The sequence below is a fragment of the Zonotrichia leucophrys genome, chromosome 5 (genome assembly GCF_028769735.1).
Source record: "Zonotrichia leucophrys gambelii isolate GWCS_2022_RI chromosome 5, RI_Zleu_2.0, whole genome shotgun sequence".
Lineage (NCBI taxonomy): Eukaryota > Metazoa > Chordata > Aves > Passeriformes > Passerellidae > Zonotrichia > Zonotrichia leucophrys.
The window spans coordinates 18378880-18448121 of NC_088175.1; the positions used below are offsets into that span (position 1 = coordinate 18378880).

Consider the following 69242-nt stretch of genomic DNA (forward strand, 5'->3'; position numbering starts at 1 on the left):
GGTAACCACTGACAAGGTGACCCACACAATTGCCACAGCTGCAGTACTGCTCCATGAGAGGATGTGACTGCCTAGGAGCAAACGTCACCCAGGTCTGATGCAACAGCTGAGAAAAAACCCCATGATTCTTTTAACATAAAAGTTAGTCATCACTGAGGTCAGGTTTTCACAGGGCTGATCTCTGCCCTCTGGAGCTTAACCTTTAGCATGATAAAAAACTGATAGCATTGTGAATTCCAAAAGAGATGAGAGAAGGGAGATGAGGGCAAGGAGAAAGGGACACTGCTTAGAGACAAGGCCATTTGCTAAGGAAACACACTGATGTGTCTTCTTTCATCCCAGAGAACATATACACTGATTTTGTGAAGGGTGAAGTATGAATTATCTGGACCACTGAGCAGGTAGCAGCAGAGCAAAGATGAAGGAGATGAGGGTGAAGGAAGAGAAGGAGTGCTGGGAGGCAGGGAAATGGCAGAAGAACAAAGCTACTAGGCATATGGGAAGAGGGATCCACAGGGTACACGCAAAAGCCCAAGGGCTCTGCAGAAGAAATGGCATCAACTGGATGGTCGGGGAGAGACACATGAGTAAGGAAGGCATGGCACCTCACAGGATCTCCCATCTCTAATCTCCAGATTTGTCCAGAAATTTACTTGTTCTGAACTATTTCATGACTTTTTGGGTTATGAAACCAGATTCCAACCCAAACTAGATTCCAACCTGACAAAAAAAATAAGTTGGTTTCTGTATTAAAACTGGGGGCACTGAGAAGCCAGAGAGGGACCATTCACTGACACTCATTGCCGCTTTCTTGAAGTCCCTCCCTCTGCCGGGGGTTCCGCACTGCTTCGTTCGTTCCTGCAGCAGGGTGGGGAGCAGGCCCTGCCATCACCATCGCGCTGGGGATCGCCGCCCAATCCCAATGTCCTGGCCTGAGAAATCCCCTGCAGTGGTCACTGCCAGTTGTGAGTCCTTTGGAAGCAAACGGAAACTTCACTGCCCACCCCCAAATAAGACGAATGTGCAGAATCAGTACTGGAACTTCTTTCTTGTCTCCCCTGTAACAGGCGGGCAATACCTGCTGCCCAGGGCGACTCTCCCTTATCCCCTGGGATCCGCAGAGGGATCAGTTCGTGCCTGTCCAGCTCCTTCCTCAAGAGAGGCGTTAGTGCACGGTTCTGCGGCGCTACGGCTGCGGCTCGGCCCTGAACCCTGCCCGGCACCACGGTCCGGCTCTGTGAGCAGGCGGGGGGGCAGAGGTGAGGAACGCGAGCGCACCCACCGCGCCGGGATAGCCCGCCGGGATGGGATGGCCCGCCGGGATGGCCCGCCCGGCTCCGCTGTGCGCTGAGCAGCACACCCGCCCGGCGCCGCCAGGGGGCGCTGTGCCGCTGGGCCGCGGGGGAGAGGCGGCGCTGGGCGGGAGCTCTGTGGTGACGCCGCACGCGGAAGCGGCGGCAGCGGCGGTGGCCCCGGGCGGGGCGGATGCAGGGCGAGGAGAGGTGATGAATATTCATGAAAAACGCCCGCGGGGGCGGGTCTGGCCGGCCGGGCCGGGCCGGTGAGGTCCGGAGGGCGCCGATGGCGGGGGGCAGCAGCAGCGCGGGGGGCGCCGGGGCCCGCGGGCGGTGAGGACGGAGCGGGCCGGGCCGGGGCGTGGCGGAGGGGAGCTGGGGTGGGACCCCCGAGCTCACTGCCACCCCCCGCTTCTCCCGCCGTTGCAGGGCTGGCTCCCGGCTGGACGGGCTGTTCCTGCGGCGGTTCCTGCGGCTCCTGGCCGTGCTCTTTCCCGGGTGGCCCTCCCCGAGCGTCCTCATGTTCCTGACGCTGCTCGGTGTCGCCTTGCTGGGTGAGCCCGGGTGGCGGGGATGGGGGGCTGCACCCCACGTCTGCTCCCTGTGGTCCCCCACTTTGCCTTGTCACCGCCGTCCATCAATTCCTTCCCTTGCTTGCCTTTCTCCTCCAGAGCAGCTGGTTATTTACCAGGTCGGCGTCATCCCCAGCCAGTACTATGAGGTCCTAGGGAACAAGGACTTCTCCGGATTCAAAACACTGACTGCTGTTGCTGTGACTCTGATCATTGTGAACTCCACGGTAAGACCAGAGGCTCACATGTCTTGGGAGAGGAAGAGAAAGCTGCCCATGGCGCCTGGCATGATCTTGGTCAGAAAGGATTCAAGTCTGCCTCTGCCCATACGCTGGGTCACTAGTACAAACTGCTGGTTTTTATTTCATTTTGGAAAAATGTTTGTTCTCACTTATCTCTTCCCATCCATCTCTTTGCCCTTGTTCCAGCTAAAAAGTTTCGACCAGTTTATCTGCAACATGATGTATGTGAACTGGAGGAAGTCCCTCACTGAGTACCTCCACAGCTGCTACTTCCAAGGCCAGGTCTACTACAACCTGCTCGTGCTGCGTGAGGACATCGATAACCCGTAGGCTGCTGACAGCTTCTTTCAGTATCTTGCTTGGCTTCTCCTGGGCTGCTGTGCACCTTTTCCCGACTTCTCTTTGTCTCTGGGTAGGGGCTTGAGCCCTAGAAGCTTTTACCATCCAGGCACAAATCTAGGCACCCTCTTCTACCCTGGTGGGAGGTGATACCTATTGCTGGGAGTTCCTGTGACTGCCGGTTTTAGGGGCAGGATGTCTCAGCTGCAAGGAAAGTGGATGCCCATTGGAACAGGGCTCTACTAGATAGAGCTGCTATATATGCTATATGCTATACTAGATAGTGCTGCTATAAAACATGCTGTCTGCAAACTCAACCCTTGACACTGTGTGATGTTGCAAAGGTTGGAGTGAGCAGTGTCTCTCCTTTCTTTCACACCACTGGTGCATTAGGACAGTCCCTGTTCTGTTTGAACTTCAAACACCAGGATCTGCAGCTGAGCACAGTTCAGTTGTATTTTTGTGGTTTGATAACCCATGGGAGCCAAATCCAGGAAGGGCTTTGTTTTGCACTGTATGAGGGTTGCGTTTCCCCTTCCTGTTCCTAGGAAGGAAGTGTCAGTGGTGATTTGAAATATAAGAGGAGGAGCATTCAGTCTCCTTGTGGATCCCAGACCCACCCCCAAGAGGTCTCTCCAGCTTGCTTTGTGCACTGCTTACTGCAGGGCTGCTGATCTGCCTGGGCTGCGCTGCAAAGGTCGAATGCCCTTCCTCCCAGCTGTGTGTGGACTTTGGCCTTCCAGCTTGTCCTCGCACACAGGGCCTTGCTGTCATCGTTGCACACTGTGAGAAGCCAAAAATCCTATGTTAGACACCATGTGAGAGGTGACAGAATCACAAAATACTCTTAGTTGGAGTGGACCCACATGGATCATTGAGTCCAACTCTTTAACTGCGTAGTCCGCACAGGATTGAACCTGTGGCATTATTAGCACCATGCTTTAACCAGCTGAGCCAATCTCAGTGTAGAATTTCCCTGTTTCTTCCCCCTCCAGAATTTAAATTTGTTATTATTAAATACTAGCTGAAAAACAAGAAATCAAAGGGGAATATTTTCCAGATAATGTGTTGTTATACCATTGTTTTGAGACTCCAAGCTCTCCTCTGCTGGAGTGGGCGCCTCTGATCTAGTGACTGCATTGGTGACATACCTCATGTTGATGGCAAGACGAGACCATGTCCAGGGAAAAAATTGCTGTGTTGCAGGGACTCCTAACTCTTGCTAATAGCGGAAACTTCAAGAAACTGAAGAAGCTTCTGCACTTCTGCTGCCTGGTGCTACTGGCTGCCTGTCCTTGCTCCTTCATTGCAGAGCAGGGTAGTTTGTGTGGCTGCTGCAAGAAAACATGCTGGGTATCTAAGGGGGAGCAGCAGTCAAGGAGAGAGGTTCAGCTTGGGTCAAACAGCTCCACATGTTGGGCAGTAGGTCATCATTATCAAGCTGATGCACTTCCAGGTTGCTGTTGTGTTTACTTCCAGTATCATTAAATGTTCATTTCTGATAGTGTTTTCAGTGGCATGGAGTTACAAGGAGAGGTTAAAAAAATGTGTTTGTCACCAGGGCATGCAACTCTTCCCAGGCAGTGCAGCACAGTGAAGCCAGAAGCTCCTGCATGGCTGTCTTTTTCTTTGGGGACACAAGTGGAAGCAAAGGACAGAGGCCCCTAACCACATGATTATTCTGCTCAGGTTTATTTTTAACTAGGGAACATGTCCACATTGTGCAGTGAAATGTAGGAGACAACTGGGTCAGTCTGCCCTGCAGCAAGAGACAGCTCTCATGGCCTTTGCAAACCAAATGTGTGGGATTACTGTGGAGTATGTCTTATTACACCTTGCTTTTGCTCCAACTTTCAGTCTTACTGTTTAGTGTGGTTTTGGTGCCACTGCCAAAATTCTCTTCATCTTGCAATTCCTTGATGAGAGCTTTTTCCCTGTAACAGGTACTTAGAGAACAAACCAGAGCAAGAGAGACCTCCCATTATGCAGTGCAAACCAAACTGAGTGGTAAATGCATGAAGTCACCCTCTTTGAAGGAATGAAGAGTGGGTTCCTAGTGGCATACAAGCACTTACAGCACCTGCTAGGGCATTTGAGTTGATGCTTTTATGTATTTTCATTACATGTTACTTAATAGCTTGTAAAAAGCAATATCATTGGATGAGACTCTATCACAATTTAAGTTACAGTTTTGTGGGAATATTACAGTCTGAAGAGAAGGAAAAATGATGACTGAGAGGTCAGTCAGGGTGAGAGCTGCCCCAGAATTAAATCCATTGCTGTTCCAGAACTGCAAAAGTGTTTAAAGATGAGTGCCTTTGTGGCAGTATCTGCACTGAGACTATCCAAGAGTCCATCTTTGCTCTTCATTCTGAACTCCAGCATTACATTATGGCCTTTCCACTGGAGCTTAGCACAGCAGACTGAAGCCTTCATCTATGTGCTCTGGACAGATGAGGTGCTGAGGAGTAAATACACTGAAATTATTCCTAGTTGTCCCAAGTGCAGCTCCTGCTCAGCAGTGGGATAGATAGGACTTGAGGGTTTGTCACCCATGTGCTGCTGCTAGTGAGGTGAGAAGGCTTGGTGTGCTGCTTCCTGCTCTTGTGGGCTGGGGTGGGTGGGAGCACTTCCTTCTTTGCAACAAAGGAACCAGAGGCACTCCACGTAGAGCCAAGGGATTTGCTCTTGTGAAAGGGTAGTTTTGATGGAGGTGTTTGCAAATATCCAATAGCTGGTGAAGGCCTGGCCTGTGCTCTAGCCTGTCCTGGTGGGTCTGATGGCATCTCAGTCCAGTACTGAAGGTTAGGGGGACACTCAGTAGTTTTTCATAGTATGGGGGTTGTTATAGAAGAGGAGTAAAGGACAATGATGCAGAGACCTTCAGCACAAGTGTTGAACAATGTTGTTGAAAGTGGAACAGAGGATAAATACAAGGAACAGGTTGAAAGCAATGGCAAGAGTTATTCTTCCTGGGTGCCATGAAGGCCCTTGGGTGGGTCCTGCTGGGCCATGAAAATGGTGTCCTGTGGGGAATCTGCAGATCCTTCCCAGGTAAGGTTGTGTGGGGAATCAGCAGATCCTTCCCAGGTAAGGTTGTTCACCTGCTGCCTGTCCCATGTTCATGCACTGAAACAGCCTGCTTTGTGCCCTGTTAGGGGTTTAGTACTGGCTCTTGCTTCTGGGCTGTAATGGTGCCAATGGCTCTTTGTGTTGAGCAGGGACCAGCGCATCAGCCAGGATGTGGAGAGGTTCTGCAGGCAGCTCAGCTCCATGGCCAGCAAGCTTGTCATCTCACCCTTCACACTGGCCTACTACACATACCAGTGCTTTCACAGGTAAGGATGGATCCTGGCCCTGCTTGCACACCTCTTTTCTGTGTTCTGTTTTTGGAGCCTGCCACCCACATTATAACTCCCCAAATGGATATTTGTACACATGGGTGAGTGGTCTCTGTACTCCAAAGAGAACTCTGCCTTGGGGATGCTGGGATGTGCAATGTTGGCCCCAAACTTCTGCTGTGAAAGCCAAGAGAGGTGCCAGCTGAGGGCTCTGATTGCTTGAGCCTAATGGTGCAGGAGTGTCCTTTTGCTTGGATTATTGGCTGACTTCTGTTTCTCCTCTGTAGCACAGGCTGGCTAGGCCCAGTGAGCATCTTTGGGTATTTCATCATTGGGACGATGATTAACAAAGTGTTGATGAGCCCAATTGTGTCTAAACTTGTGCAGCAGGAAAAACTGGAGGGAGATTTCAGGTGAGTTCCAGCAGAGCTGTGTTTTCACTGCTCCTTGGCAGTTCCTGTGAAAGCTGGTTTTTTGTCCCCGTTCAGGGCTGTGTATGTAGCTAATTCTCTTGTCTGTGACTTTCCCCACTCTCAGAGAAGGCTGCCTGTGCAATGGTGCCTCAGAGTCAGTGTACTGAGCCCCTGCCAACCATTCACAGCCTTGTGTCACGGCAGGCAATGTCCTTGGTTCAGTCTCAACCAGTCTTTCCATATGCTCTGCAACTCCCCTCCTCCCCCTTGCTTGCAGGGTTGGCTGTGTGTGCAGCAGGGACTTTGTACCTTTCCCTGGGGTTCAAGGCATCCAGGGACAACAGCAGAAGCTGTTGTGGCACAGGGAACCCAGCCCAGGGAAGTTGTCTGTGGTGATTTTGTATGGAGATGCTGGACTAGCAGCAAAGAGCCAAGTCCAAGGGCTAAGAAGATGTGCACAGAGAGCAGGATATCAAACAAATGTATCACTGAGCTGGCCCTGAATGATGGCACCTCATCTTAAGCCTTGGTCTCTGGTGCCTTTCTGAGCCTGTTGAATATTTCTGTCAAGAGATGCTTCAGATGACTGCTCTAACATGCAAGATAAGTTTCCTCTAGGAATGGTTTTGGCTACATAATTCACTGAGCATTTGTGCACAGTTATGTTTTTTTGGTTGTACAGGTTCAAGCACATGCAGATTCGTGTCAACGCAGAACCAGCTGCTTTCTACAGGTTAGTAGTGTTAATTTATTTGTATCCTCAAGAGGATTGTCCCAGTTCAGAGCGTCCTTGTTGTGTTCACATGTCCCAAAGGAGCCCAAGTTCTGTTAATGCAGCTTTCTATCCCTTCCACAGCAGCATCATACAGCCCTGACACTCGGTTCTTTGCATTCTGTGCATCATCTGCAGAAATAATCCACAGCAACTGGAGACAGCTATCTTTCCTTTGCTCCCTTCTAACATCCTCAGAGGCAGATACAGATTTGGTGCTGGCTTAGAGATCATTACTGATGTTTTGTTTGGTCCTTACCTGGAAGACTGCGCAAAGTCTGATTGCATCTGGTTCTGCTGAGGACTTGTTGCATGTTGCTTCTGGCCCCATCCTGCTGCTGCTTGCCTGCATGTCTTCTGTGGGTGTGCTAGCTGCTCCTTGGCCACCTTAGCTCTGCTTTGCTTCTCTTGCTCAGTCTGTGTCCTCAGCCTCCATATGCTGTACTGGCACTCTGAATTTGCTCAATGCCATTCACCCCAGAGCTGAGCACATAATCAGGAGCCCGGCAGCACCTCCCCCATTTAGTGATGCCCTGAAGCCTGTTGAGCTGCTGCTTGGTTTACCAGGAAAAGAGGCATGAATTTGGTGTAGCTTGTGTTGGGGTGGCAGGAGGTTGTTGCTGCTCTCTTGTCATGAGCCTGCCTTGGCCCTATACATTGTGAAATTGCACTTCTTCCAGGAATAGTAGCACATGTCCTCACTCTGGTCTTCCCTGCCCATGATCTGTATTTGGCTCCTTCATGCTATATTGAGTGAGCATTTAAAGTGTTGTGGTGCTGTCCTCACTGTGGTTTCATAACAACTTACATTGACAGGCATGAAACTCATTTAAATAACCAAAATCAGTCTTGGTTTGTACTGGCAAGTCTGAGTTATTTCTTTGCACTCTGATTCTTACTGGTTAATGATAATTTTTTGTAATGGAAAAGATACTGTAATTACATGCCCTTATTTAAGATGCAGTACTTTCCCTCACAATTCTGAATTTTTTTAAAGAATTCTATTACTAAGTAGAAAATGGAAAGTGGATTATTCTACCAGAAAACAGAATGTTTAGGTTCAGTACAATGTTTTAGTAGAAAAGTGTCATTTTGTGTGAAACTAGAACTTAGCTGTGTTGCACAGAACCAGGCATTTTCATGGTATGCATCATAATTAAAAATAAAGGAATTTTTTAAAAGGTTGCATCCCTAGAATCCTGCAAGAGGAGGAGCACATGGTGAGTGGCTGGTTTTGATTGCTCAACTTCTCTAGCTTGTGATCTTGTCCTCTTAAGACTGCCTAAACATTGCTTTGGTAAAGGAAGAAACAGAAGCAGAGCACTGCCACCTTTTTACTTCTTTTGTTACTAAGTCCTTGGCAAACTTGCTTTAAAAGTGAAGTGAATGGGAGGAAAAGAGGAAACCAATACAGCAATCTCTCCTCATCTGCAACAGAATAATAGCTCTAAAACAAAGGTCTCTGTTTCCTTTCTCACCTTTAATTCCTTGTATCCAAGCCTTTCTCCTTTCCTAATACATGGAGAGTAAAGACCACAGCTCAGTAGTTACCTGAGATGTTTTGTAAGGCAGTGAAGCCAAACTGAATTCTAACCAGGTGCATTTTTGAGAAAGAAAATGTATTTTTCCATGAACTGAGAATCTTTAGAAATGAGACCTCAAAAATCTTATTTTGGATATTTTTGTGCTGCTTCTGGCCTTATCTTCTTGGGCCCTTGTTGCATAGATTGTGATGGGAGCATGGTTTGTGTAGTGGGCACAAGCCTGTGTTGGATGTCAGGGGCAATAGGTGCTATGGCAGCTGGGAGACTGGAATGAGACGTGGAGCGCTCTCTGCATTTTGCCACCTGAGGGCAGCCCAGGCCTTGCAGAGCAGTAGCAGGAGCTGTCACACTTGCTTGAAGGTGGTGGTTTAGGAGATGCCTCCTTGCTCCTGGCTCAGCCTGGCCACTGGAGTATCACCTCCAACTTGTGAGGTGGGAGACCTGATGGAGATAGCCCTGGGAAGGGGGAAGTTGTGGAGCTGGGGTACCCATACTGGGGGTAGCACTGCTCAGGACTTGCCTTTGTCCCATTCCTGTGGAGTGGGAAATGGGAAGAGGTGGGCTAAGGCTGCTGGCCATGCAGGCCATGTGAGCTGGTTATCACCCCCTGGACTCTCCTCTGCCCTCTCCTGTCTGGATTCAGCTGTGTAGCAGTGCCATGCCTCTTTTCCAGCCAGGCTGTATTTGGGAACTGTGTTTGACTTTGGGTGTACAGTGCTTTAGGCTGGAGCCTTCTGACAGTGTCTGGCCTGGCTTTACCTGCTCCTGCTGCAACAGCAGCCGCCATGGGCTCTGGGAGAGATTTGTAGGACTGCTTGCTTCAGCCAGAGTTCCTTGATGATACCCTTCAGGAACACAGTCCTGGCTGTTCAGTTCCTGGTCAATAAAGAGCTTGTTAGTCAGAGGCAAAGGTGCCAGGCCCGTTCAAAGCTTCAGTTTTAAAGCCCAATGTCCTAGGATGTCTGGCATGTTGCAATGTTGCTTTTACAGGGCTGGGCGAGTGGAGCACATGCGCACAAACCGGCGGCTGCAGAGCCTGCTGAAGACCCAGAGAGAGCTGATAGGGAAGGAGCTGTGGCTATACAGTGAGTGGGCACACTGTGGGGGGGGAAGTGGGATGTGTGGTAACTCCATTCTGGTGGCCCACTCACTGTGAAACTCTATTGGTTGAGCAGTTGGGTGGGTGCTGTGTTTTCTTCTTCTGCCTTTTGCTGCTCTGTGAAAGCCCTGAGGGTGAACAGAGGGTGCCTCCTGCAGTGCTAAAGAGGAATCCTGTTGTGTAAAAACTCATAAAGAGGCAAAGTTGTGGAGGACCCAGAATCTGGCTTTTTTGTGGTGCAGGTGTTCACACGCCAAGAAAAGAGGGAAGGGCTTGAGCTTTGGGCACTCTATATGTTGTTGGGAGCTTGGAAACTTCTTTCCTATAGAACCTGTCCCTTAAGCATAGCTGTTCCCTGAAAATATTCCTTCTCCCTTTTTTACTGAGTTTTTTTCTTTAAATTACTCCTATAAAGACAACTCTTCCTGGTCTCAGCAGCACAGCAAGCTTCTGGGCAGTGTAATGAAGGGAGAACCCTGAACAGAAGTGTCTGTGGGAATTTGGAATCTTAAGTCTTTCTGCCTGTGTGCTCCCAAGACACACTTCATGGCAAACTGCCTCACCCCAGAGCTTCCTTTTTGCCCTTCCCTCCTGTTCACTGTGAATCAGTCAGGCCCCTGAAGCATAGCAACAAGCAGGCAAAGTGCCTTTTGCCCCACAGTAGTCCCTGAGCTGTGTGTCTGGATGATGATTCTCTGCTCAGGGGCCTGCCTCAAAGTGCTCTTTCCTTGACAAATGCATTTTCACCCTGGTGCTTGTGCTATCCTGCAAAATAGGTTTTTCTACTCTGGTTCATCATAAAGAGCCAAGGCAAGAACACGGTTCTTTCTCTGATGGGGCTCAGGGTCAGCACTTGGGCCTGGCTGGGACAGAGGTTTCTACTGTAACTCACTGTCTTCTTTCAATGTGCTTGTGCCCAGTTGGGATCAACACCTTTGATTACCTGGGCAGCATCCTGAGCTACGTGGTCATTGCCATTCCCATCTTTTCTGGTGTCTACGGCGACCTGAGTCCAACAGAGCTCAGTGCCCTTGTCAGCAAGGTGAGCTAAGGGTAATCTCTGTGACCCCGTTGTGGAGGGAGAACAGGCACTGAGGATGGAGGTTTCATGTGGTGCTGGTGGCCCTGGGACTAGATAACCTGCAGCACTTGATCTTCAGATTAGACTGTCCCAGCTCACAGTGTTATGGAAACAGGAGCTTGTAGGCAGCTGGTAGGTGATTAACTTGGGTGTGAGAACTGTCAAGGACACATTTACGTGTTTCCTGGCTCTGACCTCTGTGTCTAAAAAACCCAGGAGGTCAGAAAGCCTCTGGTTTCCAGCAGTGCGGTGGAGATGGGGCTGTGGATCTGGGTTATGCCCTGGGCTACTGTCTGTGGTGAGCCTTGCCCCCAGAGAGGCTGAGCTGGCTTGCATTCACCTTCCTGACCTGACTCTTTACGGATACTCAAAGCTGGCTTGTGATAGAGAATGCAAAGCTAAAAATAGCTAAGTGGGCACTGCAGGCTGAGACACCCTGCTCTGAGCCATATACGGTGCTGAGGCAGGGCTGGTGGTGTGAATCTGTGTGACTTGGGCAAGAATGCTGGGCCCTAGGCAGGCCATCGGGCACTCTGCAAACACCATCCCTGGGTGACAGACATGTGTCTACCTGGCAGAAACTGCTGCACTGAGCAGGGAAGCCCTGCTTCTTTCAAAGTGTGGTCATCTTCACTCCCACCATCCTGTGTGACTTCACCACTCCTCATTCATCCTCCTGAGACAGCTGATGTGGCCAAATGTGTGGACTCCTTGGCTGCCTCCTTGCAGTCATGGAATAAGGGTCAGGGCCCCAGCTCAGCACTGACCCTTACTCTGCCATGTGATTTCTCCCCAGAATGCCTTTGTTTCCATCTACCTCATTGGCTGCTTCAGCCAGCTCATAGATCTCTCCAGCACTGTTACTGATGTAGCTGGCTACACACACAGGTGAGCTTATCTGTGGGCACATCTCTGGAGGAAAGGGCAGTGCAGAACAAGACTCTGCCCAGATCTGTGATTAAAAAAAACCCAAAAAACCTGTTGTTTGTGTGCAAGCATGGGCAAGTTTGGATATTGTGAGGAGGCTGCTGGAATTGTCCCTGGCTTTCATGCAACCTCTTGTGTGTCTAGGATTGGTGAACTGCAGGAGACCTTGCTGAGCCTTGGCAGAAAAGAAAATGGTAACTACTCAGAAGCCAAAACCAGCTGGGATTTGGACAGGTGAGTCACCTCTCAGCAACTGGCTGGCTTGCAGCTGCCAGAGTGGGGGGTTGCCATGGGAGGGAGGTGGCCCTTGGTGTCACAGTCTGTTGTATGCTTTTGGTTGGAGCAGGCAGTGCTCACTGTCAGTTGTCATTCCTAGGGTGTGTGGGGCAGGGCTACTGTCACAGAGGCACAGGAGATCTAAGGTCCCTGATTTTTGCCAATCTCAGCATGCTCACTTACCCCCAGATCTCTCGTTCTTTGTCTTGGTGGTGGCCCAGCAGCCATTCTGGGGAGGACCCAGTGCCAAGGGACACAGCTTTCCTTCTGGAGCGAGTGACACTCTCAGTACCATCCTCTGGCAAGCTGCTCATCAAGGACTTGAGCCTCAGGATCTCACAAGGACAAAGTGTGATGATTGTGGGAAACACTGGCACAGGGAAGACCTCTCTCCTGAGAGTTCTCGGAGGGCTCTGGGAGAGCACACGGGGTGAGGACTGCTACTTGCCTCAGCCGCCTTCTTCTCAACCAAGGCTACCCTGAGTTTGCAAGGTGGCAGTGTGGGAGTTTGTGAGGCCAGTGCCACCATGTGATGGTGAATGTGTCACTGATACACTGATTTGAGCCACCCATCTCTTGTCACAGTCTCTGGCTCTCATTGCTTTGCTCTGTGTTGCAAACACACACTTTTGTGGGGTCTAGTTGGCTACTTCATGGGACAGGACTACAGGGGGCAGTGGGAAGTTCGTGCCTGATACTGCAGATATGATGAGTGTCTCTGTGCAGGGAGCATCAGGATGCTGACCTGCTTTGGCCCCCGAGGAGTGGTGTTCCTACCACAGAGGCCCTTCTTCACTGATGGAAGCCTGCGTGAGCAGGTGAGCCCAGGGTCTGTCTTTGCTCTGGCCTCCCAGCTGTGGTCATGCCCTGCAAACCCTGCAAGAGGGAGGATACCTGTGGGTGCTCCTTCCCTGGTGCCTCAGTTCATGTTACTGCATCTCTGATGCAGTGTCCAGCTCTCTCTGACATGGTTTCTTTTGCTCTGTTAAACAGGTGATCTATCCCCTGAAGGAGATCTATCCACTTTCAGGTTTGTGAAAATCCATTACAGCAATTAACCAACACTGTGGTAGTGCCTCACTGTCCTGTACCCAGTGCAGCTTCTTCCCTGCTGTAACCCATCAGGAACATTCATCCATTTTGCTTGTGATGCTCTGGTGTTCCCTAGAAGATTAGTGTGTGTTAAGGTCAATTCTGTTTCCTCCTCCTTTTGTGAGAGAGCATACTCACTTGATAAGAACTTGCTCTCTTAGTATAATGAGGACAACCTGGCCATGTTCTTCCTGCTGTGCTAGACATGATATATGTTGCTGTTGGGATACATTTGATTTGTTTGGTACAGTCTGACTTTCAGCAAGCCATATTTGCCTTAATCTTATTTTCCATCCACCTCCATCTTTTACTTTTCCACTTTTTCAAAATGATGTCCCAGGGCTTTGCACATTGTTGTGGTCAGAATATATGGATCCCTTCCCTTCCTTCCCTCTTCTGAAGCCAGACCACATGTGGTCTGCTGTAGCTTGGGAGTCACAATCTTGCTGAGAATAACTACAGCCCTCAGCTACTGCTGTGGCTCTCCAGCACCTTCAGAGAGGTCCATGGCAGATGCACAGCCCTTCCTCTCAGCTTCTGTAGGTCCTAACTGTACCAGCTCAAGTGTATGTTCTGCTCCACAGCTGACTCACCCTGAGGTATTTCTCTTCCACATAAAGTCCTTTTGCTGGCTCTTACCTGAGCCCTGTTCCTATGACTCCACTGCTTACAGTGTGCAGTCTCAGCTCTAAGACAGCAACTGGGCAGGGCCTTGGCAGTTGAAGCCTGGATCCTTGTGTTCTGGCTGCGGCCATGAACTGAGGCACATCTCAGGTGTATCTGTGGAGCCCAGCTACCTCCTGGTATGCTGCTCACAGGCACGGTTAACACCTTCAAGGAGGGTCAGTCTTTGGGGCTATATCTGCCAAAGCTCAGGATCAGGTATAACTTAAGTGGTCAGGTCAACCACACTGAGCCTCAGGAGATACTCGAGTTCTTCCCTCCTGCCTCACCAACTCCTTCATGCAGCAGTGGCCCCAGCACACACTGCCTCTCCTTATGCTGCATGGCTTTCTCCCTAGGGTCTGCAGATGATGAGAGGATTGTACGATTCCTGGAGCTGGCTGGGCTGGTGAGTCACTGGTAGCACTGCTGCCTACTTTCCTGGTGCCACCAGCGAGGGAAGAAGGGATGATTTTTTGTGGCAGCACTGCATGATTGTGTGCTGAATTTATGTGGGGACATTGTCTGTGCCTGGGATACAACTGTCTATGGGGCAGAAAGAGGAGGAGAATTATGGTACAACTTCAGCTCAGCTTGGGAAAGGGAGACTGGCAAAAAGCGGGTGGTTATGCTCAGGGCCAGAGGCTGATAGGGCTGGGGACTGTGTTCACAAGTCTGCTGTGCTCTCTGTAGACTGATTTGCTGGCAAGGGCTGGAGGACTGGATGAACAGGTGGACTGGAACTGGTAAGGGAGCCCACTGTCTGTGTGTATTTGGGTGATTTCTGAGTGGGGAACACTTTTAAGCAGATGCACATTGCTGTTGGATTTATCTGTGTCTATCTGTGTTCTGTGAGATGTGGACACTATACAGGAGCAAAGCCTTCATGGCCCGAGCATCTATGCCAACAATCACCAGCTGTGGTGTTCTGCAGGCAGCTGACTGTTTACAGGGGTGCAGAGCCAGTCCCAGTATGGAGGGGGGCACAAGGGACACACAGGGACAGTTGTTTGCTGGTCTCCAATATCAGAAGCCTTAAGATTTTCAGCAAACAAGCTCTGTTTCTTGAGGAAGGTGCTGAATCTCGACCCTGCTACAGGTATGACATCCTGTCCCCAGGGGAGATGCAGAGGCTCTCATTTGCACGGCTCTTCTACCTCCAGCCAAAATATGCAGGTGAGTGACTGACTACAAAAGAGGGGAGAAAAAAACCAAAGGCCTTTGGTGCATAGAGAAGCTGGTACAGACACAGCTCATGAAATCCCTTTTGTTCTAGGAACATGCTTTGTCTTGGCTATTATTTTAGCAGCATAGCACACAGAGGATTCATTTGTGAAATGTGAAAATGTTTCATTATTTGTGCGGACGGTGGTAAATCAAGAGGCTGTACATAAGACATTTTCTTCTTGGGGAACTGGTGATTAATGTTCATGGTCCATGTCCAATGGCACCAGAAGAAGAACTCTGTCAGCCTGCTCACCAGTGCGTATGTTGGGGAGTGTGGCAGCAGCTGTCATATCTGAAGCTCTCGAGCATCTGTACAGTTGTGGGGCAATATGGAAGATTTAGCCCTGATGTGGCAAAAGAAGACAAGGAGCAGTGGGACAAACAGTCCTGAGAGACCACAGAAGCATCTGTGATTAGCTAATGGGGCCAGCTCCTTAGGTTCTGCTGGGGGCTTGAACTGTTGGAGGAGTTGCCATGAGGGCCAGGTTGGATGTGGGTGAACAGAGCCAGTTTCAGTAGCAGGTAGCTGCATGTAAGTACCTCTCTTTCCCCTGAAGCCCGTGACACAGCTAAGTGATGTCTGGGCAGAAGGAACCTGTGGATGGCAAACTAAAAGCTGTAGAGATGATTTGAATTTATTTGCTTCAGGTCTGTAGTATTTACCCTTAATAGTCAGGAAGGTGCCACAGGCCATCCTACCTGCTCCATGTAGGGTCTATGCTGGAAGAGTACACTGACTGCTGTTCAGCCTGGCACTCCGGCACGTGGGCTGCCTGGAGAAGCTCATGTCTTGGCTTTTGCCATGATGGGGATGAGGCAGTGGTGGGCAGCTGTTGAGAGGAATGAGGTGAACAGTGTGGTTTGGATGGATTCAAGTACTTGAGGGGAAAGACAGCTTTCCTAGTTGCCTGACCACCAGCTGTGCCAGAGGAATACCAGAGTCCTTAGGTTTCTCCTCACTTGCCTTCTGCACATGCTCTTGGTGAGCTCCAGGTAATATGTGAAATGTTCTTGGGTGTTGCTGTTCTTGCCTACAGGAGATGTCTGGTTGGGAGAGGATTTGTGGGGCTCATGGCTTTTCTTTCAGTGTTAGATGAAGCCACCAGTGCCTTGACAGAAGAGGTGGAGCATGAACTGTACCGTATGTGCCTTCAGCTGGGCATGACACTGATCAGTGTGGGACACAGACCCAGCCTGGAAAAGGTGAGACAGGGAGGCAGTGCTCCATGCCTCCCTTGTGGTGCTGAGGTAGAGGGGGTCTCTGGCAAGCAGAGGGGAGTGACTAAGGCTGGGGACCTCACTGGGGGTGGACCGTGCCCTTGCAGAGACATCCCTCAATGTGCTGTTGAATTGCAGTTCCACAGCTGGATTTTGAAACTTCATGGGGAGGGAAGATGGGAGCTCACTCGATGTGAGAAATTGAAGCGTCTCCCCTCTGAGGAAGGATACTGAAGAACTTGCCCTTGTCTGGCCAGCCACAGAACCTGCACATGTGTGGAAGAGCTCTCAGTAGCAGACATGGAGCTGCCAAGCCAGCAGCTGTGTCAAACAGTGTAAGACCAGTTCTGGATTTTGCTGATGGACACAGAGTCTGTCTGAACTCCAGAGTATGTCTGAACTCATGGTGTGGAGTTCTGCCAAGAGTAGACACAACCATGCCACCCTTCTCCCAACCTCATTCTGCCTCCCTGGCACTCACAAGAGAAAGGAGCTGAGCTCCTAGGCCGCCCTGAGAGAAGATGCTGCCTCATGGGTCTTGTAGAAACAACAGCCAGAGAAACCTCCCACTTTGTCTGGAATACATTGGTGTGAGATTAGAATGCAACCTCCTTTTCTGCTCTCTGTGCCTTATGAGGAGCTCTGTCTTGGATACACAGCTCTGCAGAACAGATTTATGTACCTTGTGGCTCTGTCAAGAATTGTGTTTGCCAGCAGGAGACAAGGGCATGAGAATGCTACCACAGGGCATGTCTCTGCTCTCTTTGTAACACACGGCTACAGGTGAAAGGAACATTTTTGTATTAAAATCTGGGACCTGTTTTCAAACTCTTTTTATGGAGAAGAGTCAATATTTGTTAACTGAACTGTTGCATGTTTTCTTTCTGGGGTTTGCTTTGGAGGAGATGCTTGTATATTGGCAGTGGTTCTGGACAAGACTATTGCAAAAGAGCAAAGCAGAGGAAGGAGTAGTATCCCATATCCAGGGTTGGACATCCTGCCTGCTGCTACCTCTGCAGCTACTGCAAGGCACAAGGAACCTCAAGAAGGGCTTTCTGCCCTCTGCTTTCATGGAATGAAATAGCTTATCTCCCCTTACTCTTTTGCCTGTGATGGGGCATGTTCTCTCCTCTGTCTACATGGGTGTATGGAGACAGGTTTTGAGGGTCTCTTGTGCTGTGGAGAGGTCACTTCAAGACTGCACTGGAGGTGTGATCTGAGAACTTACTGGCCACCGCTTGCTTAGTGGCTTTTCTGGATGTTTCCCTGGTTTTGCAGTGAAGGAGGAGGAGGTGGCTGCTGACAGAGCCAAGCTAGTGGCCCTTCTGCTGTTCCACAAGGTGCTTGTGTCCCTCTATGATCTGCTGCACAGCCTCATGGTCATCCAGGGTGGTTAGGTCCCCAAGCTCACTGGCCTTGTCCTCCACAATTTTCCGAAGCACCCGACGCATAATCTTCCCTGAGCGTGTCTTGGGCAGCCGGTGTGTGACCTGTGATGGGGAGGAGCAGAGTCAAGGCAGAGAGAAAGGGCTCGGCCAATCTGCCAGTGTGGGTGTTAGACCAGTTTGCTTGTGTTACCTGAACATAATCTGGAGTTGCATACTTAGCAATCTTCTTTGAGATGAGCTCCTGCAGCTCAGCAGCAAGACTCTCCTGTGTGTAGTCACCGGCCTTCTCCTTCAGCACAACAAACACATAGGCTCCTGGCAGGAGGACCACCAGGTCACTGAGCACGGTGCATACCATGCCCCTGAGACCTGCCTGGACCTAGTGCCAGGAAATCCCCTCACTGCTGGTAGCCTCAGGGGATGTTCTGTAGCCAAAAGCACGTGCTTTTGGCCACACAGAAGCATTGCTGCTGCCACCCTATGCTGCTGCCACCTGAGGCCAAGCCTAGCTGGTTGGTGAGCAGGTGCAGGTTGTGATGGATGTGCTGAGATCCCCGCTAACAAGCTGTATGGTGTGGACACAGCACTGCTACCAGTCCCACTTCCCACTGCAGTGCCATAGCCCCAGGAGATGTTTTGGGGCAGGAAATAAAGCATCTTACCTTCTCCCTTGATCTCATGTGGGTAGCCAATGACAGCAGACTCTGCCACTGCCACATGGTGATTCTGGAAGAGAACAGGGCAGGGCTTTGACTCAGTGCTTTTGGCAGGCTGGCTGCCTCCTGGAGCTGCCCTGACCTGACTTGGCTGCTGCAGCCCACAATAATGAAGGAGGGTAAGGAAGGACCTCAGATGGCCTCTGCCCTTTTTCCTTCCTGCCTCAGTAGGTCTGCAAGCACTGATCTTTTCCTCCTGTCCCTGAGTGCTTTAGTTTGGATGGCTTTACGTCCCACCCACATCTCTTACCACAACATTCTCCACCTCTGCAGTGCCCAGCCGGTGTCCACTGATGCTAATGATGTCATCCAGCCGTCCTGTTAGCTGGTAGTAGCCCTCACTGGTACGATACACACCATCCCCAGTGAAGAAAAATCCTGCAGTAGCCAGAACCATGCCATAGTCACTTGTTGGAGGGAGCATGTGAGCTGCTCAGCAGCTATACTCAGCTATATTTCCCTTCCTCCTCTCTGTTGGCTTCAAGGCCCATGTACTCTGCTTCTTCCTCAACTGCTCAGGGTAAATGCGCCCACCTTCCTTGTTAGTCTTCTGCCTGTGTTGGTCCTGCTCTATCATCAAGCTCCTGCCCTCATTCTGCAGTGTAGTGGCTAATGCTGTGCCTGTCTCATCACCGTGTGCTGGGGGCACTTTGCTCCAGTGCAGGTGCCTGTGGTCTTGCTACTTCTCTTCACATTACATCAAGACAGACACACACTTCTGGGCTTGCTCAGTGCTCTGGGTGAGTCACAGAGGCTGACAGGGTTTGCAAGAGATGCAGCAAGAGGTCTGTGCTCAAGGGGACTGGGGGCAGAAGGACAAATCCACTGCCTTAAAACAGTGTGTGATCCAATTGGGAAGGTTGGTGAGGGGCAGTGCTGTGATATCAGACCTGGGGAGATGAAAGGCTCCAGGACTGTGGAGGGTCTCTGGAAAAACAAAGGAGCAATACCAGCTCTCCTGAATCCTGCCCCATACAGAAAGCCAGCAAGTGGAACCAACCATACCCAACCAAACATGTGCAAGTGTCTTGCCACACGTTTTCCTTACCTGGATAAGAAGTCAGGTAAGTTTTCAGAAATCTCTTGTGGTCATTGTAAATGGTTCGTGCCATACCAGGCCAGGCTTGTGAGATGCAAAGAGCTCCTGAGACGTCATTTTCCAGAAGGACATTTCCCTGTGAAATAGTTACCTTTTAGTAACCATGGCTGAAGATACTTGGGATGTTTAGGTACTGCCTGTTTAACAATGCTGTGATGGAAATCAGGGAGGGCAGTGAGGAGGGTCCTGTGTGCCTCACTTCAACAGGATAGGCTTAGTCTCTCCCAGCACATGCCTGCAACAAAATGCCTCCCATGGTGGGATGCAAGGCCTCTCCAGGGAGACCTCTCCTGCCCTGCCCAGCCCTGTCCTTCCTGGAAAGATGTGCCAGGGAGCCCAAACACAGCCTCTCTGGTCAGGACAGTGCAAGCTGGACAACAACTCAACTTCTGCACTAGCTGGAAAAACAGCTTCCCTGTTTGTCCCTTTCCAGTAAGGATGGTTGCTGTCTAGCAGAGATGAGAAGGAAAGAGATGCTTACAGATTTCCACTCCCACTGGCAAGTACACACAGCAAGCACCTGGGGGAAAGGGGGCTGAGCCAGCAGCTGGACTGCAGGTTATAAACATACCTTGTCATCCAAGAGGGAGGGGCTGATCCCAAAAAAGGGTCTCATAGCCATTCCTGGAAGGATTTCAGCTCCAGGATTAGAAGGACGGGGTGAGATACAGATGCCTCCTGTTTCTGAAAGAAAAGAAACTGTAAGGCTCATCAAAGTCAGGGATAAGAGGAATGCCAAGTAGCACTGCTTGGCCAACAGCATTTGTCCCGTCCCTTACTACATACTGCACAGGCTGGGGCTGGCTTTGCCAGAGAGCTGGGGAAGAAACTTTGCAGAAGCATGATTATGCTCATTTAGTTCAGCAGGGATCTGTTGCGATGTACCCTCAAATCCCCATGTTTATCTAGGTTAGCTTTAAAGGCCATTTTTCTCTTGTATGTTTGGGTGTTCAAGGGCCCTTACAGCCTTGCTCGTACAAGACTGGCAGCAACAACCACTATCACTTGGCCAGAAAAGCAGCAGGTCACTCCCAAAGCCTGGGAGAGCAGAAGCTGGAACAAGGAATCAATGCATCTCACCAGTTTGCCACCAAGTGTCCACTACTGGGCATCGTGTCTCGCCGACCACACGGAAGTACCATTCCCACGCCTCCTTGTTGATGGGTTCCCCCACTGCAAGGGGAAAAACAATGGGGCAGAGCAGAAATAGTGCAGCCTCCTGACTCTGGGGTCTCATGCTGCTACTCTTGGCAAACCCTCAGTCCAGAACAGGTCTAAACAGAGCAGGTCCAAAGGGAAAAAAACACAGTCCAGGGAACTTCTTTGTCTCAGCTAGCTAAAACTAACTAAAACAAAGGAGAGCTCTGTTTCACTGTCTGTGCATTTGCAGACAACAACAGTCCAGGAAGAAGAATGTGGAGGAGTGAGTGCAGTGTCTGAAAACAAACTGTGCGCTTCTTCTCTCCCCCCTTCACTCTCTGGAACAAGTCTTAAAGGTGCAAAACTTATTATTCAGTATAAACAGAACAAGACAACTGGGGATAAAAGCATCATATAGTCAGCCCAGGACACTGTGAAGAGGCACAATGTAATGCCCAGGGATTTGCTGCCCCAGCCCACTTTGCTGCACTTACCTGAGCCAAGCATTTTGAGAGAAGAGCGATCGTACTTCTTCACCCATTCATTGCCGTACCTGAGGAGCAGGCGGATGGCCGTGGGTGCCCCATAGAACTGGTTAATTCTTAACCTCTCCACTGTTTCCCAGTAGCGGCCTGGAATGGAAACAGGGCCAGTAAGCATCCACACAGGTCCTCCCAGCCCAACACCAAGGCAGAGAAAGAAGAGATGAGAGCAAAGGCTCTCCAGCAGCACCAGGACCCCCAGCCAAGTTAATTGTATGGTGGGAAGGATGGAAGAAGTTCAGGAGCAGCAGCCCCTTTTTCTTCACATCACCTAGCTCTGCTACCATTCCTTCTGCAGGGAAGGAGAGGGATTAACAGCTCCACCCCTGGAGAAGCAGCAGTGGCTTCCTAAGCAGAGGAAACGACTTTCCCTTGCAGCTCCCCTGAGTCACCTCACTCACCAGGGTTAGGGTAGACAGGAGTGCTCTCAAAAAGGACAGTGGTACCACCATTGCAGAGGGGGCCGTAGACCACATACGTGTGTCCTGTGATCCAGCCAATGTCTGCCACACAGCCAAAGATGTCCCTGTCCTGGTAGTCGAACACATACTGAGCAAGGAAAGAGAGGCAGTGAGGGTTTCACCTGGGCCTGCATTCCTGCAGGGGGCACAACAGGGAGCAGTGTACTCTCTGTCAGCCCTAAAATTACTGTGTTCTTCTGTCTACCTACCACCCCTGCAGGGACACCTTCTTCCTGCAAAGAGTTTCTTTAAAAAAAAAAGGTCAGAAAAAATAAAATTAGGTAAATAAAATTGAAGTTAAATAAAAACCAAAACTGTGAAGATGCAGGAGACAGACACTTAAAAAAACCCCACATACAAATTTGCTCTTTTCCAATGGTAAGAGATACAGCTTTTCTTTCCTTTTGCTGGTATCTAGACAAGGCTGATCCAAGTATCCTGTAATACCCAGAACCTTCTGGGTAAGAAAAATGCATCTGTACTTATGTGACCATGTGGAAGGAGAGGAGTTGTAGGCAAGGGCAAAGTGGTAGAGGACTCCATGAGCCTCCTGTAGGCGCTGCTGGACTCCAGATGGACAGTAAACACTCCAAACCCCCTGAGCTCAGCAAGGAGCCCAGCACAGGAGCAGTGAGGCAGCAAGCAGAGGGACCATGTGATGCCTTGGCCCAGAGCAACCCCAGCCTGCCCACAAGAGCTGGAATCTCTCCATCTCAGCTGGGTGAGTGCAGTGCTGTGCCTAAAGGCAGAAAGCAAAACAAGCTCTTCTTCCCACTGCCCCATTTATTCCTCAAGCGACCCTTGGCTGCAAGGCTGGAACATGAAGGAATGATGACTACACTGTGCAGGGCAGAGCTGAGTGCTGTCACATTGGCAGCGACACAACCAGCTTCTTAAAGCATTCTTCATTTACTCAGTACCTGGAAAGCTTCCTAGGGGCTACTCTCCCACTAGCCTATCACTCCTTGCTGTCTTCTCTGATTTCTGTGGTTTCAGACCCCACCCTTTTCTTCCTGCAGCTCCCTGCTGACTTTCATGTGGAGACTCTGGGGCTTCAAGTGTTCAGAGGTGCCATGATGGAAGCTTCTCTTAGTTCTTTGGTCTCTTTTTAGTGGAGCAGTGAGTCATGGTAGCAGCAGTCTGCCCCATCCAGCTGAGGGATCTGAGTGTGCCAGCCCTGTGTCCAGGTTTTCAGTGCTCCTGGGAGCTAACATGGCCACACACTGCTCACCCCCTGCACTGCCATTCTGGAATGACAGCCCTGGCTCCTGCAAACCTCTGAGGGTCTTGAGAGGGTCACCCATCACACTGGGCACAGCTTAGTTCACAGGAAAACCAAGGGCTCCCACACCTCTGCACACCCCCAGGAGGTATGGCCTTCAGCACTCATGGCTAACAGAGAAGAACTGCCAGCCCTGAGCTTGCTTTGTCCCAGGGTGTGTGCTCTGAGGCACTACTGGAACTGCAGTCACACTCAGGAAGAGCCAGATCCAAAGCTAAGGGGCTGTTCAGGTAAGAGCTCCCTCTTACATGGAACCTCATATTATGTCACAGGAATGCTCCTTCCAACCATTCCTACAGCCAAAGGCGTCTCTGTGCTGGGCTCAGTGCACTTTTATCCAGTTCTAAGTTTGTTTTGGGCATGTGTTGTGGTTAAAGGTTTTCCTCTTCCCGAAGATGACCCACACTCTTCAGATACAGACTCTTTGTCATGAGGGCACTCACCAGCTTTTACAGGTACTGAACATGTGCTCCTCCCAGAAGCACTGCCTTTGACCTCCCACCTGAGCTGGGGTGGTTACACTTAGGAAAAGCCAACTGGCTTTTTCCTCCTAACCCAGTAATATAAAATTACTCTTGCAAGGCTGAGTATCCTATCTAATAGTTCTGTTTAGGTCAGTGTAGGACAATGAAAGAAGAAAGCCAAGAAGGTAGCTCAGAGCTCAGTATGTATTTGGGAGACCCTGCTATGGAGCACTACCTGTAGCCAGATGTGGTCTGCTGGGTCTTGGAGGGCTTCCCAGAGGCTTTTCACTGGATAAAATTGAGCTTGTAATGCAACAAGGAGCATGTGTCTTCCCTGCACTGCCTATGAACTGCTGGCTTATGAGCACTTTGTGGCTGGGATCCATTACCTTGTGTGTGAGAGCAGCAAACAGCAAGTAACCGGCCTGGGAATGAACCAAGCCCTTGGGTTTGCCAGTGCTGCCTGATGTGTAGAGAAGAAACAACATGTCTTCACTGTCCATGACAGCAGGCTCACAGTATGCATCCTCCTTCATCATCTCCTGCAGGAAAGAGCACAGCAGTTCTCTCAGGGTCTCACAGCCTCCCTTGTGTCATCCCCACACCTGCTTGTGCATCTCTTCAGAGGGAGCACCCTGCTCCCTACAAACATTTTTCAGAAGAAATGCATGCCAGGGGTTCACCTGTTCAGAAGTTGTGCTCCGTGCTGGCAGCCTAGCCACCCTGTGTGCTATGGATAATTGGCACATGCCAGGTCAGCCAGCAGACCCGTGTGTGACAGTGTAGTGGCAGTCAAAGGCTCAATTTACAAAGTAGCAGCCCATGTCTCATGTGTTTCTAGGCCCCTGTCCACCTTCCTATGTGCTCTGGCTTGCACTGCCTGCCCCTGGCATACAGGGCTGGTAGTGTGGGAAGACACACCAGTGGCCATTCTAATGGTTACTGGGACTGTCCTGAACTTGTGTGCAGCTCTGACTGCCACTGCTGCTATGGGACGATGTCCCCAAATTCTGTTAATGCCAGCAAAACTGCCATGGCCAGGTGAGATCCTCTCCACCCAGTGTCCCTGCACCCAGAGCAAGCACTTTGCCCAGGAGAAGTGGCAGAATGGCTGGGCAGCCTCTCACCTCCTCCAGGGGCACATCTAGAGCTGTCATGGGAACCTTGCTGGTGGTCCTCATGGAAACCAGAACTCGTTTCACTCCAGTGCACTGCTTCACAGCCTGGTCCACTGTCTTCTTCAGCTCAATAATCTTGCCACCTCTTAGCCCCTGGTTCACTGTAATCACTGTCTCTGACTGGGCTGCAGGAGACAGAAGAGCCACATAAGCAACCCTGCCCCTCTCACCAGTCACAGAGCAGTTTGGCTCTGCCATGACCTTTCACCTCTCTGTATCCCTGTCCTTAGTACTCATGTCTTCACTCAACAAATACAGCAGCTTTGCATCTTGGTTTTCCATTCATTTCTGCTTGTGTTGCATCCCCTTACAGGAGACATTGTATCCCAGTCCTTGAGTCCCATGGATGAAAGAGAAAACCTGTTCACCCCATGGGCTGGAATGTATTTAGTGAGTTCATGCCATTTCTTGGGCTGCTAGTACTTGCTCCACAACTATACATTATGTCAGGATACTCTCAGAGAGCCCAGGGAGTCTCACTCAGAAAACCTTTGCCATCCCCACAACCCTGAGCCCTCTGAGCAGCTGAACCAACAAGCTCAGCACTGTCCCCCATGGGAAATATGTCACTGTTACCCATTGCCTCTTACCATCCCTGATCCTGTCAGCCAGAGACTCTGCACTGAAGCCAGCAAACACCACAGTGTGCACGGCCCCGATGCGGGCACAAGCCAGCATGCTGGCCACTGCCAGTGGGCACGGGGGCATGTAGATTGTCACCCTGTCACCCTGCTTCACCCCTTGCCGTTTCAGGGTATTTCCCAGGCGGCACGTCAGCTCCAGCAGCTCCCTGCCCAAAGAAGCAATGGCACTGTTAGAGGCTTTCCTGCAGATCCTACCTGCATGCATAAAGAGTCACAAGGACACGGCTTATATCCCTACATACCCTAACCCTCCACACTCTGGAAAACCATGGGAGAGCTGCAAAAATCAGTGGGAAGGAAAGAAGAGAGTCTCTAACATAGACTGCTATTTATGGAAAAGACATAAATTAGAATGATTTCTGTACAACAACAGCCACTGGCAATTCCCCTGGCTCAGCAAACCCACAACACCTCAGCTGACTTTCCTAATGACAGCCTCCACATTTCTTACCAACCTGCACAACGAGTGTGACACTACGCTGCACATCTGGAGGTTACATGTGAGAAGTTAGATATCTTTCCCCAAAACTGGGTCCCATGCTTAACTAAAGCTGAGGTCAAGCAAGAACAGCAGCTGTAGGAAAGCAGTGAGCAGAAAGATGCCTCTCCCAAGAAGCAGCCCTCCCAGAAACCACAGCTTGGCTGTCAGTGAGTCATATTATGGAAGGGCTCTCCATGCATAGGGATTGGCAGGAGTCACTGGCCATATTTGTTGTGTGAGGCCTGAAGTCAGAGAGGACAGAAGGACTTGTTTGGTGTGCAGAGGGATTTAAGTGAATTCTGTGGCAGTGACTCAGAGAGCAGGCAATTTAAGCTGGAAGGTGGGAGGCCCCAGACCAACCTAGCAGGGCTGGACAGGCAGGCACCCCAGAGAGCCAAATCCAGCAGCGCTGCTGACATGAGGATGAGTGTGGGATTTCTCAATGCACTGGCAGCTGTGAATTTGCCTTCCTTGCAGACCACTTACCCAGAAGTTTAGATAACAGGAACCTTGGTGAGAAGGCACACATGTGACTTGCCTGTGTGTCTTACCTACGAGCATTGCAGGGCTGCCCCAAGGGGCTTATATCTGCCTCCCCAGCTGGGCAGGGACTCCTCAGGGCCCAGGAGATTTCATCAGGGCTGAAGTTTCAGACCAGCAAAAGCAAGCCAACAGCTGCCATAGTCTGAATCTGTGTGAAGGGATGCTGCATTCCCTCACATGACAGACATCAGCAGATCAGCCCTGTGCAGTGTTCATGCATGCTACCACATACCTCTGATATGTTGAGAGGTGATTACTGACCTGTACGTCACCCGTACCTCCTGTCCAGGTTCATCCTTCTCCCAGATTAAAGCCACTTTGTCTGGGGCTACATGGACGTGACGGTCCAGACAATTCACTGGAAAGGAAAACCCAGTATAATTGACAGGGCAACACTCAGTGCCTCTTACCTCTCATAAAGCCAGCACTGCCTGTCCCATTTTCAGGTCAAAGTCAGGGCTGTGTGTGAGTCTTCTCAGCATTAGCCTTGGGCAACCCTGTGGATAGCAGCCAGGAGATAACAAGCACCACCCCAAGCCTGTTATGCTCCTCACCAGTCCAATACCTGCCAGCCCCACTGTCAGCTTCCTCCTTACCTGTGACCTCATGCAGTCCAGAGCAGAAAACTCCTGAAGTCCCTTTGGAGGCCACATCCCAGTGCCCTCAGAGTGCTGACAAACATTAACTAAGCTGCCGCTCCACCCAGCACTGCCTTGCAGCTGCCTCCGGGGTGAACCAGGGCAGTTTTTAGTGGTGGTGCTCCTAAATAACAAATGTAGGACAAAGGGAAGCTCTGCACTGGAAGGCTGCAGAGTGCATTCATCCAAGATGGAAAAGAGCCAGGGTAAATACAGAGTGCACAGCTCCTGGCTTTCCAGGGACATTGTAAACTGAGGCTTTGGCTGCAGATCTTTCATGTAGTTTCCCACATTGCTGGCAGCTGCAGTTTCCTCAGAAGCCTTGTTCCACTCTCTGTTTTCCTTAAACCTGCTAAAGTCATGGGATGATGCAGCAGCCCCCATTTGCACACCAAGTTTTTTCTCCTGACCTTTTGTAGTTTTCCAGGAGAGAAAGAAATGCATATAAAAGGAGAAAAAGTAAGATGTCAAATCCCAAAGGCAAATAACTCCTGCTCTTGTTCCCAAATAGATTACATAACATCTGATTTTCTCAGAGGTCTGTCTTGTATTTTGAACACAGGAACCAACAGCACTGTGAGCAGGACACAGTGTCACCACCCTGTGTCTTATTCGGACAGACACCCTAAGCCAATAGCCCCAGTGCACAGAAGAGGCTCCCACTACAGTGGTGACAGTATGGCTCATTTCTCCTGTATTTTGCCTTCTACAGACACATCTTGTCTCTTCTGAGCAGGAATGACCTAGAGCAACCCTGCCTGCTGAATGCACAGGGTTTCAGGCTTAGTGCCTATGGTCCTGCAGGACAGAGCTACTGCACTGCAGTGGGATCCACGGGGGCCGAGGGAGAGCAACCCAGCTCCCAGCACACACCAATCCAGCTGTGACCTCTCCAATGAAACCCAGCTGCTTCCTTAGGGTTAGCCGCACCTCACATTACAGCCACTGCAGGACAACTGGAGCTTTTGGGGATCCCCCTCTCTCCAGACCTTTAACTCTGTGCTCTGCTGATACATTCCCAGGGCTGAAGTCACACACATGGAAGCACCTGCAAGCACTTGTTATGATCCCTTGTCCATCTCCTTCCTTACCTGTCACATTCAGCTGCCCCCCCAGGAACCAGGAGATTCTGCCCTGGCACAAGTCACAGTCCTGGACAGAGTGGAAGGGGGTGATCCAGGTGAGCCGGCTCCTTCCCAGTGCTCCCCAGAAGATGTCACTCTGCTCCACTGACAGCTTGTACAAATCCTGGTGGTCCTTGGGTCTGGGGAAGGCAACAGCTTCAGGCATGTAGGCAGTGAGAGGCCCGTGGCTCCAGGGTCTGGCAGCCACCAGCCCAGAAGGGCATCTGGGAGCCTGAGAAAGAGCTTTGAGGCAGCAGGCCCTGGCCAGCAGCCTGGCCATCACTGCAGGTATCTGCCTCTCACTGAGGAGATGGATCCCTGCACCCCTCACAGCTGCTCAGCACACCGGGCCCAGGCAAGGCTCAGGCCTCTGTGCAAGGTGGGGCCACGTGGTCCTGACTGGACACAAAGCAGCTCTCTCACACAGGGAGCCCGGGCACCCCTTCTGCCCTGCCTTGTTGCTCTCCTCCTCTCTTCCACAGCACTATGGGAAAAAAGAAATTCAATCACTGTAAGGGAGGAGAGACTGTAGAAATATTTCACTGAAAATAACCTTCTTGCTAATCTGAGTCCTGACAGCAGTTCTTGAACAGGAGCCAGGTTAAACGTGTGCCTGGGCTCTCCTCAGGGGCCGAGGTGCCTGGGCCAGACTCCAAGAGCCTGCTCCTTCTCTCCTAGGGCTGCACTGCATCCCCAGAGCCATCTGTTTCATCCCCACTTGCCTCCCTCACACCTCCATCTATTCATCACCATCCCCTCCCTTGCCTCTGCATCCCCCTGTGCTCTGCTGGCCACAAAGGCACCTTGGGGCAGGTCCCTGTTAATCTTAGGGCCACTCCCATGGTAGTCATGAGTGACAGCCAGAATTAATGCCCATTTCTGGCACAGCACTAGGCTGTGGTGGGCCAGGGAAGGTTTTTCTCACCTAGCTGTCAGCTGCAGGAGAGGAATATTGCATCCCATCCCACAGACCTTGCTGGGTGGCTGTCAGAACTGTCCCTCTGGCAGGTTGGCTGGGCTCTCTGCCTCCTCCCAGCCACTACAGACTGGCTGTACCACCCACCAGCTGGGCTGGGAGCATTCAATGAGGCCATGGTGGAGCAGCTGGGGGTGGTTTGACATGAAATATTGCAGCCCATCTCCTAATGCTGACTTCCCACCACCCACCACAGCAGAGCTCAACTGCCTCCAAAGAGGGTTTTTTTCCTACCTTCCTTTCCTTCAGGCCCTATATAGGTAGGTTTTTTAAGGTAGAATTAGCAGGATTCCCTAATGTCATTGACCAAATTCCCTTCACTTCCTAGGGGGCACAAGAGAAGAGCAGAGAAAGGCTCTCCCTGCAAGTAGGGTTGTTCTCAGCCACGCACATCAACAGCAGAGAGGACAGGGTTAGGAGATCTCATCTTTGCTCTTCAAAGTGCAACACCACTCACTGTCTATGGAGCCGGTATGTTTGGTGGACAGGCTGGACACCAGTGTGGGAGACAGGCACCATTTCCCATCAGGTGCACTCATCCCAGACCACATATCTGTTTTGTGTCAAAGCCACCCCGAGCTCAGTGGGAACCAATAAGGGCCCTGTCCCCTGGGGAATCACAGACCTTTGAGCCTCTCCACAAAGTCAGGCCAAGTAGCCTCATTGTTCCACAAGTCTCTTATTTCCTATGCACCTCAGCATTCTTCCTGTCCCTGGAAGCCACTAGGTGTTTCAGCAGAGCATTCCCAGATGCTCTCAGCAGGGCAGGCGGGGCCTTACCTGGCTCCTGCTCTAACACAGGCCGGGTTCCGTTGGGGAGGAGCCCAGCGGCCGCAGGGGCGGGTCCCTGTGGGGCCGGCAGAGCCAATCAGCTGCCTGGGTGTGAAGATTGACACCTGCTTAAGCCACTCAAGAAGAGTTGCACACGCCTCTGCGGAAAAGCGAGTTTAAAAACGAACAAATCCAGCCCGTACGAAGCTTTATTGGCTTTCGCCATTTGAGCAATTGCCTGGCTGGGCTAGGCTGGGCCGCGCCGGGCACTGCTGTGGCACTGGCCCCTTCCCGTGAAGCCCGCCGGGCCCTGTGCCAGTGAGGCAGCTGGGGCCCCTTCCCGGCAGAGCCTGTTGGTCCTTTTTTGCCAGGGGCTTCGCCAGGCTGTGCCGCTGGGGACCATCCCAACGCTGGGTGCAACCATGAGACCAGGACCAGCGCTGGGAGTGACCCCACAGTTGGCACTGGGTGCAGCCCCAAGGCCAGGAGAGCCAGGGAGTGGCCGCTGTCACTCCGCACCGGGAGCGGCCTCATGGCCGGGACTGCGTGGCCAAAATCGGCACGACCAGGACAGCAGAGCATGGCCGTGGCTCCTCAGCATGGCTCGCAATGAACTTTGTTTGCTTAGCCGCTTTTAGCCAGCCATGCTGTGGGCAGAAGGACAAAAATGGCAGCAGCAGCTTTTCCTGGGTTTGGTGCTCCGTGTGAAGAAAAGCACTGAGTAGAACAGCGGCCAGCACAGCTCGCACAGTGTCGGCAGAGACCACGTAATCAGCAGTGAGAGGCACAGTGAGCGATCTGTCTGATGTAGGGCCTGGATGAGATCAACCTTTCAGCACTGCAGAGCTCTAGAAAAACTGTTTCAATTGATTAAGCATGAGAACAAATGAGCCTACAAACTCCGGTTCTCCCCCAAATCAGGAAAAGGAAAGGGTGAAGACACGTAGAGAAAACGACATGGGACACTGAGGTCAGTGAAGGAGTCAAACTCTTAGGTGGGAGGGGATTGAGGAGACGCCTTAGTTTTGGGCGTTAGTTTAGAAATTCTTTTGTAAGGCTATGGTGAAGATATATTTGATATATCAGACTTTGTTTTTCCCCTGTAATTCATGGAATGCGTTGGGAGGAATGTAGCATTCTAACCACAGCCATGAGCAGAAGCATTCGTGTTGAAATAAGCAGATGTTGCAGCTGCTGCGATCCAATGAGAAGCTTGAACAGAGAGAGAGGAGAAGCCTTGCCCAGGAGCAGAAAGAAGAAAACCTCCATTCCCAGAGATGGACGAAAAGAATTTTTGCTTTTATACTGGAGATGCTCATCCTTAATATAGTACTCTGTAAGTTGACATGGCCCATGAACACACCTGTGGGAAGGCTGCAAGAGATGGGAGGGACTTCATGATTGCAAATTTCCAGGCGGTTGCTATCTATGGAAATTAAAAACCATGAGAGAACTGTTTCTTGTGGAGAAGTCTCCATGACATGGCAAGAGAGACTCCTCTCCCTAAGAGAACTGAAGAAAGACTGGTTTAAAGGTGACAAACTAACTGAAAGTCCCAAATTTTGTCTCTTTACATTTTCAGTGGGAAAGAAAAGAGGATGTGGGGGGAGGAGGAGTGTTCTGAAGGTTTATTCTCATTTTCTTTTTATATTTTTCTTTTGATTCTGGTAATAAAGTTTTCTTTATATCCTTTAAAGTTTTGAGCCTGTTTTGCCCTGCTCCCAATCCATCTCACAGCAGGAAATGAGTAAATAATTCTAGTGGATGCATTGGTGTTTGGCACTAAACCCACTGTGCCTGGTAACCCAGAATAGGCTTCCATTGCTCTCGAATTGGAGCTCACCCTAGCTGGAAATCCCATGGGTGCTCTTCCCTCTCAACCAGCTCCCCTGCACTTGTGGTGTCTGGCTGCTGGCCCAGGGCCTCAGGCCAGCAGGGCCATGCAGCCTCTCCTGGCAGAGGCTGAGCCTGCCTGGAGGACTGTCCAACTCTCTGAACACCAGGGCACACGTGACATGGGGTGACCCAAAGCACCAGGGCTGCTCCGGATGCTGAAGTGACTTTTCTTTCACCAGCTGTATGCTGTAACTTCTGTTCCAAGTACAAGCACACCCCTTTCAGTTTTGTATTTCACTGCAGAGAGAGACCCCATCTCTTCCATGCCCCAGTGGGGAGGGAAGTGCAGACCTCTGGCTGCTTTGGATCTCTAATGTCTCTCTGGCTACAGCATGGCATCCAACTCCCTCTGAGCTCTGGCTGAACTCGCCCTTCTTTAACATTGGTGACTGGACTCATACACAGTATTCCTGTTTAGTTTTATTCTTCTTCATATCTTTACAGAAAATGGCACATAAATCACAGATGCTGGATGACTAGAAGTTGTTACAGCTCCATATCTCAAACACCTCGATACTGAATTATTTTCTCACTGTATATACATTATTTACACTCCATGGGCTATCATCTAACACGTCAAACGATCAGGGGACAAAGACAAACAGATTGGATGTCTGGGCTTAACCTCTGATGGAAGAGAAACTAGCTCTGGGGAAAGGGTGCTCACAGCTGAAAGCAGGACAGAAAGGGTCACCTGGAAGTCACTGTCCTACGGCTTTCGGAGGGGGAATCGTGCTTCACTGGGATGAAAAGGTGATGGTACCATGGAGTGAGTTTGGCTGTGTGGGTCTGCATGTGCTCCTGTGGGATGTATGTACATGTTACAGGGTGTGTCAGGATGGATGTGCATGGCTGTCATTCCCTTTAACACTCAGAGGGTGCGCTGGACAAATTTAATTCAATAAATACATTAGGTGGATGTTGTTGTTTCACCTGGAATAATGTATTCAATAAATAAATTCACCATTCATCCCCTCTGCAGGGGTGTAGGGTTTTGGTGTTTGGTGCAGAGTCAGACCCAGCCCTGCAGGATCTGGTGAAATGGGCTGGGATTAGCGCAGGGTGCCAGGTGGGACCAGGGTGTTGTGCCTGTGGGCTAAACCTGCCTCTCCCTGCCAAAGAGAGGCAAAACATAACTGCTCTTTAACTGCAGTCCCTTCCCTGCAGACCTTAGTGCTGAGCAGGGAGAGATGGGTGGAAGATGCAAGCCACCCTAGATGGATGGTCATCGTTTCATGCAAGCTCTGCCATGGGCTTGTCCTGCTGCAGCCTGGGCCACAGGCAGAGGCGATGGCCAGCAGAAGGTGACGTGTCTGCCTGGGGCACAGTGGGACAGGGCACAAGAGGAGGGGGCTGGGCAGCACTGGGCAGAGCTGTGCACCAAGGAGAGGTGTGGCAGCAGGGAATAGGCTTGCTTCAGGACGGCCAGTGGGATTTGGGGCTGCAGCAGAAGGAGAAGGCCCCAGAGCCAGGTGTGAGGCTGAAGGGACCAGAGCCTTAGTGTCATTGCTGGCAGCGATGATGTGACACTTCCCAGTTCCCCAAAAGGAAGGGGTGGGGGGTGAGGAAGGCCTGCTGGGGTGGAGGAGCGAGGGGCAGGGGTGTGCTCAAGGGGAGCAGGTGGTGGGCACCCCTGCCAGGCAGCCCCAAACACAGAGAGCAGAGCCCCTCTCCCTGGCAGGGGTGGCCAGGGACACCTGGCAGTCCAAGGGGGAACATGGTCCCCAGAGGACACAGTGTCTGTCAGGGCTGGCTGCTGCCACCTCTGTTGCCCCTAGATCAGCTTCTCCTCCTTCTGCGATGAGTTCAGCTTCTCCATCTGTCTCTCGTCCTCTGCCACGGCCGCCTCCTCCCCTGTCTCCGGCTTCCTGCCTGGGGCTGGGCTGTCCCCGGCAATGGTTCCCAGGACTTTGGTGCTGTGCTCCTGAGCTTTGGCCCTGAGGGCAGCAATGCTGTTTTCTCTCAGTTCCTCCTGGGAAATGGTGGTTTTGGGATCAGGACCCCTTTCTTCCTTTTCACCTTTGTCAAGCTTGGGCAGGGCCTGGCGCTCCACCTCTGTCTTCCTCCCCGCCTCAGCCGCTGCCTCCAGAGACTTTTTGTGCATCCCTAAAAAGAATTGTTGGTATTCGGGTTTAGAAAAGCGCCTGGGCATGGGAAAGCCATCTTGAACTGAAAACAGCAAAGATAAAGAGAGGCCAGAATTAAGGAAAAGCAGAAACCCTTGCTTCACACAGCAGTCATGGCGAGCCACTCGCTCTGGCCCCCGCACAAGGGCAGCCCAGCATCTGTGGACTGTGGCTGGTCCCAAAGGTCTATAATTACTCTCCCCTTCATTTCTCTCTGTGAACCTGAAGCTAACTTGTTCCTGCATGGAGATGAGGGTCTCAGACAGCAGCATAGCTGCCTGAGCTTCACCGAGGTTGGGCAGGGAGATCCCTCATTAGGAGGGATATTTTTATTTCTGTATCAAACCACAAACACCCTTCTGCCTCTCTCTGTTTCACAAAGACAGAAGGACAGGACAGCCCATTGTCAAGATGCCAGGTACTAGTTTTGGGGCAGAACCAGCCTGGAAGGTCAGAAAGAGGGAAGCAAAGAGCAGGAGTGTGACAGGGTAGCTGCTACCTCCATGTCTGCACAGAAAACCAAGTGAAACTTGGGCAAAGAGAGCATTTGGGAGTTCTAGCACCCTATCCAACATCACAGGGCTGGAGGAGTGAGACTGGGATGACCTCCTGCCTTGGGCAAGGATTGGAGTCCCTGCTCCAGAGCTGGGAAGGGATGGGATGGGATGGGATGGGATGGGATGGGATGGGAAGGGAAGGGAAGGGAAGGGAAGGGAAGGGAAGGGAAGGGAAGGGAAGGGAAGGGAAGGGAAGGGAAGGGAAGGGAAGGGAAGGGAAGGGAAGGGAAGGGAAGGGAAGGGAAGGGAAGGGAAGGGAAGGGAAGGGAAGGGAAGGGAAGGGAAGGGAAGGGAAGGGAAGGGAAGGGAAGGGAAGGGAAGGACCAGCCTGAGTGTGTGGGCAAATTTGTGTCCAGCCAGATTCTGGAGGTCATGATCCAAGGTCCAGCAGGAATATGGTGGAACTCTATTGGCAAGGGTCGTTGGCAGATGGAGGCATTGAGGGTGGCAGGATGGGGGGACCTTGCCCTGCTGCCCCTCACCTATTTTCAACACGACTCTGATTTCTTCCCTGCATCCCCCTGTCTCTACCCATTTGCTATCCCCCATGAATTTGGCTGGTCTCTTACCCAGGAGCCAAGGGGCACAGGACTCCATGATGCCATCCTTGGCAGACTTGAGGATGGACTCAGGCAGCGGGATGGAGTGACGCACCATGGCACCGTAGAGCCCGTACTCAGCCATCACACTGCTCCTGCCCCAGCACTTCTCCCTCTTCCGCCATTTGGCCCGGCGGTTCTGGAACCAAACCTGGAGCGAGCAACAAGGAGGGACATGGGTTTTGTGCATGAAGAAGGCATGCCAGGCCCCTTCCTACATGGGAACATACATGTACTTCTGCAGCATGATGAAAGCAGATGGGTGGATGTTTATCCCAAAGGCAATACAACCTCTTCCACCATGCAACAGACATTGGGTATCTCTCCCTCCCTCCCTTGAAGGAGTGGAGAGGGCCAAGTGTAAAAGCAGGTCCCATCCCTCTCCACAGGATGTAATTAATTTGCCATTGCAACGTCTTTTTTCTAGTGGCTTTTGGCTCTCGTGCCTGGGATTTTCTTTTATTATTTGCTGTGTGTCTGAGCAGTGGTACAGGGCTGCAGGCAGCGGTGCCTGCAGGGAGGGCTGGGATGGGGGCAGATGCTCGAAAGAAGGGGGAAGCTGCTCTGTGCGCTTTGCCCTGAATTCCCAGTTTGAAAAACCCCTCATCTTCTCAGAAAATTGGCAGAATAATCTCTGAGCTGTGACCTGGGGGGCAGTGAGCAGAGAGGCAGGCAGCAATGGCAGGGAGGGGGTGATACTCGCAGAAATCTATTAGTGCTCTCTCTCCGATTTCCATTCCTCTTGTCTCCCTCACCCTCCTCCCTCCCCGGCTCCCCTCCCTTCTCCCCCCCGAGCAGAGGCATCAGCTTTAGATGAAAAATTGCTTGAGGTCTATTCAGAAGGAGGCAAAGGAAGAGTCAGCCCCAGGGGCAGCCCAGGCCTGATTGAAAAATAAGTTAATTTCAGTTTGAATCGATGGGCCTCAGGCACTGAAATATCACGGGAAATTAAAGCAGCTGGTCCCCAGGGAACCACGCCATTGACCTGCGCTAATTAATGCCATGGAGTTACCAGGCCCCTCTCCGAGAGGCAGTCCCTCCCTCCCGGTGGACACCCCAAACACCTCCTCATTTAACTAATTAGACTCACAGAAAATTGGGTGTTAATTTGTTTAGGATTTTTTTTTCTTTTCTATTTTTTTCCCTCCCTTTCCCGGAAAGTACACGGCGGAATGGAAATGAATGTCGGGGTCTCGCTGGCAGATGGATGCTCGGGGTCACTCCGCAATCTTCTCCGACTTGATTGCTTGATTAGGTCGTTAGCACATTAAAAAAAAAAATTGCTTGCCGTCTGGCGCTGGCCTGATGAGTGGGATGAGGCGGGAATCGCCTGGGTAATTTATCTTTTTATACTGCAAAGAATTTGATTTCAATCTGCAGATATATGGAGGTGCCTTTGACACCTGTTTAACATTACAGAGCTGACAGCTTAACCCTCTCTTGTCCCCACTACTCGCAGCTGTGGGGGACTTAAGCTGCAGTGGGGAGCACTGGGGGTCTGTGCCAGTCCCCCAGCTCTGCCATGGGGACCATAACACTGAGTGATGTCCTGGTCTCAGGTGGCAAGGCAATATCATCTCTTCTACCAGTGCAGAGGAGAACTGCCCAGCACTGAAACCTTATGGTAGGGACAGAGCTGCAGGGTGGGCAGGTGGGTGGCTTGCTAGCACTGATGACAGCCACTGCTGGCCATTCCCAGGAGCCCAGCCAGCCTGCTTCCCCAGACAGCTCTGTGGAATGGGTGGGGTGCTGGTCCCACTGGCTGTGATCCCAGCTTCTCCCAGCAGAAGACACTCTGTGCATGTCAGAGAGGATTTTACCAGGCAAAGGAAGGAGGCTGCTTCACCACATGTCACCTCCTCTGCATGATAAACGGTGTGATTTACGCTTTCATACTGCCAGTCTGTAACCCCTGGACTGGGGAGGGTTGCAAATCCTCCAGGGCCTAAGCAAAGACCCTCAGGAATGCAGAGCTTCCTCTCTTCTCCCAGGCCATGCAATCCTCCCATTCCCAGAGCACAGGGTGCAGAGCTGCAGGGGTCTCTTTACTGATGCTTTTACCACTTGCCCTTTCTCATCCCTCCTACCCTGATGCCTCTATCATATTCCTGCCTGCCTCATGCTCCTTTTCCTTTTCCCTGGCTGGGTCTCAGCCTGGCCCAGCACTGCCCACTGCCACAAACCCTGCTACCCTGGAGCATCCCCTTTTCCATGGCAGTGGAAATGCTGGAGGCAGTAGAAGCTTTGCCAGCTGGCAGCCCAATTTTGACTAGAGCTGGTAGAAAATCTTCAATCAAAAAATGCTGATTCAATCACAGAGGAAAAACTGTGTCCAGCCAGTGGAAGTGTAATCAAAATTATCTATAGCTTTCTTCTGAATGCTGTATTTTAATCTCAGCTGCCTAAGACATGCAAAATCTATGCTTTAAAGCCAAATGAGAAAATCAAAATTGCATCAACATCTCAGTAAGATCATTCTGAGATTTCCAAAACCAATTTTTGTTATTTGATGGGAATTTCCTCTGGGTTTTGATTAGGGAAAAATGAAAGTTTGAAATCCCAGAATGTTTAGCAGAACAGAAATCAGGAAGACTGACCATCTAGGTTTAATACTAGGAACCATATCTTCATCTGAGGCATGAAATGAGTGAAACCAGTGGTGCTCAATACTGTGTATTGCTGGGATCAGATCCCAGTCAAGCATCTCTGTCACAAGCTCATTCTGAGGAACATTGAGTGATGAGCTCCAGCATGGCACTGGCAGTCCTCATGCCATTTCAAATCAGCAGGATTGTCGCATGTCCTGTTTCCATGATTTTGTCCTCATTCAGATGGCTCCATCAGTGGGGCTTTCATTTATGAGAGGATCTCAGTGATTTCTTCAAATTTATTGATATGTTACCAAAATTTTCACATGCCTTGATTCTGAGCTGAATTACGCAGTGATTTAGTAACTCAGAGCTATTTTCAGCTGTGTTGGCACATCAGGCACAACATCCAAGTATGCAGTTATTTAGTATTGGCCCCTTACTTTTCCAGGAGAGGGTTTCCCCCTTAGACTTTACTGACCTGACACATTTCTTGTGGTTTTGGCATTCTTTGGCTGCTTATTGTCCTTGCTCGGATATATCTACTCTACAGCTTCCTCTGACTGTGTAAGATTTGGTCTGCTTCCAGCAATGTCTAGGTTTGTCCACATTTCCTCTTTCCCCTTCCCACCCTGAGGATTGGCTCAGCTTTGTGAAATGCTTTACTGGCCTTGCTCTGTACCCTGCACCTTCCTTCTCACTTGTTTTCATCTGGGTCTCTGCTGCACAGCCCAGGCTGTGGTGAAAGGACTGTGCTTCTGCTTCCACACCTCATGGGCAGTGGTGAAACCTTCTGATTAATTTTAGATTGAAGCATGTCACATGTTTGTGCAAAGCTGTCACAATGTGATGTGCAGAGGTGTCTTTTGGACCAATGTGTTACGGCCCAAAAAGTTTCACACCTCTATTTTCACACATACACCCTTTGTGAAATCTGGCAAACTGCTCCAGGAAGCCTGTTCTCCAAAAATGAACAACGGGGAAAAGTGCACAGGTTTGTCTTGCAGTGTTGTGAAAAGTGGGAATGTTTCTGACTTAAATCATCACCTAACCCTCACCTCCAGTGCCCACTGCCCAAAACAATAAAAGTTCAGGCACTCTGTACTTGACCATAGAGTTGCAAGGTTTTTGGAGTGGGAATTTTGGAGTCAAGACTGGCAAGGATAATCTCAACAGTTTTCTCCTCTGAATCACAGATGACAACTGATACTTCTCCAGATTATTGATGATGCAGAAGAGCAAATTGTAGGAGGAGAAATCTCTCATTTTGCAAGGGGACATAAGACTTGACACATCCTTGTTATCCACATTCATCATATTAGTTTGTTTACCAAATCAGTGTCTGAAACATTGTCTGCTGAAGAGAGAAATCTCCCTGAGGTTAGCCATAATTCAGAAATCTGAATTAGTGAAGGGATATTTTAAAACATCTGTGGTATTCCTGTGTATTGTTTCTGGTTTTTTCAACCTAAAATTTTCCACTGGTAAAACTCATTTTCTTGGCAGCTATTTTCCAAGCTAAGGTAAAAAGACAGAAGAATTTATATTGGATTTTTTTCTTATTAATATAAATATATATATCTTTTCCCTGCCCAAGCATTCCTCATCTATTAAAGGAAAATTCCAGGCTTGAGAATTGTGAAATTTTGCTTCACCAGATCTCTCGTCCTGCCTGTGACGGAGCATTGCAGGAGGGCGTTTCAAGGATCGGGGTTTGTGGAGCACAAGCTGTGGAGCTGAGTGTCCGCTAGATGGCCACAGGCAGGGCCCGCCGCGCCTGCGGACACACGGACACGGACACACGGACACGGACACGGACACACGGACACCGCGTGCCTGTGCCGTGCTGCAGGAGCAGCTGCGCCCAGCTGTGGCAAACAGCCCCGAAGGAAGGAAGGAAGGGCAGAGCCCCAAGGGCCCGAGAGGCGCTGGGAGCGGTGCCCAGCGCTCGGACAGGCCGGTGTGCGCTCTTTGTCCGGCGCTTCCCTGCCCGACGCACTCCGGGGCATCGAGCCAACAGCTCCGGGATCTGCCCTCCCCGGCCGGGGCAGTTGGTACCTCAGTGCCCAGCTTCTCCTGACAAATACACCTCTCCCTTTCTACCCTGACCAACCCAAGACTTAACAAAGATAGTGCTCAAAATTAAAATCTCCTCTGATAAAACAGTGATGTCCTCATCCTCATATCAGACAGGACCTGTAGCCCTGGCTGGGTTCAGTCTGAAGATGTGAACACTGCAAAGAATGGCTTCATATCTTGCTTGGAGCACGTCCCCACGCATACCGGGGCTGTGCAACAGAGTGCCATGAGAGCATGAGCTCTGACTGTGCCCTGGGGCTTCCTCCAATCCTCTGTTTTAGCAATCACTACAGAAAAGCCTCCTGACTGCTGGTGGAGACTGCTGCACCTGTGTAAGCCTGGAAACAGTTTATTGCTGTCTTTTCAAATGTAACGTCAAAGTTATTGGTACTGTTTATGGTGACATCACTTTCTATGGCAGGTGTAAAGTGGTTATGAAGTTAAATGAGAGCAGTAAAGGTTGCACACGGGCTGCATGGCTGATCAAAGGACTCATCATCCCTCTTCTTGCTAAACAGTGAGAAGGAGCTTGCTGAACTCACTTTAAAAAGGGCTATTTCTATCCATAACATAGCAAGAGCCCTTCTGATAAAAGCTGGAGTTGTGTCCAACCCACATGGCTAACAGGTCCAACCAGAGGTACAAGATGACCTGTGAGACAGTGCTTATCCCTCTTGAGTGAAGACATGATGGTTCACCATGCTTGGGTCCCCTCTAAGCTAAAAGGGTAACAGGGCACTCATTGAATATGGGCTTAATGAGCACACAGCAAAAATGTGCATGGTATTGCCATGCCTACCAGTCCTGCTGTTAAAAGCACTACATGGACCAAGAATAACTGTTTGTTGCAATTTATCTGACTTATGCAACCAAGGCTATAAAATCCCTCTTCACTAAGAAATGTCTTAAACTGTGTTCCTTTGGTAAATCTGGGGTTTCCACCTGGCCTCATGGGCAACATTTTTTCACTTCCTGTAACTTTTCAAAGGCAAAGAGCTTCATTTGCTGCAGGGATCCCATCTTCCCCAAAGGAAAATGAGTGTGCGCACGACGTGCAGGGTCAGCACAGTGAGATCAGTGGTCCAGCACACACTCAGTCTGTGTGCGCATCATATCTGCACAGCAAATGCATCTCTGAGACATTGACTTCACCACATCCACACTGTGATTCCAGCTGACCAGTAGCTTCACTGGCATTACAGAATAGGCTCCCATATGCTGGGACCTGGCAGATCAACATCCAAATTCCTCTTTTCCTAACATGCTGAGTGAAAAACAAGAAAAACACCAGGGTCATAGAAGCATGATAGTCACAAGAAAGCTGACAAGAGTGCAGTCATCATCCTAATCCACAGAAACCCAGGGAGACATCTGTCATTGTCACAAACAGTGATAGTGCACATCCATCCTTTAGGTGATCACAGTACCTGACTCCATTAACCAAGCTGCTATCCTGCCTGAATTATTTCATTCTGCCTTCTTTTCCCCCACTAACACTGCTCTGCAGGTCCTCTAGCACAGAGGAAACCTTAGCATAGATCTTCATAAACACCTGTAAGTAATGCACTCTGTAATCATGCAGGGACACACCACATTATCACTTTCTTGCTAGAGAAGGTGAGCCAGGACAGCCAGAGGAGAAATGTCACATCCCCCTCACAATGCCTTTCAATGGGCCCTGAAATCAGACCATGGCATGCCAGCATTCCCCTGAGGCTGTGGAGCGCTGCCCGTGCTCTGGGACTGCCCCCTGCATGCCAGCATCAGCTCCCTGCTGCCCTGCCCAGACACGGAGCAAGGGGCAAAGGTGCTCTCTGACCTGCTCCAGAAAAACACTCAGGCACCAGAGGCTGTGCACCAGCAAGAGATGGTGTCTGCAGTACTGCTGTGCCCACTGCTCCCTGAGATGGGGCTCAAGCCTCACTTGCATGGGGACAGTGTGCAAAGTCCCCAAGCACCCTTGAACATTAGCTGGAAGATATCTATACAAACAAGACATTTTATAAAATGCTGTAAGATGTAATCAGTTTCCGTGCACCAGCTTGGGTGGGCCTTCAGCACTCTACTCCTACCATGTGTCTGCTCCTGGCTCTACTGTTCCTCAGCTCTGTGTATCCTTAACCTTCTTTGGGTAATTCACAACTCCAAGGGTTTTCACATGACATCTTCCAGCTGCAAAACGGATTCTGCAGGCACTGGCTGCTGCTGTGCCGCTGACACCTGCAGCCAACACTTGGGCACAGCACAGCTGATGGTGTGACCTGCAGAGCTGGTGATGTGCAGGCTGGCCAGGAATGCTGCTCACACCAGGACAGCACAATCCCAGGTGTCTCCCTTAGCTGTCACTTTGTCACTGAGCCTTGATCTCAGTCATGGTCTTCATATAAGCTGAAGAAGTTGATCCAGTGAAATAACAAATGGCAGTGGTTGTCGTGACAGTGATGGGGCACTCTGAGTTGGAAGGCTGGCAGTGAAGGGACCCAGAGATGTCAGAAAGATGTGATGGACATAAAGCAAGTTGTCTTGGAATGGACATCACTGGCACATCTGGCTGTGACAGGTATTCCTCATGCATGTTCACATGGATGGGATGGCTAGATCTTCCCAAGAATTTTTTTCTCAAGGACACTCACAGTTCAGCCCTCCCTCTGGATGAGCCAAGCAGTGTCTTTAGAAAGGAAAGGGTAGCACAGTGCTGCCACGTGGGTGCCAAAGCTGCAGGTGACCCAGGCTGGTGGGCAGCCTGTCTGTGCTGGCCTGCCCGAGCAGCACAGGCAGGAGCTGAGCTGGCCTGGCCAGGGGCTGCTGCTCATCCACGCTGCAGCAGGTCAGCCACAGCAGCCAGGCACGAGTCAGTCACCAGGGAAGGAACTTAACCCCTATGGTTGTGAGTGTGCAACATGCGTGGCATGAGCATTTATATAACTCACAGAAAGGCAACCAGTGCTTGGCTTGCATTCCCGTGCTACAACTTTGAGGAGAAGGCTGCAGCTGAAAGCTCTAATAACTGTGGGAGCCATAGTTTCAGCTCTGCCTTTGCTCAGACATTTGGGACCCTACCAGCTACCTGCTGAGAGAGAAAGTAGGGAGCAAATGCTTCCCACACTGGGCAGGTCCTAACCTGAACACCTCTCACTGCTGCTGCCAGGACAGCAGTGCTCAGGGTAGACAGAAGAGCACCCAATGCTTTTCACAGCCTCCAATAAAGCACCCTCTGAAAGGCATCTTTGTTGTAAGATACTGCAGAAACAGTTTGTTTCAGTGCTCAGTTCCTCTTTTCTGCTCCACAGATGGACCTGAAGCCTCATGCACGTGGAGATTGAGGTTCTTGGTGTGTCTGCTGAGGACTGGACTGCTCTGCAGTGCCTGGGGAAATCCTGGCTCACAGAACACCCACAGAGAAGGGCAATGATAAGGAGAGCAGGTTTGTGCTTCCAGAGAAGAATCAGAAGAACTTGTTGAGATCTATCAGGGTAAAACAAAAACACTACAGAGAGAAATAGATCCATTAAGAAATAAAGGGAAGAGTAAATTAACTGAGTGTCTAAAGTGCCTGTGTTATTGAACTGTTAGAAAAATCTCTATTCAAAGCCAGGAAAGTAGGAAAACTTTGTAATAAAGGGTCATTAAAAGAAAACATGAACACAACCATCAGCTGTTTCCTCTGCCAGGTGTCATAAGGCTGGAGAGGAATTAACTACTGAAATTGCTGGGATGATCAATTATTTTTAAAAATCAGATGTGAAAGTGCAGTGGTATCAGAAGAGAGAAAAGAAAGTTCATAATTAATTGAAGAAGTGAATACAAGTGCTCCCAGCACAGGGATTTGGGATGGTATTTCCAGAAGAGCTAAAGTGACCAAGGAACTGCAAGCCTAAGCTAACTCAGAGAAGGGTTAGCCTTAAACTACTGTTATTTACACCAAGAAAATGGGGGGATGAATGCAGGCAAGAGTTGTCCCAGCTGGCATCATGCCTGCAGAGCCATTCCTGATTCTCTTGGACATGATGGGGAAGGCCTTTACCAATGCCCTCCAGAGAAATGGGCTTCAGGATACCCATTTTTCCTGCCCATCTTTCCTTTCACAGGGAACTCCTGTGACCCAGTGCTTGCAGGTGTCAGATCCTCGCTGAGAGTGTCTCCAAACCATGGAGAGAACAAGCAGAGTAAAGGCCCCTGTTTTCCTCCCAGTTCTGTGCAAAAGCACATCAAATTCCCAGTCCCTTTTCCTGAGACAGTCATAAACATCTTGTAAGAACAGAGCAGAAGGCAAGAAGAGGCAAGTTTGGTTTTATTTGGTTTTTTGTTTCATTTAGAAAATTGATGAGTGACTAAAGCAACTCAGGGACTGAACATAGAGGGATAAAGCAGTACCTGGGTAAAGAAAATATTCATAACTCTATACCTTCACCTCTCCACCAAAAGGACCTTTTAAAACTGCACCTAGCAGCCCCAGCTGTAGCAGGGTAAAATCCCACAAGATAAGCAGGAATCTGCATGGTCTAGCAACAAGCAGGAGAGCCCCCACTTCATTAAGCTGAAGTGTCATTCTCAGCCCTCCATTTTCCTTCTTTTCTCCTACCACATTCCCTTTCTCTGTCCAAAAGCATGTAATGTAAGACTTTTCAGACAAGAATCCCTTTGGAAAACTTTCCTGGGCCCCTGCTCTTGCCCATCACCCAGCCCCTCTGTTTGCAGCTCTGGTAATTAACTTGTAAACGAAGTTCTAGCACATGGGCTGAAAACAGGCCATAGATAAAGGGTAATGAAAACAATCCATTAGAGAAAGGGCCAAATTAAACAACTCTTAATTGAAAAATGGAAATGAATATGAATTTAGATCAACTAAACAAGCATGTTATTGAAGAGGCAGAAAAGTGGATGAACTCCTAACATACCAATTAAAGACATGGAGGCAGAGACGCACCATATGCCATGAGAAAAACTCATAATAATATTCTCAGTGAGCCACTAAGTTTGATTAGTTTTATTACTCTCACTTGTGTACTTTCTACATTTCTAGAAGCATAGGGGAAGTTTATGACACTTATCTGGTATCACAGAGCCATGGCTTGTCCCAGTGCTTGTGAATTATTGGCCAAGGTAGCCAGCACTAGCTGCTCAACTCTATTTCATCATTAACTCCTTGCAGGGCTCTTAAAATGTATATATTTTGAAATAGTTGGCTCACACAACAGCAACACTTTTGGCTTGTCCTTCACCTTGGTAATCTACCTCCGGCAGCCCTACCCAGTGTGGCATTTCATTCCAGCCACGTGGTCCCCAGGAATGTGCTGTACAGAGGTACCAGCTGGAACCCCTGGCAGTGTGCCTCATGCTGGCCTTGCTCTGTCCCATGTGGGACAGTCACCCAAAATTTTAACAGAAGTACACAGGTCCTCACTTCTTGGAGTGATAGTGATAAGCTTAGAAAAGCCACAATCGCCACTCTCTGCAGCCCTGAGTAATGCTCTGGCTGCCATTCCAGGCACACACTCAGCAAAGGTCACCAGCTGCATGGAGCAATCACAGCATTCCATCCTTACCCTGGGACTCAGACTACACCTCAGCACTCTGCAACCAGCAGGAAAATCTGGCAGGAGGGGGAGAAGCCAGGGCTGCTAAAGCTGCATAAAACTAATTTTTCCTTCATGCTTTCTGTCATGTTTCTTGAGGGGGCTCCTGGGTTCGCTCCTGAGCTCCCACTCAGCGCAGTACAGACTCCTCAGGCCTTGTCACATTATCTCTAAACAGGGAACCTTTTTGCAAAGCTGAAGGAAGGTAAACCTCTGTCCTTGCAAAATACTCCTGGTACTTGCTTCCCTCTAAATGATTGCTCCTCCTGATTCCTCCATCCCTGTCCTGCTCCTAAGGAGGCTTCACAGTGATACTGAAATGTGTTAATCTGGTAGCTAAACCAATACTTTTTCAATTAGAGATTTAATTGACCTTGTTTTGTTTTTCGCCAAAATTGGCCTCTTAGCTGCCTGACAAAGCTTGCTGGATGCACAGGCAATCCCCACTCCTCACACAGCACCAGCCTCTTCTTGGGATTCCTTTTGCTTATGTGAGCAATTTCGTTTGTCCCAAAAATTGTCATCCAATAATTACCATGCCCCTTTTAACAACAAGAACTGACAATTTTTAGCAGTTTTATTACCTTTTCTTAATTGATTACTTCCCTTAAAAGGTGACTCTAATGTCCCTACAATAGCAGTCAGGATCTTATTTTTTTGAAGTACTGATTAATCAATTTGTTTGATTAATAGGAGACATACTTTAAGGACAAACATACAAAATAATTTCAATAATCCCCAAATCAAACTGTTACTGAACTTTCATATTGTAACTACTCAGTTTAAAGTTTGGAACTGTTATGTATGAATAAATTCAGTAGGGATAACTTATCTAAAATCTACATGATACACTTAGATTTGTTATGAGAAAAAGCAATATAAGTCAGATGTCACAGTATTTGTCAGCCTCAGGACATTTTTAATACTTCATAATGTTTATTAAGGATATACTTCCCCACAGGAATCTACTTACCTCTCTTGGATTTTACAGAACAGCTTGGGTTTATTTCCATACTGGCACTTCAATTCATATGAATATTCTTTCAAATACATTGATTAATGTGGTCTATCTTGCAAAATGGCCACAGTGACATCTGATGTGACTTGTGCATAGTATCTCACTATTATAAAAAATTATTTTCCCATGCTGCCCAATGGGAGGATGCTCGTTTTCCTTCCAGGAGCAGCCAGCTCAGTGTGGGAGTAAAACACACACAGTGTGTGCCTGCCTTGGGAAAAAGATACACTTTCGTATCCTCTTTAAATGGAGGGTTTGAATATTTTTTTCCTGTATTCAATGTTCTCTTAAACCAGTAACTTTCTTGGCCTCTGATGGCTATTTGTAGTGTTCTGCTGAAGGCTTTATCTGCAAACAGTTCCTATATATCATTCCTTCAATTGCCCTCTTTGAATTTCACTTTCACATCAAATTTCGTAGGTGATTTACTTTCTCTTTGACTAATACCTCCAGAGAAATGATTCCATGAATGAAAATAAGGGGTAGACATCAGTCTTAGGTGAGGATCCAGTGGGAAACCACATGAAATGCTGTAGAAGTCCACAACATATGATGCTCACAACAATATTAGAAAACACTTTCATTAATGACCTACAGGAGGGAGAGAGCATTGCTGAAAGATGAGAGGAGCCACAAGCTGCAATGAAAATGCAAAACTATAGAGGTCCCTCAGGCAGCTGGGAAACTCATGCAAGGAAAAAAATGTGATGATATGAAATTATAAATATTATGAAGATGGGAGTAAAGATTCATTGTAAGCTGTCTCTTCCAAGGAGCATTAAATGATGCTAAGAGATTCAAAGCAAGATCTACTGCACTCAGGCAGTTCTGCTGCAGAACTTCTTGCCATGGGATATTAAGAAATTTACATGCATTCAAAATGCCAGGAGGCTGACAAAGTGCTCAGTATCACTGGAGAGCTGCCCTGTGTGGCACCCACCTCTCACCACTGTCAGAGCTGGTAGGGCTGCTTTTATGCTGCTCAGCTGAAGGTAACAAAATATGAAACCCACAACACTGAAGGGAAAATCCTGAGCATAAAATAAGATCTGTCTAAAAGAAGTTTGAAGCAACTGAATTAGATAAATAAATAAATAAGGAAGCAAGCAGACCAGTGCTAATCCAAGACTGTTTCTGCAAAAGCCCACAAATCCAGGTGAGCTGCTGTGAGCACACCCAGCTTGTAGGCGTGGGGTCCCTTACCTCCAGGAAGGCTGAAGGATGGCTTCATGTAAGAACAACCACTTGATTAAGAGATGAGCATGTGATTTATGAAGGATAATTTAAGGAAAGATCCTTGTAACTTACTTAAGCAATGATGAAAACCAAAAGTGACCAGGGGAAGAAATATCTTACATTTATTTAAAGAGCATGAACTTTATAATCGAGGGGAAATAATTAGGCTTGTAACAAAAAGGCCCAAAGTTGAAAAGGAATATGAGGTAAAATATCAAGAAGTATGATCAAAGTTGGGAATCACCTTGCTATGGCTTGTCACACACACAAAATATTGACAAGGAGAGTTCATTGAATGCGTGGTAAGGGACAGTGATTGCTGATCTGTTGGAAAGAACAGTGGTGCTCAGGACTCCTCTGTGAGCCTGATGCTCACCCTGGCAATGTGTTCAACAGGTGCTACAGAAATTCTGTTATTTCTCATTATTTCCTCTTTCATGGCCAGCAAAACTGTTATTCACAATCACTTTTTTCTGGAATACACGTGCCATTAGTTACACCTGATGTTGAGAACAGCCATACCTTGGGGTGCTTCTGCTGCCCAAGGCTAACCTGATCTCAAGAGCAGAGGGGTCACAGTAAGGAGCACTCCTAGGTTTAAAGGCTGCAATATAGAAGAGTAAGCAGTTGCTCATTAGCCAGCTGCAGAATGACAGGGCAGACCAGTCAGGGACAGCTAAGATGCTTTTCCTGCTATTTCACTTCCAAATCAGTTAAAATACTCAGGGTGCTCCAGGTGCTGAAGCCCTCCAAGCTGTGTCAGCTCTACACTGTGTGCCACAACATCCCACTCCACCTCACACAGAGTGAATCTCTCAGCTCTGGCCAGAGAAATGGGGCCTCTGGAATTCAACATACAGTGTGCCACTAGAGGAAAGGTCTTCCTTGGAAAGGTCTTTTATGGGAAATCAAAGGATCTTCTTTCCAGCCCAGCACCAAATTGTGGCTGTGGGCAACAATAAACTCCCAACAGTCTCGCCTCTCTGGGCCTGATGTCCTACAGGATCTCAAGTGGAGAAGTGACCATCCATCCATTTCACTCCTTCTAAAGGCAAAGCATCAGGGCTTGTTTCTCAGAGCAAAATCCTAATGCATCAGGTAGGATTTGAGATGGTGGGCCATTATTTCTGAAGACTGGTGGAAATCCTGTTAGCACACAGGTTACCTACAAGCTGTTAGATCAGCAGGAGGCCTGCCAGGGCAATGGGATAAGAAGCATGAGCTGCTTTTATTAAAATGTCATTTTTGATTGAGCACAAGAATAAGGGTGGTGAGGGGGTCTCAGAACAGAGGGGGAAAGGCTACACCTTTGTTTTGGAGGATCTTCCTGTCCCTGCACAGGGTCCTACCTCAGCAGCTTCCAGCATCAGTGTTATCCTGCTGAGTGCCCTCTGAGCTGCATTCCAAACCCACAAGGGAGCAGCCTCCCGGGCCATCTCTTCAGCAAAGAAAGAGCAGGAGCTCAAGACACAGCTTGGTGGGTGCTGGGCATGCATGAGGGATGAACAGAAGGAGGAACCAGGGAAACCAGGACCCTCCCAACACCACATGGCACATTGGACAACATCTCTTGTAGAAGCTGCTGTGCACTAGTCACAGGGGCCAGTCACTGCCACTGTGTGGAGAACCAGGGCAGGTTAACTTCCAGCCAGACCACAACTCCACCTGCTCCAGGCTTGGCCATTACAGTCCTGTGCCTTGTGTAGAAACCTGGTGGGAGCAAGCCATGGGGTAAAGCGAGGCAAAAGGGGCTGCTGGAGCCCACCCTTGTGAGCATCAGTTAGCTCTGTCCAGTGTGCCTCCCACACTGCAAACAGCAGCTCTTGAGTCTTATCCAGCTTTCTGGCTGTCATGCATGCCAAAGGCTGGTCCTGGCCCAGCCCTGCAGCTCAGGCTGCTCCTTCCTGCTGGAGGATTCCCCACACAGCAGGGATATTCCACACCCCCTTGTTCCACCTCCTCACAGTACCATGACAGGACTGACATGCAGCTAAAGCCTTAATGTTAAAAGCTGTTACCTTAATAAAATTTAACAGATTAACAAAAAAATAACAAAGAATTATCCCCAGAAACCTCCAGGGTAACGTCACTTGAGGAGGCAAATCCAGTCAAAGTGCAGACATGGTGCAAATATCTCGCTGGGACTCACCCATCATTCCCACACTGCATCCTGCCCACAGCTGTACTAGCTGCCCATGCCATCCCTGGGCATCCTTCTGTGGCCAGAGGAGCAGAGATGAGCCCTTTCCCTTCAGCAATGCCTACCCAGACATGGTCTCTGGGAGGCTCTCTTCTTGCTTTTACCAAGACCTTGAAACACTGTCATCTTTTTTTGCATGCCTGTTGTCCTTCTCTGATTTAAATTCCCTCTGTTTCACCCCCAAATCACTGGTACCACACACCAGGCACAGCACATGTTGACATGCAAACACCAAATACAATTCTGCCAAGAATATCTGATCTGCCTGCCATCAAAAGCAGGAGAGTGGACAGCCTGGGGAAGTTTATTCAGAAAAATGTCAGCCTGCCCATGCCACTACCTTTTCTTCATGGGGGGATGATCATGGCTGGGAGCAGCACAATAGGGGGGTCCAAGAGATGTGATTACCTGTATCCTGTCTTCTGGCAACTCTGTTTTCATGGCCAGCATCTCTCTAGCATACACGTCAGGATAGTGGGCCTCATTGAAGGCCTTCTCCAGCTCCTCCAGTTGATAGGATGTGAAGATTGTCCTGAGGGGAGTAAAACTCTTTGATCAAAACACAAGAAGCAGCAAAGATGATGAAGAGTCAGAGAAATGGACACTGAAAACAGTGAAACCTGAGTGACCAGCTAATACATAGCTTTTCCCCACCTCCTGTGTTTCTGTGCACAAAAGGTCAAGTGCCAGGGTGAAAGGAGAACCAGAAAATGCCAGAAGACAGCATTTTTAACAGTTACAAATCACCTTCCCTTCCAGGGACTTGCCTCTGGAGACAGTGCCCCCCCAGCAGCCAGCACCCGCAGCGATGGCAGCTGATCGGACACTCGTGAGGATCATCACATCACATCCTCTGCATCCCATCTGGAGAGGTGCTGAGCCCTTTCCCAGCTGCTGGTCCTTAGCCTCTTCAGTCTCCAAGAGCAAATAATCCTTCACCTTGAGTCTCAGTCTTTGGACAAATTCTCCAAATGTTTTCTCCACCCTAACCCACCAATTTTCACCAGTTCTTCCCCATGAGAACCCGGACCAGCTCCCTTCCTCTGCCTCTCCCCTGGCTGCTTCCACTCCAAAATCTCCTTAGCTGCTCCCTGCCAGTTTGTATTACCCCATTATCCTTTAGAAATCCTCCTGGGCTGCCCTGGGCAGGCAGCAGCCCAACCTGCCTCACGCAGCCGTTCTCAGTTTGGGACAACCAAATTGAAAAATCAGCAGCTGGAAAGCCGAGACAGATGAAAGCCCTTCCCTAGCAGATGGATGAGAAGTCTCGGACCACTTCCACTCCCTGAGGGTTAAAACTCCCACCCTTCAACTCCTCCAGTACAAAACGCACAATTTTAGATAAAAGCTAAAAATACTGCAATGGCAAAAAAAAACCTCCAAAGCCCTAAACAACAAACAAACAAAAAACCCCAACCAACCAAAAACCAAAACCAAACAAAAAAACTCAACCAAAAAGCCAAATCAAACAAAAAAACCCTCAACCAAAAAACCAAGTCAAACAAAAAAACCCTCAACCAAAAAATCAAGTCAAACAAAAAAAAAAAAAAACTCAATCAAAAAGCCAAACCAAAATAAAACAATCCTAAACCAAACAACGAATTGCAGCCCTTTTGCAAAGTAAATGTGTAAATTTAGCATCAATCGAAAAAACGTGTATCTCCCAGACAGAAAGAGGAAATAGTCATTTTCTAAAATACATCCAAATTTCAGAAAAGCCTTTCAGTTCCAGAGAGCATAAACAGAAAATATCAGAAATATCCTCTGCTATACAAAATGGAAAGGATTCCACCAGATCGATAATAATGCTAACAAAAGCAGGATGCAAATGCAAGGGACCTGCCTGCGATCAGACCCTTCTTTAAATTCACTTTTAAATCCATTCTCTTTTCAAACAGTTTTTCTTCAACTCTGACAAATCTGTGAACTCTAGGGACAGCGGAGGCACACTGAATCATGTATTTTCTCTCTCTGCGACCACAGGAAAAATTATTCCAATTTTGATCCAGTTTAGATTTTAAGCATTCCCCTCCATCTTCCTCCCACGAGAGCGCGGAAGCCGGTCCAGCCTCACGGGCGGGAGGGTTTTGCTGGCATTCTGCTGAAGTTTCCCCTTTTTGCTCATGCCCGGGTAGTTCCCGTCCCTTCTGCAATTCCCAACCCACTGCCCATTCGGTGTTTCTATCCTGCAGCTATTTGCAGGCTATTGGCCAGTCATCTTCCAGCCCTTCCTCGCTACAATTAGAGGTCTTAACAGTTTACAACGAAATGTTCAGCTACAGACAAATGTTGCAGGTCTGTTTCTGTCTAGAACTGAAAATAAAACAAATCTGAATTTCGTTTCCTATCTCTCATCCAGACCGAGACCTGTGTACCAGTCCCGGCTGTGTTATCGCCCAGCCCCGTCCGGGGCGCAGAGGAAATGAGCTCGTTCTTACTCCAGAGCACCCAAACTGGGAACATTTGCCTGGGGAGAGGTCCGGCTTTGGAAAGCAGCCCTCCAGACCGAGCCTCCTGTTGCACACACAGCAGGATGTCTCCCGGGATAGTCGGTCTCCTTCCACCCCGCATCCTGCTAAGCTTTCACTGGAGCGTCTTTTAATCCACCTTTCCTGCATCGTGGCAGGATTGATTTAATTATTCCTAAATCACCCTCAGTGGATGGTGTTTGGCCTTCCTTTGTCCTGGCGCTCTGGCCACAGCAATGCCAGAACCCAGCACGGGATTTTTCGTTTCTGTTTATAAAGCGCAAACAAACCAACTCCATTTTAACTGTGGGAGAAGTCAGGCAAAGTCTACTACCCTGACCGTGCTTATAGGAAACCAAATCTCAAAGTGGATCTTCGTTTCCTTAAACAGTTTCCCAGCCTTCTTCAGCTTCTTTGCAGGCTGTCTCTGATTCCCCACTATTTAACCTATTGGCAAAATATTTATTTTTACGTAATAAAATATTTAAATTATTGATAGGAATTCTATCTTGCTGACAGCCAGTATTAAGATTGCTGCATGTGGAGCTGAAAACGGCTTTTATTATTTCTGACAGGTTCATGATTTTCCCTTCCAAACACTGATGATCCGCATTCCACCGCGGCTCCTAGGCTGCACAGGATTGCGACCCGGGATATCTGGACCCCCAGCCAGAAAAAATTAAATAAAATTACACCTGTGGTCGAATCCCCCACTCCCTGTAGGCACGTCCCCGTATCCGATCTGTTTTGGACGGGGGGGAAGAATAAGGGGAAGGAGCCGCTGGAGAAGCCGCAGGAGTGCCGGGGCGCTCCGGGGCCGGGGAGAATGTTTTGCTCCAGGCCGGAGCGGGCCGGGCTCGCCGCTGGCCGCTTCCCCGGGGACTGAGGCGACGGGAGCGGGCGGGGTGGCCGCCGCGTCTTACCTGTGCCGCCTCTTCTTTCGTTTCTTGCTCTGATTTAGGGAGGATTTGGACATTTTTCGGTCGCTGGAGGAGACATCCTCGGAATCTGCGGAAAGACAGGCAGCGGCTGTGGGCTGGGGCTCGCTCCCCGCCAGAGTCCCCCGGGCAGGGCCAGGCCCGCCAGCTCCGCTCCCTCCGCCGGCTCCGGCCGAGGATTTCGTTGCGATCGCGCCGCGGACGGGGCCCGACGCCGGCTGCTCCTCCAGCGCGGCCCCGGCTCCGCTCCCGCTCCGCTGCGGGCGGCTCCGGGCGGTTCGCCCCAGTCAGGGAAGGCTCCGGGCCGGGACCCGGCTCTCGCTCTCGCCTCTCTCCGCCAGAGTCGTTTGCTGAGGCTGCTGTTGCCTCGCTGCCAGCGCGCAGAGCCCGGCGAGCTCAACCAAACCGTAGGAGAACGGGAAAGCTGCAGCCCCCGCTCCGCGGCCGGGCAACCGCGACCGCCTGCCCCAGCCCGGGGATCCCGGACTGCGCCCCGGAAACACCGGAGCGGGGAGGGAGAAACGGAGGTTTACGGAGCTATCAAGCAGCAAAAACAAGCCCCGGGAGGAGCTGCTGCCTATCCGCCGCCCCCGGCTCCCGAGGGATGCCGCGGCCCGGGGGTGCTGAGGGCAGGACGCCGCCGCCTTTGCCCCGAAAGGAGCAACCGGGGGACGGATCGGGGACCCGTATTTCGATGCGCGCTCCGGTCCCACTCCTGCCCGCGGCGCCGCGCCACCTGCCCGGCCTGGCCCCGTGCGGCTCGGCGGGCCGTGCTGCGGGCGGGGGCGACGGGCACGACCCCGGGACGGGCGCCGCTGCCGGAGGGAGGCTGGGACTCGCCCCCGGAGCCCGGGTCCGGTGCTGCTGCCGGCCGCTCTGGGGAGACCCGAAGCGGCCGCGGAACGGGGCCTGTAGGCAGAGTTGTGGGAGACTGCTGCCGTCTAGGAAAAGGATGCCGAAGGACCCCAATTATCCGGCAACACGGGGTCGCGGGGGCCGCTCCGACGGAGCTCTGCGCATCCCTAGGCCGGGCGATCGGGGCCGCGCCATCAGACCGCAGCCGCAGCCCCGGACGGGGGAAAATATGGTCCCGCCCGCCCTTCTCCTCATTCTCGGGATCGAAACGAAATCTCCTTTCCACCGCGGAGCAAGCGGCCTCCCGCCGGGACACGGGGTGCGGGCGGCGGCTGGGTGCGGGCGGCGGTGCTGGCGGGGCGCAGCGGGTCCCCGGGGCCGGGGCCGTGCCTACCTGAGCTGGCCGTCTGGCTGCTGTCCAGCTGCCCGGGGGCCCGGGCCAGCGGCTGCAGGTGGACGCTCTGGGGGTCGGAGAGCACCTCTAGGAAGGTGGGCTGGGTGTAAAAGCCGGGGATGCCGCTGGCGCCCAGCAGCCCCATGCCCACGCCGCCCACCCCGGCGGGACTGAGCACGGAGCGGGCCGCCAGCAGGTGCCCGGCGGGCAGAGAGTCCAGGGCGGCCCGAGGGTGCGACGGCGGCTCCTTGTTCAAGCCCAGGATCTCCTGGATGCCGAAGCCGGTGCAGCGGGGAGGGGTGGGCCCGGAGTTGGACTTGACCCCAGCCGCGGGGGGCGGCGGAGGCAGCGGCGGGGCGGCGGGGGCGGCGGCCGCGCCGTCGGGCTTGGGCTTGCCGGGCAGGCTGGGGGCCAGCGCCGCGCCCGCTTTGCCCGTCATGCTGCGGCCAGCGGTCCCTGGTGCCCGCTCCGGGAATGCCTGGGAGCCCCCGGCTCAGGCCCCTTTTATCCGCCCAGCCGGGAGCCCGAGCGGGGTCAGAGCCGCGCAGCCAATCACAGGGGCTAGCCGCGATTAGGGATGCCAAAAAGCCGCACCGGCGGCGGCGGGGCCGCTGCTCGGCGGGCTGGGGCCGGTGCCCGGCAGCGGACGGGGGCTGCCGCCCGCCCCTGCGCAAAGAGAGGGCGGCCCGGCCCCGCAGGCCCCGGCCCCGCTTCGCCTCCAGCCGTGCTGGGGAGGTGGGGTTAGGAAGGAAGGGAGGGAGGGATGGAGGCATCCCTGCTTTCATAAACACGCACGGCGTGGGGCACCGGCCCTGGAGGAGAGATGCGCAAGGCTTACGTGTAGGGAAACCTCTGGCTTTCCTGCTCATCCCATATTCTGAGATAAATAAGTGGTCAGAAGAGAAATTAGGCCCCACGCAGGTGAGCTAAGAATTAAACCTGAGCAATGTTCCTTGAAAAGACTGACCTGGAAGGTTTGCACGTTGGAGAAGCGTTCAGCTCCATGCCATCAGAGGAAGTGAAACAGTTGCTTGGACTCTCTAGACTCCCATGCCCATGAGCAGGGTTTCTGAACCACGCAGTTTCTTGTTAACTTGCCTTTTTCCATCTGTGGGCAAGACACTGCACACCTCATCCCTGCCAGCATTAGCCCAGCCAAAGACACTAAACTAAGAGAAACCACAAGGCTTCTCCTGTCCTGCCCATCCCGAGGCAAGGGGAGCTGCCCCAGCACATGTCCTGCCACAGCGGCCAGCAGGGCTCCTGCAGCCTGCTCACAGGCCGGGTAATCAGCGGGATACCACACTGGGGCTGAGACTGTAGCTCCAGGTCAGCATGGAAAATCCATCCTCTGCCTCAACTTCGAGGAGAAGCAGCTCCCTATTGCTCCCCTTCACTGTTTTGCAGGCCTCTGGGGTGATTCATCAGGATAAATGTCACCAGCCTTCCCATGAAGGGGAATCTGTCCCCAGGGGAAACCTGTCCTCCTGGTCTCTGGAGAAGGCTGTCCAGGGCCAGGTGCATGTGAAACAAGGGCAGGGACTCTCTCTAAAATTTGTGTTATCCATCCAGGATGGCCACAAGTCTTTTGGACTGCCCAAAGGCCATGTCCTGCATACTTTGGAAATCCTGGTTTAGAGTCTTGGCCAGCCAAAGAATTGGGGCTGCTACAGATGCTGAAAATCATGCCTTCCCTGAGCAAACCAAGGGCAGCTCCACTGTGATGGCAGGATTGCTGAGACTGTCTCATGTTAGAGCAGCAAGGTAGTCATGTTCCCAGCCATTATTTTAAAGAAATTCATATCTCCACAAAGATTGAAATGGTTCAGAAGAAGTGAGTGAAGACTGCCGGAGCACTGGGGTGGCCAGCTGCTTTCTAAAGGACAGGAAGCTGGGAGCCAAATGCATTAAGAGTCACAGGAGCAGGTTTCCCCCAGCCCTGGCCCCATCTCACTGTACCTGAGCAAGGCAAGCAGAGCAGCTGTGGGCTGTAGCCACACTCAGCCTTCAGTCCAGATCACAGACATGTTCATGGGGATGAGGCAGCTCCAAGTTCTGGCCATGAAGTCGAGTCCCTGAGTGGGGGTCCGGATCAGTAGGTCCATGGCCTGGTCCAGGCCTGTAGCTCAGGCAGGAGCCAGGAATGAGACCCTCAGTTTAAAAGCAGCTGCCAAGCAGAGGAGGGAGGAGCCCCTGCTGAGGGTCCCTCCAGGGCTTTCCCAGCAGCTGCCTGTGTCAGTGAGCTGACCTGGAGCAGCCAGTCTCTCTCCTAGAGGGTGGGGATGTTGCACTGTACACCTTGTCAGGGACATATCAGACAATCCTAACACCTCAAACTTTGGTTGTGCTTTGTCTGCATTAGCCAGTTCTTGGTTTGACCTCTGTCCCACCCCATTGGGGCTCCCCAGGTATGGTGTGCAATTTCCTTCCCTAGCATTCATGTGGAGTTACACAAGCTGTGCCTCAGCATGACTGGGTCTGTTAGGGTAAAAATTCAAACTATCATCTTGCCAATAAATTATTCAGAACTTTATTATGATTTCTCTTATTCTCAAGTTCTCTGTAAACTGATCCAAATTTCTCCAGAAACAGTTCCTCCCCAAACATCTCTGAGGCAGAAAGACATTGTGTGGGTTATGTGCCCCAAGCTGCAGTCTGCTCTAGAACTAAACCCACCAGTTATAAAGCACTCTGAAATGTTGTAATACCTCTGTGTGGTGCCAGCATCAGTGTGAGGAGGTGCACACTATTGTTCTGCCTGAAGAACAGCCCAGAGCTCACAGAGGGTGTGGATAAGCACAGGGGCTGCTTCTCAACTTGAGCCTGTGTTCTGACAGCTCTCTGTGCACCACAATTTCTCTCTTTTTCCTTCAGACCCAGCTCTGCATCCCTGCCCAAGGACAGGTAGAGGGGTGTGGGTTATTTGGGTGTTCTAGCTCAAGCTAGACACAGAGCCCAGTTTGTCAAGCCCATCAGAGTTTATCAGCCTGAGGTCCACTCTACAGTATGTGTCACCTTTATCACTTTTAGCCTCCTTGATGGGTGATTAGAAATAGTTCATACCAAGTTAATGCTCTGACCACTGTCAGGATATAAAGGTGTAGACATAGGGGCTTTCTGATATATACTGAAGTTTCTTATATATCAGTACTTATTTGTATTACTTAATACCTCTCTAACTAATTTCTGACAATATTTTTACCCTGTCTTCACCAGAAAAAAATCTGGCTTTACATAAACTTTCCTCAGCTACATGACTCAGATGGTTTCCTGGGGAGAGAAACATTAGAAACCTTGAATTCTCTCACATTTTTCTGATCCAGCTCATCCTTTTTGCTTTTCCGTAGTTCATCTGTCTTATCCTTGGGGCCGAACTTTTACACTTCTCCCATTTGTTTGCAAATCTATCCTTCATCCAGGCACATTGGGCTGACTTGGTTCTTTCTTCAGTCTTAGCTTTACTTCAACCTTCTCCTATGTCCTGGAAAACTTGAATCCCAGTAGAAGCAATGTTTGTTGTTAACCCCTTAGTCTCTAAAGAAGTGTTGCTTCTTCTCCATTTCCATAACAGAAGCATGGTCTTTGCTGCCTCTGTCAGCACTGGGATCAAAGCTGTCCTTGTCTAGACAGACCTCAGTGGATAAAAGTGCCTTTAAAAAGATGGAGGGCAATTTTTTACACAGGTAGACAGGGAGAGGACAAGGGGGGGATGGTTTTAAATGGAATGAGGAGACATTTAGATTAGATGTTAGGAAGAAATTCTTTACTCAGGGAGTAATGAGGCATTGAACAGACTGCCCATAAAATTGAAAGTGTCCAAGGCCCGGCTGGATGGGGCTTAAAGCAACCTGGTCTAGTGGGTGACATCCCTGCTCATGGCAGGGAGGTAAGAACTACATGATCTTTAAGGTTCTTTTCGACCCAAAACATTCTGTGATTCTCAGATGATTCAAACAGATAGGTCAGAACAGATCTCCCTGGGATCTTCCATCTCCTCTACAATGGCTTTTGGGTTCTTCCAGCACTGCATCAGTTATCTTGGTCTCCTCTGCAGTGCAAGTGCATGCAGCTCCTGCCTGTCTCCTTTCAAAACTTAAATATATAAAAATACTATGAATAAAAGTCTCTCTTAGTATGTTTTTGTTTTAGATAAGTTCTTAAACTTTGGGGAGCACTGGTGATCCACTGAAGTCACAGTCACTGGACATTTTTACATTATCCTTGCACCATATGTTGCACTGTAGATGGATATAAGACATGATAATGCTAATATTAGAAGAAGAGACTCTTGCTGTATTAATCAAAACTGCTGAGACATGAAGGCTGACCAGAGCAATCTGCCTACAGATGTTTTAAATTCTGTCTATCATATAAAGTCTTCAGACCAAGGCTGGAAGTTTGTAAGAGATGATCTATAACTCATCCAGAAGATATTGGCCCGATGCAGAAATTATTTGGTTTTGTAGCCTATTTTATCTCAAAGTTCAGGCAAGAAGGTTGTAATGTTCCCTTCAGGCCCTAAAATCTTGAATTCCATGGAGCTCATAGTGTCTGATAGGGGTGTTCTCTCTATATAAAAGCCTTCCCATATAAGAATCTTCTGATGTCAAGTGTCCTATTGAACATACATTTTTCTTTACATGTCAGTCTATGGATGTCTAAATAATCAAAGATACAAAGTACATGATGACAGGAGATTAGGGCACCTGTCATGCCCATGGCCAAATGCTCCCAGCTGGCAGCTGCTGGCTGAGTTACTGCATCCCTGAGCAGACCTCTCTGTTTCTGCCGGCTCTAAATCATCCTGGGAGTTTTGAGCTGCACCTCCTAACCCCTGGGTAAAATCTTCATCCTACTGAAGACGGCAGGACCTTGGTCACTGACATTTAGCAGAGCTAGGATTTCACTTTGCTTAGCACTTCTGACACTTCCTTTTTTTTCCATTATACCTCTCTTTCTCTCCTGAGAGAGATGCATCCATATTTCTTGTGTTTTCTCTCTGGCTGAGCACCTCCACTCATGCCAAGTGGAAGATGCAGCTGCTAGGACTCAGCCATGCTGCACCACAGGCAGTTCAGGCAGTTCCTCTCTGCTGCAGCTTCCTGTGCAAGGTCAGAATAACTCGGGACACCTCTCCTCTGCCACAGCTTGAGGTGTTGGGTGGCTCTGCTCTGATTATGACAAGGGGTTAAACAAAACCTTTTCTGCATGGGGCTGCTGAGCAGGTAAGGGCTGGATAGCAAAGCTTTCTGTTAGCTGAATATATCAATAACTTCCTGTTGCCTGGAAATCAGAGGAGAAAAATGTAACCCTTTGGGCCAGTCTGGAGTGGGCGCTGCATGTCAGAGCCCCATCACATCTGGTTCAGTTCCTCTCTCTGGGCAGTGCTGGATGGGGAACTCCAGAGGTTTATTGCCACTCTTCTCCAGCTCCTGAAGCAGAAGAGAATATTATACAGTGGATAAATGTTTATTTCTCCTTTTTAAAGAAGCTTACTATAAATTTCTTTTTAACAAGCTAGACCCATATGTAGACATGCTTTTAATTCTCCTGGAGCAACTGAACTTATTTTTGTTGAACCAGTTTCAAGAGTTCCAGTGTTGATTTATTAGAAAGCAACAGAGCAGGAAGACATGGGCTTTACCATGTGGACTAAAGTCTGTTCAGCAGATACCATTTTAAAGTCAGCTAAAGTATCAGTGCCCATGGGGATGTGTGTGGAGGCAGGATGCTGCAGCAGCCCCCATCCCAGCACCCATCAGCAGCTGCGCTGCTGGCCCTGCTCGCACCCACGCCCTTGCCATGGGGCTCTGGCCCTCCTGCAGGTCCAGAACAGGCAGCTTGTGCCTGGAAGCTGATTCCTGTGTGCGGGAAGGGAAGGGAAGGGAAGGGAAGGGAAGGGAAGGGAAGGGAAGGGAAGGGAAGGGAAGGGAAGGGAAGGGAAGGGAAGGGAAGGGAAGGAGGGAAGGGAAGGGAAGGGAAGGGAAGGGAAGGGAAGGGAAGGGAAGGGAAGGGAAGGGAAGGGAAGGGAAGGGAAGGGAAGGGAAGGGAAGGGAAGGGAAGGGAAGGGAAGGGAAGGGAAGGGAAGGGAAGGGAAGGGAAGGGAAGGGAAGGTGCAGCTCCTCCGGGCATGCAGCAAGCTCATTTTCCAGGTCCCAGAGGTGATTTTTGCCCCAGCTGGGTGAGCTTCCTGGGGACTCTCATCCTCAGCAGTGTTCCCACAGACAGATAACCCATCCACTATGCATGGGTTTGGGGCCACTGCAGGCTATGGGTAAAAACTGCCTCAGAGAGATGGGGTCAGGAGCAGATCTCCCTCCCCACAGATGCTCAGCACCACACCCTGCCTTCCCTCGTGTCCTGAGAGGCTGCATAAAGCCATGCATGCCAAGAAGGGCCAAGACCATCCAGTGGCCTCCTTACTCAGAACCCTTTCAGGAGTGATTTTAATTCGTGTAAATGAGTATTTTTAATTTGTTATACTGGCCTTTATCTCTATTACCATCTCATTTGCTTTTAAACCTAGTTTTGCCATCCTGACTGAATTCCATTTGATGCATTAGGAGTAATTCTCTTCCCAAAGGGTTAGACATTTTCTCTCCACATAAAAGTCGCTTATTTTGGATAAAGAGACGATTAGATTTATCTTTAATATTTTAATGGCAGCCAGGATTATTGGGTGGGCAGCCCCGGTTTCGGTTGTTGTTGGGGGATTAGACTCTAATAAACTCTTCAGATTGGGATTTTTTTTTCTGTTTTTCACAAAGTACTTGTATTTATTTAAAAAATTCACTTCTTTTTGAGTCATAAATTCCATTTGCTGTTTCCTATTAGTATTAAATCAAGTTGATTAAATTCATAGTGACTATTTGCACATATATCTTTTTAATTTTAACATCCACAACATAAAATCTTTAATGGTGCAATTTGAAATACCTGCAACAGACATTGCTGTTGCTGTTTAAACAGATGGAAATGAGGATCCAGAGGGAAGGGAGAGGGAGGGAAGAAGGGATGGAGAGATGGACAGACGGATGTTGAAAAGGGGGTGAGCTGACTATTCCCATCACACACAATAGGAAAGATTTGGGGGTTGATAAAGTATTTGGAGAAAGCTCCCTCTCCTCAAAATCAGCAGCATCCTCTTGGTGAGCAAATAGAGAGTGCAGCCTGCCCAGGGTCACAAACTCAGTTCCCATCACAACTCCTCTAGCACCAGGAGCCGGGCAGCCCCCGAAGGTGGCATTTGCTCAGAGCGGATGCCTGCGGGGCTGGTGCGGTGCAAACCCAAGAAGTGAGTGCCCCTCACCCATCGGGGCTCCGCACCCTGCCCTGGCTGTCACGGATCCTAGTTTAGGCTAATCGTAAACTTGGTAATAGAATAAAATGTCAGCAAAGTAGAAATCAATAAGTGTTAATGCTCCAGGACTTTCACTGCTGGGCTCCCCTCTCGGGCTCCCCCCTCCCGCACCATCCTGTCCCTTTGATTTCAGTCCCTTCTCTAATCCCCACCTCATCAGCTCCGGGAAGGGCTGATCTGCAGCAGAAAATCCCTCATTCGGGGCAAAATCAGCTTAATTTGCAGCAATTTGTAGCAGGTCTTTGCTGGGATTTGAGTCTCAAAATTATTCCGCGGGTGGGGGCCGGAGCCCCTTGCAATATGGGCAGAGATTTCCCCGCTCCTCCGTTCGCAGAGATTTGTCTGGGCAGTAATTACAGGCGGGGGCGCAGCCCGGCCCGCGGGGCCTGGCACCGGGCGAGCGGCCGAACACGCAGCCGCCCGGATTAGCAGCATTAGCGGCCAGCGCCGAGCAACAATTAATCATTTGCTGGTAAATACAAGCGGGAGCCTCCCCCGGCTGCCGGGGAGGGAAGGGGAGAAGGGGGTGGCCACCCTGGCCTGCAATAGAGCAGTGAGGAAAGAAAAAGGAAGGGCTGGCGAGGGATGGAGGCGCCCGGGGACCTTGTGGCCTCGGGACGGGAGATCAGAGCCGGCAACTTTCCTTCCGCTAATGCCGCTAATTACGGGCCGCAGCTCCGCCGCCCGCCGCCGAGGCTCCCGGGCGCGGGGACCCCCGGGGCAGCCCCGGCAGCCGGGATCCTGCCTTCCCCCGGGCAGCCCCGGTAGCCGGGATCCTGCCTTCCCCCGGGCAGCCCCGGTAGCCGGGATCCTGCCTTTCCCCGGGCAGCCCCGGCAGCCGGGATCCTGCCTTCCCCCGGGCAGCCCCGGTAGCCGGGCTCCCGCCGCTCCGGGCTCCCGCCGCTCCCCGGGCAGCCCCGCAGCCGCAGCACCAGCTCCGGGGGCCGCTCGGCACGGCGGGATGCGGAGTGCCCGAATCCGCAGCCCCGATTATCGCGGGGCACGGGTGCTCAGCGGGGAGCGTCATTCGGAGCGCGGCTTGGTTTGCGGTGCGGGGCGGCCGCTGGCACCCTGCGTTTGGGGGCCGGGCCAGCGCTTCACTTGGCACCCCGTCACTTTCTCGGTAAAAAATTAGCTTGAGGTGGAATCGGAATTACACGTGTTAAATGAATTAAAAGCTGACTAATTAGTGCTTCTGACAAATTCACTGGGGAATCATCCGCTGCCAGAGAAATTTCAAAGATGTGCTGTCTAGAGATCAGTTCTTGGTCCATACCATGCAGTATCTTTGTGGTGACTCAGAAGAAAATACGAAATCAATGCAGGTAATGATTTCAACTTGACATAAAAATTGGTGGAGTGATAAATAATGATGGGAGTAGGTCAGTTACACAGAGCAATCTGGATCGCTTGGCAGGCTCTGCTCATTTGAACAATATGTGATTTTAATATAGCCAAATGCAAGACTATATATCTCAGAACAGAAAATGAAGGTCACAGGCTGCTGTCGTGGGAAGCAGTGGCTATGAGGAGGATGGAGGAGATGTGAAAGATAACAAAAACTAAGCATGGATTTTTGGTGTAATCTGCTCTATCAGAGCTATGCCATTTTGGGATCTATCGCCAAGAAAATGCTGCCTAGCAGAATGGGGGTGGTCTTGGCATCTCAAAACCATAACAGACTCATACTGTGTCTCTTCTGGTGTCCACATTTTCAATAAAAAACACCAAAAAACTGGAAATTATTCAGATAAGAACTTCATAAACAACCTATGAGTTAGGAGAGACACTTTCAGAGGATGGAAGGTTCTTTAATTTATTAACAAAGGCATAACAGGATTTAGCACTAGAAGGTCAAGCTAACTAATTCATAATTAATTTAATTAAATATAAGTATTAATATAAGGCCTGAATTTTTCACAGTGAGGATAATTAGTAGAGTAGACAAGACATTTTAAAAACAGCTTCTTGTTGAAAAAAACTTCTTTGGATGGAAGTGTTTGGGCTTTTGACAGAAAATATCTAGTTGCTTACAGAAATCCCTAGAGCAATGTATTTTGAAACCGTTTGTTTTACAAAATTGTTCTGAAATGTATTTTCTGATGTTAATTTATGCATTTTCATTTTATGTTATTCTACTACTATCATATTATAGCATGAAAAATCGTTTAAATCTCTTTTCATTTTAATTTTGAAACTGTTAAGTCAGTTTTGCTGTTAAGTCTGATTTGCTACGTAGTACTGAGTAGATGCTAAATTAATGGAAAATCCTTTTGTTATAACACAGCAGAGAATCTTCATGCTGCCAAAAGTGTGAAATATTTCATGTGCCATGAAATTGCAGAAGACCTTAATGATTTTAAAATATAAACTAGGAATCACTATCTCCATTGTCAATCACAGTGTCTGTATATTGCAGTATATATTGTTTGCTGTCAGCTGTTCCTGATGACCTGTAAGACTAGTTAAAAAAAGAATCAGTTGCAAAAACAGCATTTTAAAATTACATTAATTCTCCATGGAGAGAAATACTTTAAAATGCTATAATTTCCCACAGTATGAGAGAACCTGATTTACAGCCATGTCTAATATTCCAGCATTAAAACTGTTTACCTGAGGAATGGCCTTTCCCACTCAGACCTTCTAAAATACATGCCCTAGCACAGACAAACCTTGCAGTCTTGGCTCAGGTCAGACTAAGGAGTCTGTCCACATTCAGGGTGGGTTTTGGACCCAGGTTGCTCTCTGGATGCAAAAGTCCCGGTTGCCTCAGTTGCTGCTCCGTGTTGCAGAGGGATGGCAGGAGGCTCAGCCTGGAGTCCTTGCAGATGAAGCAGCACTGGAAGATGATGTGGTTTGTGCCCCCACTTCCAACACCTTCCAGCTGCTAATGGGTCCTTGCTCCAGAGAAGAGCTAAGCCAGACAAATCGCCCCAAACATCTACAGTGGAGGTGCCAAGGCTTCAGCAACAACAGCTTTTAGTGCCTCCCAGTGTGCCCTAATGAATTAATAACCTGCAGGTCACTTAGAGCCATGCAATGTCTGAAGCAAATCCATGGAGCCAACACTGAATGCAGTAATGGGGAATTAGGGTGAAGGGATGGAGTCAAAAGGTTCCCCTATCTGGGCAGCCCTGGTTGGATCTGAACAGGGCACATTCCCAAGCCAGGAGCTGGACTGTGGTGATCCCTGTGGGTCCCTTCCAGCCCAGGGTACTCTGACTCGATGGAGCTGGGGCTGTGTGGAGGCTCATTGTGACCACGGTGAGCCCATGCCACCCCTGCCGTGCTCTGGCTGCACAGGTATCTGCCAGCCGGTGTCACTTACACGGCTTTCATCTGAGCCACCGGAGTCCCACCATCCCTTTGCTTCCCCCTTGGTGAACCAAGGGGCAGAGGAGGCACAATAAGCCCAGGGTGCCCTTTGTCTCCTTGGAGACTGTATTAGCAGCTGGGATACCTCATGTGTATCCCAACTTTGGGTTGCTTGGGATAAGTTCATTGTTTATGAACACTCCTGGGCCTCTTTCTAATCTTGCATACCTTCCAATGTGCACCCATTTTGTTGGAAGACTTGTCCTGTTCTGTTGCAAAATAGTCTCTGCTTAGTAACACATCTCTGCCTTCATCCCTGTGTGGAGATGAGCAGCTCACCTTCAGATCAGCGTAGATTCCTGAAAGTGCCACAGTCTCACTCCACAGACACCTTACAGTTGAACTTAGGTAACTTTAGAGAGCATTTTGACAGTCTGGGATGAGAGAAGCCTCTATCATTGCTGCTGCTTTTGTGTGGCACAGCACAGGCAAAGCTGGCTCTCAGCCAGCTGCCAGGGGTTTGGTTGTGCGGCAGAGGTGGAGCCCAGGGAGATGAGCCATGCATGTTTGTTAGATGAAAAGAGGTTGAAGAGATAAGGAAGCACTCAGAACTGAACTAAGGTGTTTACAGGCCCTGGGAAGAAAGCTGTGCTTGCTGCCCAGGGATGAGGCTGGGCAAAGCCAGGGGCACAGGGTGGTGCCACTGCCCCTCATGGGTGACGAGCAGGAGCATCACCTGGAGCAGGTCCTGCACATGGGGTGGTCTGCAGGAGTCACTTGGCTCTGGTGTGCTAAAACCACTGTCATTGGTGAAGTTATGGGAGGACTGGACTGCAGTGCTCCTGGTCCCTCCGTTTGTGCCATGGCACTGCCCTTTGTTTTCAGACTTCTAACAAAACCTGGACTGAAAAATGAAATGAAACATTGCAATTTGTTCTTAGATTTGCTGTAAATGCACATGTTTTTCCTGAAGATCCACATAACAATCACCAAGAAAAACAACAAACTAAGGCTGCTCTAGAGGACTATGAACACTAGAAAACCAATGCCAAAACCCTGATAGAAACAATGCAAAAAGAGGGAGAATAAAAAGGTAACGTGTGTTAAGGGTTTGATCATGATTACAGTTGACACATCCTCTAACATAAATCTAAACCTGGGAAAATTAACAATAAAGAAACATTTCAGTAACACCTTTAACTTTGAATTTCTGTAACAGAAATACCAAAATGCAAAATGTTTTCATGTAGCCTTTAGTGATGGATGCATAAAACAGAACAAAACACTTTTTTCAAACCGGAAATCATTAATCTACCTTCAGTAACTGTGACTTGTCTTGCATTAACCTAGGGAACAGATTTTCTACCTCTCCTCACATTATCATATTGAATAGTACTCATAGAAGCCAATTGAACTACTTGTGGGTAAAATGTTACTCAAAAAAATAAGGCTATCAAAGCCAAATCATATGTAAATAATATCCTTCAAAGTCTGCTGAACACATCTTCTAGCCACAGAGCGATAACATTTTAATTATCAAAATATAAAAATGCTCACTGCAAAAACCCAGGAGTCCAAAGTTTTTGAATTAAGTCCATAAAAAAGAAATATATTAGGTTCAAAATTGTAGAAGGCTTTAAATAATGTATTAAACTTCTTTTAGTTTTTTCTGCAGTAAAATGGCTCCAATTGGTGTCGTCAAACCTTTTGCACCAGCAATGCTTTTTAATAAAAGTTGAAATTTTCTTGTATTCTCTTGATTCTTTGAGGTCTTCATGAAAAGCACAAATATAGTGATATGTAAGGCAGCATTGTAACAGAAATTACAGTTAATGAAGAATTGTAGTTGCAGTGACCTGTAAATGAGGCATGTTACCTTAATCATCTTCCTTTGGAACTGGACATCCATTCTGGAGTTACCAACTAAACAGGGAAAAAATACTGTGTGCTTCTGGCACTTACACAAACTAGCTTACCAGAATAAATCTTCATAAATATTTTTGAAGGTTAGGATGGTGTTTCTACAGAAAAAAACAAGAGAATTTACACAAACTGCATGTTAATGGAATGACCAAGTAAATTTTCACATTTTCATTTGTGAATGACTGGGAGTTGAATGACTGGGTTTTCAAAACTTTATACATTTTTTAGTAATTAATTTCTACTGCTTTTGAAATGATTGGGGTTTTTTGATGCTTACATTCTCAAATTTATTTTGGGAAACATTTGCTGGTTCTTGCTGAAGCTTTAACTTCATGTAGCTTTAACTACATCCTTTATGCCTACAAATACCCTTCTATTTTAAATAAATTGAAGGTGCTTTACAGGGTAAAATAACTACCAACTACCATCACAGTGTCATTGGTGAGCTCACCAAAATGATCTGTGTAGTATTATATAATGTACGTTTTACATGTAGTATAACATCATGTAGGTTTGCTCTCTGGGCCTCAGACCTTCAGTCTCTCTGATTTCTGCTCCTCCTTGGTAGAGCCAACCAGCTGCAGATGGCTTAGTGCTTAGAAGAGGCAAAAAGTGCTGCTGTGAGCACTGCTCTTAGGGTGATGTATGAAGGGAGAGCAGAGCTTTTAATTCAGAAAGACTGCATTCACATAGCAAGCCAAGACATTGGAGATTTTAAATATCTGGTATCTTAAGGAGGTGAGTCTGTGACAGGGAGCATATCTGTTTTCAGCTCAATTTTTCTTGTAAGAGTGTGTCTGTAAGCAATATCCCTAATCATCACTGTCTCTGTCCTACAAGCCCCATGTTGAACTAGTGGGGAAATCTGACTCAGGCTGTTACTGGCTGATAGTCTCCAAATCATGATATGAAATTACCTGAAATAAATCATACACTAACATCAGCAAATTATTTCTTTTCTTGTTCTAATTTGCAAGAGGAATAAGAATGAACTAATAATAGTTTTTAGTTATTCAGCTTCGTGCCATTGCAAATCACAGCGAGTGGTGGAGGTTTGCACCAGAAGTCCCAGCTGACACAGGTGGGTGGATGCCAGGAGGGAGGGAGGGAGCTCTGCTATACAGGGTGGGGGATCCCCATGGAGCATTCAGACAACAAGGTGCTGTATTTTTCTCTCCAAATTTCTTCTGCTTTCATTACTAAATGTGGCACTATCTCAGCCTGGGTCTGGCTGTATGATTGGAAGAGGAGAAAATATCACTGAAAAAAAACCTGTGGCAAGTTTCCTACAAAAGTCTGGGTGCTTTTTTCAGGAGACACCATAGCTGGCTTGGGGACTTGCTGCTGGTTCTTCCTGGCGCAAGAGGAGGAGCAGAGCCTCTGTGCTACTTATGATTTTAAAATATCCAGGACAGTGTAGAAATTGCTCTGCATGACTCCGAAAGATAAGAAGAGGGAAACCTTTAAGAGCCTGCCTTATGAATCTAGGGAAAAAGCAGTGATTCCAGAAATGTTTAGCAGAAAAGTGAGAGTATAAAGACACCATCATTACACATGGCTTGAAAGATGCTAATGCAGCTGAAAGCTCTTGCTGGTTGGATCTGCCAGGACATCCCCAGCTACACGGGTGTTTCAGCAGCCGGAGGGGCTTTGACTCTGTTGACGTAGGTAGTTATAATCAGGAGGAGAAAGTGGAGAGAAGGCACAGGAGGGATGCAGACCAAGAAACAAAAAAGAAAGAGGGGGGAGAGAGAGAGGAAAGAAAGGACAGAGGGAAAAGGGAAAAGGAGAAAGAGAGAAAATGTGGGGGGAGAAGAAGAGAAATGGGAAGGAGAGCAAGCGAGACTGTATTTCTATAATTACTGTGGATTGGCTTGGATTAAGGGCAACTAGCTATCTCTTGGTTTTTGCTTTTTATATAACAACTAATCTCCTTCTAATCAGTTATTATTAAATTATATTCCATTTTTAATTCATTCACAGATCATTGGTGGCACAATTCGGACATCTGGACAGATAATTGAATAGAGATAATTTATGTAAATGAGGAACAGTTGTGTACCAAGGAGGGGGAGGGGAGATTGCAGCTCCCAAGGCTGGTGACCTAATGAGGGCTCACCAAAGCTGCCCTTGCTCCCTGGGAGGACTCAGGTGTGAGGGGGGATGCTAGGAATATTTGGGTATTGTGTGTTGGATATTAACACACATTCAAGAGGCCATCAAGCCTGACCTGTCTCACTTTACCTGAGGGACCCACTTGTACTGAACATCATTTCTCTGAAGGCTGAAAACAGCGCCAGAATCAGCACCTGGAGGTGCCCTTTGCCTCCCAGGGAGAGGCTGTTTCTAACCAAATCTCTTAATGATTTCCTGTGTGATAGCCCAGAGCTGCACTGACCTGGCCATAGGGTGGAGGCAGCAGTGAAGGAGATACTCCAACTCAGAACATCAGCCTGCTGCCAAGCCCAGTGCCTTGTGCAGGCCTGACTGGAACCCTGGAGCCTATTCCTTACTCCTCAAAAATGCCTCCCTGCTCTTTGATAGACATGGTCTGATCTTTCATTGC

General features: G+C 49.6%; 3 protein-coding genes across 12 annotated transcripts; 1 reads left to right on the forward strand and 2 right to left on the reverse strand.

Moving 5' to 3' along the window:
* The first annotated feature begins 1183 nt into the window (after nt 1-1183).
* ABCD4 (ATP binding cassette subfamily D member 4) lies at nt 1184-16959 on the forward strand. Of its 10 annotated transcripts, none has more exons than XM_064713375.1 (19): nt 1184-1259; nt 1725-1849; nt 1967-2094; nt 2296-2435; nt 5670-5786; nt 6077-6202; nt 6885-6935; nt 9509-9603; nt 10538-10659; nt 11495-11586; nt 11770-11859; nt 12123-12331; nt 12628-12719; nt 12895-12931; nt 14016-14065; nt 14350-14402; nt 14756-14832; nt 15971-16086; nt 16240-16955. In XM_064713375.1, the coding sequence occupies exons 2-19, from the start codon at nt 1816-1818 to the stop codon at nt 16333-16335; spliced, it is 1725 nt and encodes a 574-aa protein (XP_064569445.1). In that variant the 5' UTR covers nt 1184-1259; nt 1725-1815; the 3' UTR covers nt 16336-16955. The 10 variants fall into 10 exon arrangements, with proteins under 10 accessions (XP_064569445.1, XP_064569444.1, XP_064569443.1 ...); XM_064713374.1 differs by lacking the exon at nt 1184-1259 and adding an exon at nt 1425-1502 and having other exon boundaries at nt 12126-12331; nt 16240-16954; XM_064713373.1 differs by lacking the exon at nt 1184-1259 and adding an exon at nt 1447-1502.
* Nucleotides 16960-17207: 248 nt separating this feature from the next.
* LOC135448294 (acetyl-coenzyme A synthetase 2-like, mitochondrial) lies at nt 17208-28256 on the reverse strand. Its single transcript, XM_064714131.1, has 14 exons — nt 27769-28256; nt 26301-26397; nt 24962-25161; nt 24321-24496; nt 23583-23735; nt 21388-21535; nt 20939-21076; nt 20385-20477; nt 19876-19988; nt 19254-19380; nt 18456-18583; nt 18152-18215; nt 17680-17804; nt 17208-17591 (listed from the first exon to the last, which is right to left on the reverse strand). The coding sequence occupies exons 1-14, from the start codon at nt 28079-28081 to the stop codon at nt 17415-17417; spliced, it is 2052 nt and encodes a 683-aa protein (XP_064570201.1). The 5' UTR covers nt 28082-28256; the 3' UTR covers nt 17208-17414.
* A 1371-nt stretch (nt 28257-29627) lies between these two features.
* On the reverse strand, nt 29628-54517 carry VSX2 (visual system homeobox 2). Its single transcript, XM_064714114.1, has 5 exons — nt 54079-54517; nt 52815-52899; nt 49832-49955; nt 34697-34877; nt 29628-33550 (listed from the first exon to the last, which is right to left on the reverse strand). Exons 1-5 carry the CDS (start codon nt 54515-54517, stop codon nt 33219-33221), a joined length of 1161 nt encoding a protein of 386 aa, XP_064570184.1. The 3' UTR covers nt 29628-33218.
* Between the last annotated feature and the right edge of the window lie 14725 nt (nt 54518-69242).

What these genes read in the sequence shown, in the direction of transcription:
- ABCD4 (XM_064713371.1), top strand. Translation starts at nt 1,506, where the DNA reads ATGAATATTCATGAAAAACGCCCGCGGGGGCGGGTCTGGCCGGCCGGG. An exon ending in TGATCATTGTGAACTCCACG is followed by an intron (nt 2,095 to 2,295) that starts GTAAGACCAGAG and finishes CCCTTGTTCCAG; the next exon opens with CTAAAAAGTTTCGACCAGTT. An exon ending in GTAGCTGGCTACACACACAG is followed by an intron (nt 11,587 to 11,769) that starts GTGAGCTTATCT and finishes TTGTGTGTCTAG; the next exon opens with GATTGGTGAACTGCAGGAGA.
- LOC135448294 (XM_064714131.1), bottom strand. Translation starts at nt 28,081, where the DNA reads ATGGCCAGGCTGCTGGCCAGGGCCTGCTGCCTCAAAGCTCTTTCTCAG. An exon ending in TCCTGTCTACCCTAACCCTG is followed by an intron (nt 21,077 to 21,387) that starts GTGAGTGAGGTG and finishes TTTCCATTCCAG; the next exon opens with GCCGCTACTGGGAAACAGTG. An exon ending in ACATGAGATCAAGGGAGAAG is followed by an intron (nt 17,805 to 18,151) that starts GTAAGATGCTTT and finishes TCCTCCTGCCAG; the next exon opens with GAGCCTATGTGTTTGTTGTG.
- VSX2 (XM_064714114.1), bottom strand. Translation starts at nt 54,517, where the DNA reads ATGACGGGCAAAGCGGGCGCGGCGCTGGCCCCCAGCCTGCCCGGCAAG. An exon ending in CGAAAGAAGAGGCGGCACAG is followed by an intron (nt 49,956 to 52,814) that starts GTAAGACGCGGC and finishes TACTCCCCTCAG; the next exon opens with GACAATCTTCACATCCTATC. An exon ending in TGCCAGAAGACAGGATACAG is followed by an intron (nt 34,878 to 49,831) that starts GTAATCACATCT and finishes TGCTCGCTCCAG; the next exon opens with GTTTGGTTCCAGAACCGCCG.